This window comes from Vigna angularis, chromosome 1, assembly GCF_016808095.1.
Source record: "Vigna angularis cultivar LongXiaoDou No.4 chromosome 1, ASM1680809v1, whole genome shotgun sequence".
In the NCBI taxonomy this organism is placed as follows: domain Eukaryota; kingdom Viridiplantae; phylum Streptophyta; class Magnoliopsida; order Fabales; family Fabaceae; genus Vigna; species Vigna angularis.
In genome coordinates this window covers 26705715-26766662 of record NC_068970.1, presented here as the reverse complement: position 1 = coordinate 26766662, position 60948 = coordinate 26705715, and the positions used below count along the sequence as shown (strand labels likewise).

At 31.9% G+C, this 60948-nt stretch overlaps 3 protein-coding genes and 2 non-coding genes across 6 annotated transcripts in view; all 5 read right to left on the bottom strand.

The window, feature by feature from the left end:
• Positions 1-299: 299 nt before the first annotated feature.
• LOC128195074 (small nucleolar RNA snoR86) lies at positions 300-425 on the bottom strand. Its single transcript, XR_008246647.1, has one exon. It is a non-coding gene; the product is annotated as a small nucleolar RNA snoR86 (small nucleolar RNA).
• Positions 426-3190: 2765 nt separating this feature from the next.
• Positions 3191-10314, bottom strand: LOC108334250 (uncharacterized). 2 transcript variants are annotated; one of them, XM_017570005.2, is made up of 3 exons: positions 10008-10314; positions 3722-4011; positions 3191-3550 (listed from the first exon to the last, which is right to left on the bottom strand). In XM_017570005.2, the coding sequence occupies exons 2-3, from the start codon at positions 3827-3829 to the stop codon at positions 3455-3457; spliced, it is 204 nt and encodes a 67-aa protein (XP_017425494.1). In that variant the 5' UTR covers positions 3830-4011; positions 10008-10314; the 3' UTR covers positions 3191-3454. The 2 variants fall into 2 exon arrangements, with proteins under 2 accessions (XP_017425494.1, XP_017425484.1); XM_017569995.2 differs by having other exon boundaries at positions 3722-3966; positions 10008-10310.
• On the bottom strand, positions 8702-8821 carry LOC128195075 (small nucleolar RNA snoR86). The gene has a single exon (XR_008246648.1). It is a non-coding gene; the product is annotated as a small nucleolar RNA snoR86 (small nucleolar RNA).
• A 21831-nt stretch (positions 10315-32145) lies between the features above and the next one.
• LOC108337975 ((+)-neomenthol dehydrogenase) lies at positions 32146-34413 on the bottom strand. Its single transcript, XM_017574573.2, has 4 exons — positions 34153-34413; positions 33493-33760; positions 33167-33352; positions 32146-32744 (listed from the first exon to the last, which is right to left on the bottom strand). Exons 1-4 carry the CDS (start codon positions 34197-34199, stop codon positions 32334-32336), a joined length of 912 nt encoding a protein of 303 aa, XP_017430062.1. The 5' UTR covers positions 34200-34413; the 3' UTR covers positions 32146-32333.
• A 25129-nt stretch (positions 34414-59542) lies between these two features.
• Positions 59543-60948, bottom strand: part of LOC108319732 (cysteine synthase, chloroplastic/chromoplastic) — a 9296-nt gene continuing 7890 nt past the window's right edge. The window contains exons 9-10 of the mRNA XM_017550970.2: positions 60662-60742; positions 59543-59919 (exon numbers count right to left, since the gene is read on the bottom strand). Coding sequence (XP_017406459.1) covers positions 59827-59919; positions 60662-60742 — 174 coding nt within the window. The 3' untranslated portion in view covers positions 59543-59826. The remainder of the gene's footprint in view (positions 59920-60661; positions 60743-60948) is intronic.

Genomic DNA, 60948 nt, shown 5'->3' with positions numbered 1-60948 from the left:
GTTTTAACGGAATGGAGGACAAAAGATGAATTTAGCCATCTTCCGACACAATTTTGGTATATAAAAACCAGTTTGCTTTATAGATGACCATATTTTCTAGTCTAAATAAACTTCAAAATCTAGATTTAAAAATAACTATTTATTTACCCAGTTTAGAAAACCAAATCATCACAGTATACAGATTTAAAGAGCTTCGCTCATTCATAAATCACATCCAAATACCTTAACTTGGATAAATTCATAAAATGAAAAACCCTGGAAAATAGCAGTGAAAATAATTGATCAAAAGAAAAAAAAAACATGTAGCGACTTGTTCGAGGCCATAATCAAAACAAAGTGAATCTGATAGGCACGGAGAATCGCAATTCTTTTCGCCAACCTTCAATGCAAGTTTCGTCATTTTTACATAATACACGCACTTGCTCTGCAAATTGGCTTTCTTTTCAACAAAAAACTTACAAAAACATACAATAAAAAGCACTCAAACACGTACAGAACGGTCAGAATTAGAATTGAACACAAGAAGCCTTATCCAATTTCAAAGACGGAACAGACGGAGGATACGAGTGTGAGATGTGGTGCCCCGATTTTATAGATAGCTAAATGGAACGGAAAACCCTAATTTCGTTCTAGGCGCCACGATAGTTCTTAAAGGAATGGGGCTTCATTTCGGTTCAAAGTGGCTCGATGGGCTTTAATTAGTTATTCGGGGCAGCTTCCTGCACATCCATAATTTCTTCCTACACCTCTATATACTTAGAAATTATAATTTCATCTTTTTATTTTTAATTTCAGAATATATGTAGGCATTCAGAAATACATAACCAAAAATGAAAAAATTGTATTTCAATTATATATTTTGAAATAGAAAAATTTTAGATTATATAATTTAAAATAAAAATTTTGTATTTTTTATTATACATTCTAAAATACAAAATAAAAATTATATTTTAGATTATATATTTTGAAATACAAAATAAAAATATTTTAGAATATAAATTTTAATTTTTATATTCTAAATTATGTAAATTAGAATGTATATTTTATTTTATATTTTGGATTCTGTAATGGATGAAGTTATGGGTGGAGATGTCTATAGAGGAAAAAGAAAGTGATGAGTGAGGACCACCTGTGTAAGCAGAGGAAGAAGGGTGCGATAATGGCCGTGGAAGAAAGGGCTTTATTATCAGTGTTTGTAATAATAATAGCAGAAAATAACATTTTTCTCAAATCATTCACTTGCAACTTTATTTTATTACAAAGATCATTTGTTTTGTTTGATCAATGCTTTTCTTAAAAGAATTATAAGTATTTTTAATTTAATCAAAACATTTTATGTCATTCATAAACTTTAGTATCAACTAATTACTTTGAATTTTTTATATTATTGGCAAAATAATTTATTAATCACTTAACTAAATAGCATCTTGATTCCTTTATGATAACAAAAGTTACTCCACAATCACCTCTCACCTAACAATTTTATCACTAAATAATTTATCATGTTGTCTTGATTTAACTTTATAATATACTTGAAGTTCAATAAATTTCTTTAAAGAATAATTTATTTATTATTGAATTTTTTATCTCGTATGATCAATTTGATTTTCATCGATACTGAAGTTGGTAAAATTAAATATTATAAATAAGTAAAATTTAAACAAAAACGTGTCTACATTAAAAATATATACACTATTCGTTTTATTTGTTTGGAAAAAAATTATAAATTTTAATCTAAACAAAAATAAAAATTTTCATAAATTCAAAGTTATTAATAAAAATCATAAAAGAAATGTCGATGTTAATGTTTATAAAAGGAAAATCTAACTCAATAACTGCATAAATAGTCACAAATCATAATATTACAATCTCTTTTTCAGTCCAAACAAATTTTAATTCGAGGTTAAACACATTCCCCTGTCATATATCATCACACATTAGCAGTCAATGGCCAAAGATTGACTCAATTCACCAAAATATTTAAAGCAACCAATGTTTTAATAGCTAAAACCAACGCCAAACAGATTTGACAGTCCAGAAATTAATTCCTGGCTGGAATGCATGAAATCATCCCCACCACATATAGCATATAACAGCACCGAAATTACATACATTTTTAATTCCAATCTATATTACGTTTGGTCCATGTTGAATCCATTACCAATTATTTCCTACTTTCCATTAGGCCACAATAACAATATTAAACAGATAGCAATTTCAGGTAACCAGATAATTCAATTTATAATTGATACATATCAGCACACCTCCATCCTTTATAGCTACATATGTACTCATAAGCCCAGCGGAACTAGTAACCCAAAAAAAATATCAAACAGAACTAACTACTACAAGGAATCTGACAGATACTTTGCATGTAAAAACAATACATAGATGCTTCATCACAACCACATAATTCAATCAGACCCATAACAGAACAGCATATCAGCCTTATCTACTCAACCATTGTACTAGGCTTACGAGACAACAGCATTATTACTGATGCAACCATATCCTTAAGTCATATATCCTAGGCATCCCTTAAATAATAATTTACTCTCTTCTTTTTAACCTTATCAAAAAGTCAATGCCCAACGGAGTACAAAGGGTATTAGTGCAGTAAAACATTAGCGTCATGTAGATGGAATGGCTTGCATAGTAGTATCTGTAGTTCTGAAATTATTCTATCAGACTTAAATTACACCCTGCCAATCACATTCCATCATGCATGTAGACACCTAATACTACGCAATGAGGTACCGTATAACTAGCACAAATTTCTTCATGTTTCCATACATACATGAACACCAAAATACATACACATGACCGCATAAGAAAACCTGACTCTATCTTGAATAGAGCAAGTATCCTGCATTATGTTTATACGCCAAATTAGTGTATCATGCAATGGTTATTAGGGGTCATCAAACATGACCAACAATCTCAAAACAATAACGTTCACAACTTAGTTAATTCCAGGTATTTGGCTACAGGGCAGAGATTAGTATTTCCTAGTTACTAGACAGTTTAGCAACTTTCATCCCTAGAACACATCCAAACAGACTACGCCTGCAGAAAGTTACCCAGCTTATTAGCTCTTAAAATAAACCAGTTTTTACATAATAAACATTTCCACTCTTTCTTTACTCCTTTATCTCATTGTATCAGAAAATGCAGTAGAGAGATACAAGTCACTCCAAATTGATGTCACATGTCATAAAGTTCAGATAGTAGGAGTTGAGTACCACCAGATTTAATCAATGTAACTACTTAAAATGATCAAAGACAAAATGAAAGTATATTAGTGTTTAATGGTATCTAATTTTAAAAGGATGTGTAAATGAGCAAACTACACCTCGTTAGTATACATAGAAGCAATTTTTCTAATTTTTCTCATAAATCAAACGTAGAAAGAAAAAGAGAAAATAAAAAATTAAGAAAACAGAACCACGATTTTTCAAAACTTGGAGGATTCCTCTAAATCGTTCAATCTCTCGTCCTTTTTCCTCCTTAATTCAGCCTCGTAGTTTCTCAGCCTCTCATTCATTCTCTCCTGCACATACACCATATCAAACAAACGAAAAAGAAAAAATCTTTAAAGAGAAAAGGGAAAAGGGTTTCTGAATACCCTAACGAGCCTCCATTAGGTAGCTTCAGAAAGCCATAAAATTGAAGAGGCTAAAGAAGCAACTGAAAAGAAAGAATAGAGAGAAGGTATGCTAACCTTGTAGTTAGATTCAACACGGTGCATAACGTAGAATCCGAGGATGCCTCCAAGGATTGTACCGGCCATGATTCGAATGTAACCCCATTTTTGAGAAACAGGCTTCATTTATTGTTAGCTTCACTCTTGATTTGTGCAGAGAATGGTTTCAGTTTCAGTGTTTAATGGTATGGGGTTTCTGTTTTGGAAATCTTACACTGGCCCAATTTTCACAATAAACAAGTAATTGGATCTTCAACTTTCCTCTGACCAAAAAAATAAAATCTTTAGTTCTTCCTCTTAACTATTTTCTGAGATATCAGAACAAACCAAAAAATAAATTAGCTTCGTAATATAATAAATCAGAGTTTAATTAAGTTTAACTAGTTTTATAAATACTAAACTGAAAAATAATGCAATTTAGCGTTTTTTTTAAGAGTTTACTCATTTGATAACCATTTACTCAATTTAGATTTATTTCAATAATCCTAATTACAACCAAAACTAAATCAAAAGAGGATATCATATACATTGAATGCTTTATAAATCTCATCCTATTAAACAAAATTAAAATATCAAACTTCATAGGCTAAATATAAAACTCATGAAAAAGCAAAGTTTAGATGAGTTCTTTGAACATGAAACTGAATAATCTATGTTGAAACTTTGAAAGTCTACTTTTTTTGAATAGATGGATTCTCTCAGTAGATAGCATCTTGATGATAATAAATATAAATACAAAACTTTTGAGATATTTTGGCTCTTGTGATTAATATATTATATAAAGTTGTAGCATCATGAGACTTTTAATGTTGTGATTGATGTTTGTTATAAATATTTTTAATATATTATATAAAGTTGTAGCATCATGAACAAGTCATATATTGGCAAACTAGACATCTCTTTTAACATATTGTCATATTCATCTTCAGATATATGACACATAAGAGCGTTACATTTTAAGCATTCATCGAGTAAGAAATCAACACATGAAGGATCAAAAGATGTTTAGAGGAATATATTGATTCCTGTAGTTTGCCAATATATGACTTATTCAACATGACTCAAAGCATTCAAGTCATATTCTACAGCTTTTGGATTATCATCAATAAACTTAAATCTATTAATTGTGTTAGGATATTTATCCTATTTTATCATGATTATATTGTGTCAAGGGTTACCCTATTTATTATGATTATATTGTGTCTAGGATTACCCTATTTATCATGATTATATTGTGTCTAGGGTTACCCTATTTATCATCTAATTGTGTATCAATTTATTCTTATAAATAGAAGATTGTGAGAGGGATCAATCAAGCCCTCTAGAATTATTTTACAGTTCAATCTTAAGTTGGTATCACAGCGGGTCGATCTCGCTCTGGTTTCTGTCTCGTAATATATATCTGTCCGGCGCCACAGTTCTTCGTCGCCCTCCACCGTCCGCCGCTGCCCGCCGCCGGCCACCGTCCATCGTCGGCCACCGCCGTCCGTCGCCGGCCACTGCCGCCGCCGACCACCGCCCGCCGTTGCCGGCCACCGTCGTCCATCACTGTCACAGTTTCCTTCATCTAAACCCTTAGGGTTTTCTTGTTCCTCGCTAGTACTATTCGTCTTCTTCAAAAATGGCGTCTGGCAGTACTCTTTCCTTCTCTGGAAGTCCATCAATTACCTCCGAGAAGCTAAATGGAAAAAATTATCTGTCATGGTCTGCTGCCGTTGAGATGTGGTTCCTTGGCCAAGGGCATTATGATCGCCTTGAGCGAGATGGAAGCCATGTGCCTACTGAAAAAGCTGATTAGTGGAAACAAGTAGATTTCCAGTTGTGTGCCCTGTTATGGCAATCAGTGGAACCCAAACTTCTTGTATCTTTGAGGGCTTTCAAAACTTGTCACTCCTTTTGGAAGAAAGCCCAAAGCATTTATGCCAACGATATTCAACGTCTCTATGACACTACGAACAAGCTTGCATCTCTTAAAATGGCAGACCATGATATGGTGTCCTTCATGGCTGAAGCCCAATCTGCTGTCGAAGAACTTAGGATGTTTTTGGAAGTAGATCCATTAGTGGATATCAAAAAGAAACTAGACAAATTTTACATGGTGTTGATCCTTCGTGCCCTACATCCCGATTTTGATCATCTCAGAGATCAACTTCTAACTAGTCATGAGGTCCCCTCTATGGAAACATTGACCACTCGCCTTCTGCGTGTCCCGGTACCTCAAACTCAAGAAGCGCATGAACTAGTGTGGTTAGTCAGTTCATGCAGGCTCCATGTGTTGACCATTGGAATGCTCTCATTCGCATTCTAAGGTATGTAAAGAAGGCTCCCGGGCAAGGATTGTTATATGAAGATAAAGAAAGCATTCAGGTCTCTGGGTATTGTGATGCAGATTGGGCAGGTTCACCTATTGATAGACGGTCTACTACAGGATATTGTGTTTTTCTGGGAGGAAACATTATTTCATGGAAAAGTAAGAAACAGAATGTAGTAGCTCGATCAGCCGCGGAAGCCGAGTATAGGGCAATGGCATCACTAACATGTGAACTTATATGGGTGAAACAATTCCTTCAAGAGGTTAAATTTTGTGACATCCATACTATGAAGATGTATTGCGACAATCAAGCTGCTCTCCACATTGCATCAAATCCAGTGTTTCACGAGAAGACTAAACATATAGAAATTGATTGTCATTTTGTTCGTGAAAAGTTGTTAACCAAAGAAATATGTACTGAGTTTATTGGGTCAAACGATCAACTCGCAGATGTATTGACCAAGTCATTAAGGGGTCCTCGGATTGAGTTTATTTGTTCCAAGCTTGGTACATACAATTTGTATGCTCCAGCTTGAAGGGGAGTGTTAGGATATTTATCCTATTTTATCATCATTATAGTGTGTCAAGGGTTACCCTATTTATCATGATTATATTGTGTCTAGGGTTACCCTATTTATCATGTACTTGTGTATCAATTTATTCTTATAAATAGAAGATTGTGAGAGGGATCAATCAAGCCCTCTAGAATTATTTTACAGTTCAATCTTAAGTAATTGAAAGAATGATTGATAGCTACGATATCATTGACCAGATTACTCCCCCAAAATAGAGATCTTAAGAAACAACCTATCTATGAAACTTGATAAATTATGTTTAGAAGAGATCATTGGAGTTCCGAAAGTACATGAAGAGGTGTTTCACCGCAACCGCAACACCCATTTAACCATTAGCATTCAAAAACAAAAGAAAACTTCTCCGTCCAAGGTGTCAATTATCATAAACGATTCATCAGATGCCAAAATATTAGATGAAGATGATAATGATGATGATTTCTCCTTCCTTACAAATAAGTTTAAAAAGTACTCAAACATGGTAGGAAAGGTAGACAATACAATACTAGAGAGTCTAAGGAAACATATTAGAAATTCATTTACTCTCGTCATAAAATGCCTTAACGCTTTGGGTAAGAATGTTCTGAGCAGGACAAAGAAAAAGGGAAGTCTCATATCCATATGGGAAGACCTTGACATCTATAGATTTGAGGATGGAAAGGAAGAAGAGGGCCATGGTTTGATACTGACAAAAATACAACGCCTAACCAAACTTCCGATGACTTAGACTACATTAACATTCATTTTATTACTGAAGCATATCATTAAGTTACTTCCAATACTGCAAGCTAGCATGTTTTAAGAAGTCTTTTAGAGGATTTTAAAATCATGTCTTAACTTGAGTGTTTAAAATAAAATTTTGAAACATCATATGGTCTTTTAGAAGAAAACCTTGAGATCAAACATAACGGTGGGAGAGGAGAAGAACAAGGATTTGAAACAAAAAGTTGAAACTCCAAACGAGTTTGAGAAAACTAAGAAATAATCACTTTCAAAAGTCTTGGAAAATGTTCTATTAAGGAAGACAAGAATAAGACAATAGACCTAATCAATTATAACACTTATTTAAGGAAAGTTGTATCCCAAACAAGTATACGTGAGAAATTATTTGTTCTACTTGTAAGGAAATACAACAGAACCCTTATTAAAATCAAGATTGGATATGAACGAAAGCTGAGTTAAATCACATGTATCATAACCAAAATAGATTGTTTAATGGCATTCCTAAAAAGGACTATGAAAACACACTAAAAACAAGCATTCAACTCCATAGAGGTACTTAAACATAAAACAATTTATCTTGCAAACAAAACAATGGTATCAAGATGATATAGTGATTGTACCTAGACAGTGATAGCTCATGACCCATGACAAAAGAAAGGAATATGTTCAAAAGCCTTAAGAGTAAGAAAAGAGGCAAAGTCATACTCGGTGAAAATCAACAAAAATGGAAAATTGAATTTGGTCGAATGGGTATGAATATTTTTGGTCTGTTTCAAATAGCATTTTTTTCATTTCTTCCCTAATTACCAGTTATCAAACAAGTTTGATTTCATTTGAATTTGGTCCAATGGGTATGAAACATGGTATTTTAGGTTTGTTTCAAATAGCTTCTTTAATTTCTTCCCTTATTACCAGTTATCAAACAAATTTGATTTTATTTTCTCAATCCATTAGTCCTTAACTTCTATTTCCTATCATTTCGAATTATAAACGTCTTGCAAAAAGGATATCGAACATTAAAATAAAATAAAATGTGTATCCCCCGATGTTATAGTACTGCATGAACACAAGATTTCATGTGTTTTAACGGAATGGAGGACATAAGATGAATTTAGTCATCTTCCGACACAATCTTGGTATATAAAAACCAGTTTGCTTTATAGATGACCATATTTTCCACTCTAAATAAACTTCAAAATCTAGATTTTAAATAACCATATATTTCACACTTATCACTATTCGATAACCATATATTCAAACTTTATTAAGTTTGAGCACAAGTTCATTCATAAATCACATCCAAATACCTTAACTTGGATGAATTCATAAAATGAAAAACCCTGCAAAATATCAGTGAAAATAATTGATCAAAAGAAAAAGAAAAATCTAGAACATGTGGCGACTTGTTCGAGGCCATAATCAAAACAAAGTGAATCTGATAGGCACGGAGAATCGCAATTCTTTTCGCCGACCTTCATCAGGAGTACATAGTTCTTTCTAAACTCTTCGTTGAAATTCTCTATAGGAATGATTTTGAGAAATGATTTGAATTTTAGTGAAATGAACCAAGAACTAGCCTTTCTTCTACATATTTTCATTCACAATAAAAAAATCAAAGATCAGATAGTTCTGACTCAGATTATTTATAGGATAATGTTAATGTTTTTAGCTTTTTTGGAGATTTTGAATTTTTGGTATTTTTGATATGATTGAGGAAAAGAAGGTATTGAATACTAAGCTGACGCAGACTATCAGACAAGTACTCATATCTAATTTACTTTTATTCTGATGCGGTCGTATGAGTAATGGTACCATTATTATTCTTAAATTGAAGGTACCACTATTACATGATGCAAACTACCATACAAGTACTCATACCATTGTTATTCTTAAATTTAAGGTATCAAGCACTACACTTGATAAGTGATCGAATACTCATTTCATTATTTAATTTTAAATTGAGGGTATTAAACACTAGATTGATGGGCCTGTGCGGTCCAAGTCCAACCAGGGATCCAAACCTTCATTTTCTCTTCTTCTTCAGAAACCCGCAAACCCTAGGTGAAGGAGAGCAGCCTCCCTTCTCGATGAACCCACGCCGTTTGTACCAGGGGTCGCCACCGAAACCCTAAAAGGCGAAAGCCATTCTCTCCATGACGCTCGTCTTCTTCTTTCAGCGAGATGCTCATAGCAACACGGCGTCGTCTCTCCCCTTCGCGATGCATTCACGGTCCAGAGTCGTTCTCGTTCCGTGTTTTCCGCCTGGCCAAAGGCATCACCAGCGACACCGATCGTCGCCGGAGTCCTCGCCAACCACCGCGTCATCTCCTCTCCTTCATATATCCTTTCGTTCGCGAGAGAGAAGTACCGCTATTCTTCATTGATGATTGTTCCTCTCTTCCTCTGTTTCTTGGTTTGGCTAACTATATATTTAAATTAAGAGCTTATGATTGAGGGTGGAATGATTAATCCGTTTTTGGTGTGGTGTAACAGAGTAATAGGAATAGGAGGATACAGAGGTAACGTGAATTGATGGGTGATGAATGAAATCAATGATAAGGGTGACGAAAGGGAGGTAATATCACAGCCAATAATAATCTCAACGTAATTGTAGAATCTCAAAGCGCATTTCAACTATTAAAAAGAGTCTAAACCATTACTAATGCATATAGTAATTTCATACAAGTTCGTCACATACCTCTTTGAAGTTTTCTCTAATTCTCCCCTTCTGTTCCAGACTCCTTCTTTTTGGTTTGTTTTCTGTGTCTTCCTCCTTTCTTCTCACCCTTCCCTCTAGCTTGCGTTCAACCCCTCTCCAGATTTCTCTTGGTTTATTTCCCCCGTTCTCTCTCTCTCTCCCTCTGTTTCCAAAACTTCTTCCTATTTTTTTTGTTTTCTCTAGCCTTCCCCTAGCTGCCCCCAAAAAAAAACCCCTCTCTGTATGTATTGGACAAGGGCGTTGCTCCCTCCACCCCCAAGTGCTTCTCCCTCCACCTCTCCAGTTTTATATAATTATGTCCTAACTCAATTTTATATAATTCTAATTATGTCCTAAAGTAAAATTTTTTTACTTTTTTTATTTTAATATTTTAATTAATTTAAATTTATTTTTTTTCTATTTACTGCCTACACCTACCAACCTTTCATTTTCATCTCTCACTTCTTATTTCCGTAACCTCTCCCTCACTTTCGTAACCTCTCCAACTTCTCCATTTTTCTCAATTTCTTCTTTGTTTTTCGTTTTTGTAGAAGATCTTTTGGTGTGGAGCAAGACTGGTGCGGAGGAATAGCGTGTACGGAGGAACAGCGTGGAAGAGCGAGATCTGCGTTCCAGGTTGGTTCTTTCACCCCGTGCTCTGTTTGTTGACGATTTTACTGTGCACGAAAGGCTAAAACGGATGTGGGACATCCGTTTGCCTTCGACGGATGTGGGATATCCGTTGAAGGCTAATCGGATATCCCACATCCGTTTCGGCTGTGCTGCATTTTTTTTACTTTTTTAATTGTTTTTAAATTATTATAACTGAAATATATATTTATATATTTGATATATTTATTGTTAAATGTTTTTAAATTTTCTTTTGACTTAGATTATTATTTGAATATTTTATAAAATTTTTTATTTGTAGTTTGTAAATAAATTGATTAAGAATTAGATACGAAAACTTTTATATATTTAAATTATTTTTATTTCTTAAAATAAATATTATCAATTTAATTTATTTAATATTAGTAAATTTGTATTTGTATTTATTTTATTTATAGTAAATTTGTATTTGTAATAATAATTAATTTAATAATAATTAAATGAAAATGTATTTAAATATATTATTTTAATTAATTAGCTAATTGTTTCTTTTATTTAATTTTTGTTGTAAGTTAATAAATTAATTATTATTAGTTTAATTTATTTTGAATTGCATTTTTTATAGTTTATTAATGATATTTGAAACAATAATTTATTTTAATTTTTGAAATTAAATAAACAAATTATTGTTAGAAATGGCAAGAACACGTGGTGCATCTTTTAATTCTCGAGGTGAGAGTTCTCGAGGAGAGAGTTCTCGAGGAGAGAGTTCGTCGCAGGGCGAAGCTCGAAGAAGACCTACCGTTTCTTAGAGTTGGATATACGAACATTTCCCTAGTATGGGGAGGAGGCGGTTGGTAGCTTCTTACGATGACACCACACCACGTGCCATGAGGTGGCAGAGCCCTAGGCAGAGTTCCACTCTCACAGAGATTCGATCACAGTTGGATGCGCTGACATACAGTGGAGTTGTATGACATCCGTATGAGGGGCATCGGGGCATTCGACCATTCTTCGGCATCATGGTTGTGATGTCCACACATCACCTTCAACACCCATCCGGCCCCATCTGAACATGGTTTACCCTTTAATCTAAACGGACATTCACATTTACGAGTGCCGTATACACTAGCCACTGCATCAGCTTTGTATTTCCTATATTTTCCCCCTCTTTCACATCCAAGCTTGACATACGTTTTTCTTCCCCGTACACCAGTAGCTATGTCAGATCTTACTATTACCACAACAAATCCTAAATCAAAAGCCATCCCTCTTACCCATTGAATTAAGTGGTCCCGTGAATGAAATATTTCATTTGTTGTAAATCTATTTGTTAAATCTCTCTCTACAACTTTGCTAATTGATGAAGACAAATCAGATTTCAAACTACAACCAATCTGAGAATCCATATGAAGATATTCATCCATTTTAAATAATAATCACCTACAAAATTATAATGACCCTTATTAACATAATTAATAATTAATCAAACAAATATAAAAATATTAATATAATTAAATTATATATTTGATATAAATAGAGTAATAAATAATTTTTTATATAATTATCAAATTATTAAAGAATTAAAGATACAAAAATCATCTATAACAAATTCATATTTTAACAAAATTATTACGTTTAAAAACTAACCATATATAACATTTAAAATTATAAATTTAAATATAAATTATTGTAAATAAAATAAACAAATAAAATAAAAACGAAACGTAAAAGGAAACTGCCTCTGGACGGATGACATCCTTCAACGGATGTCAACATCCGTTTAAGGCAAAACGGATGTCGACATCCGTTTCGCCTTAAACGGATGTTGACATCCGTTGAAGGATGTCATCCGTCCAGAGGCAGTGTTCCTTTTATGTTTCGGTTTTATTTTACTGCGTTTTGCGGCTCATGCAAGGATTATAGGCTTGGATATTAAAAGGATTATTGGAAGTATGGGAAGGGTTTAGGGTTTAGGATTATAGGAAGGATTATGACTACGTACCTGGAGAGGAACCACCACAAGGACACTACACCACAAACGCACTGTACCACGTACTGCACCGAGAACAAGAGGAAGATTGCTTGATAATTCTTTTCACGATCATCAAGCTTTGCAGAAAAATATTTTACTCATACAAGGAACTACGTAGGTTATCACTGAAATATGTTATAAATGAATAAAATTAAAAAATAATAATTTTAAAAATAAAATTTTACTGAGGGGCAAAATAGTAAAGGAAAGATGGAGGAAGGGGCAAAAAAGTAAAGGGGAGGTGGAGGAAGAGATGTGTGGGGTGGAGGGAGCAACTCCCATTGGACAATGCTTTACATTTTCTATTTTCTCCGTCCAGGTTCATGTGTGCCCCTGAATGATGAATCCCTAACAAAATAAATAAATTAAATTAAACAAAGTATAAAAACAATAAATAAAATGAAACAAAATAGAATAAAATGAAGCAAAAGGAAAAATTAAAAATGAGATAAAATAAAAATAAAAATAAAATAGAACAAAATCGAATAATAAAAAAAATAAAATAAATTAAAATAAAACAAAATAAAATAAAGTAAGATAAAACCAAATCAAATAAAAATTTGAAACAAATAAAATGAAATCAAATAGAGTCATCGAAAAATAAATAAAATGCAACAAAGTAAAACAAAATAAACATCATGAAAAAGAAAGAATTGTCTGGTTATTATTTATTATTTGTGTTTATTTACTTTTTCTTTTTCGTTTTTTTTAAATACTTTTTTATTTTATTTTAGTTATTCAGACACAAAATTTAGTGTTGAAAAAAGAATCACAATTTTTCAAAACTTGAAGGATTCCTCAAACTCCTTCAATCTCTTGTCCTTTTTCTTCTTCAATTCAGCCTTGTTGTTTCTCAGCCTCTTATTCATTCTCTCGTGTACTTGGAAACCTAAAGAAATTATTAAAGCACTTCTTGTAGAATCATTTGTATTAGGACTTATCTTTTAATTGTAAGCATTTAAATATCATGTAACTTATTTTTTAGTATAGTTTTGTCTAAGCAATAATCGATTATTACGGAAATAATAGATTATCATAAGTAGAATTAAAAAGAGATTTTGTTTCAATAATAATCAATTATCATCAAAAGCTACAATTGTCCAAGGTTCGACAATAATTGATTATCACTAAGGATAATAGATTATCATTTTTTAAAAAACCTATGACGGCCTATAATAATCGATTATCACTTTTGGTAATCGATTATAACTGGCAATTGGGAACTGCATTTTCATTTTCTAACCCTTGGCCTATAAATAAAAGTCTCCACAACCTTAACAAATTTACCTAAACTATTATAGAGTACAAAATTGGTTTTGAGGAAGCTCTAGTGTTTTAAGTGATTGCTTTATCAAGTTCTTGAAGAAGAAGAAGTTTGTCTTAGTGCATCTAAGGTGAAAGTGGTTCTCTACCAAGTTGTTCAAGTTTTTCTTTATTCCCTCGTGTGTCGAAGAAAGATGTTTTCTCTTCTGTTTAGTTCTTTATACATCTTGTAACATCAAACTGATTTTAGAGAAAAGTTAATCATTTAAAATTAACAACTAGACATGGAATCTTTTGATTCGAACTAGTATAAAAATCATTTGTGTGATTTTCTTTATCTCTTCGTCTCTTTACTTTAATTTGTTTGAAGAAAATTTTAAAAGGGAAAACAAAGTTTTTAATAGAACCAATTCACCCCTCCCCACTTGGTTTTGTATTCGTTTACACGCTTTTAAACATTTTGTTGTGCGATACCAATTCCTACGAGGTTTTGGATGGTTCTTTTGATATATTGTGTGCATATGAGTGTGAATCTATGTATGTACAAGAGATATATGCATGTATAATGTCTTAAGCATGTTTTCACGTGATTTGGAATTCATATATGAGGGTTGGACCTTAGGTTTTTTGGTCCATGAATGTGATTATTTGTGGGAATAATTGATTATCTAGAATGATAATTGATTATCCCTTAATGCATGATAAATTATGGTGATTTGTTGTGCGAAACCACTAATAATTGATTATCTTAAATGATAATCGATCATCATAGTGTAATTTGTGTACATGTGTATGTTTCGGAAATAATTAATTATCACTTATGGTAATCGATTATCCTACAGTATTTTTATTGAAAATAGTGCGTTTTGATGAAGAATGAACATGGCCTAAGCTTGAGGAGCTGTGGAATGTGATGATAATCAGAGATTGAGATTAGTGGTTGTGTTTAAGTTCATGTTTGACTTATGGTTGAGATTGAAGCATGAGTTGAAGATGGAATGCAAAATAGTGTGTGTGTGATTAACGAGTGACTACAAGCAGGTGAGGTAAGGTACATGAATGTGACTGAGTCTTGTCACGATGAAGTTCATGATTTGGTGATGCTCACGGTGTTAATCATGATTGGGATAATCATGATAGTGGTATATCTATGATGATGATCATAATATTGAAAATGTTATAGGTTATGCTAACTTAAGAGTGGTGTTACTATAATGGTTATATTAAGTAGTTGGTTAGCATAGATGCTAATGAGTGGATAGACCAGAGGTTTATGTGTGAGATGTTAATGATGACATCAAGAGATAGACATCAAAGATCGACGATTGAGATTCAAGGATCAATAATCGAGTAATTCATTATGATTGAATTGTTTATGTTAGAATAATACATAAAAATTATGTTCTACTTGTTAGAAAATCCAACAGAAACCTTATTAAAATCAAGATTGGATATGAACGAAAGTTGAGTTATATCACATGTATCATTACTCATTTATTTTATATCTATTATTCTATTCATTTAATTTATTGAGTGTGGTGTTTATAATTATAACTTCTCACAATTAATGTAATCTTATGTATGCCATTTTTCAAAAAAACAAAATATATTATTATTATTATCTTATATTGCACCCTTGCTGTTAGTATTTTGAAACTCGCTCGCACCATTTTTACATATTTACCAATCCTTCTAATGGGCCAACTAATCTAATCTAATAAATTTTAGGAGTTTCACCTACCCGGATTTCATCTTGTACCTCCAAAATAAATAAAAAATGTCTATTTTATCACTAATTAAAAACGTTTTTAGTTTGTTTTAATTTGCTAAAAATGAAAAAAATATGGTAAAAAATTCTTAACTAGTTTCATTTTCAGGTTTCTCTCTCATCTTACTACTGTCTTGGATTTCATTCTTCTTCATTGCTCTCTTTTAATTTATAATTATTTAATATTTATTTAAAATTTTCATTATAAAAAAACAAAATAAAAAATTAATACCATGAATTCAATATTTATAATTAAATTATAAAATTATAAACTAATACAATAAATGAAACAATTATAAATTATCTAATAAACTTAAAAATAAACTCCAAAATAATAATACATAAAAGTACCTAAAAAATCATTCAAAATTTTGATATCAATTTTACATACAATTTTTTTAAAATAATTTAAAAAAAGTCATATAATTTGTTATATAACAAAATTTTAACAAAATGAAAAACTAATAGAATAAATTAAACATTTATAATTAAATTATAAAATCAAAAAAATAATCTAATAAACTTAAAAATTAAAACACCAAAATAATAATAGTTAAAACTACCTAATAATTTTTAAACATTTTTCATATGAATTTTAAATAAATTTATATTTTTAATAAATTTAAAATATTCATACAAATTATTTAATGAAAAAAATTATAAATAATGAAATTAAACATTTTAAAATAATCTAATAAATTTTTTAGTTCAAAATAAATAAACTTTTAAATTTTAAAATAGTATAATATAATATTTAAAAAAACAAACTTTTACATTATAAATAATATAATTAAACATTTTAAAATAATTTAATAAACTTTTAAATTTTAAAATAATATAATACAATTAAACATTCAAAATAAACAAACTTAAAAAACACATTATGCCTCCATCGGATATGTGCGAGACAAACATGTCTCGGTTATTGACCTGCGAAGAGTTTAAAATAAATAAAATTTAAAAAACATGTATGTCTCGATTTGAATATGTAAATGCGAAATATGCCTCCGATGTCAAAATGTAAGAGAAAAAAAAAAAGTATATTTCGGATATGAAAATGTGAGAGAACATCAAATTTCAAAGTCTGATTTTTTTTTCTTTATCAGATTTTGACATCTGAAGAAAATCAGATTTTAATATCAGATCGAATTTCGACTTATTCATTGGATTTTCATATCTGATTACTATGAATTTAAGAGTAAATCCATATACTTGTTTGCGTCAAAATCTTAAAAAAAAAAAAAACACTTTCTCAACTTGAATGTCAATCATCACCACTCTGTCTCGAACCACCACTTCCAATTGTCTCTAACACTAGTAAGGTTAGCAAAACGGAAAAAAAGAAGGAAAAGAAACGAAATGGAGGTGCAAACAGAAAGAAAGTGAAGGCATGAAAGTGAAGAAGGAAGTATATATTCCATGCTGTTTTAATTAATGCATCACTGAATTGGTCAACTATTTTGATCAAATTAACTTAATACAGACCTAATTAATTACAAGGATATTTATAGAATTTGGAAGTGCAAGATGAAACTCTTGGAAGTGCAGGTAAAACACCCTAAATTTTATGCTCATAACTTCAAAATTTTTGGACAAGCCCAACCTACTCTACAAGCCCAACCTACTCTAGCCATATTATTTTATTATTTTTACCTAATTACTTCATCAATCATAATTTTTTTTATCTAACTATTTCACTAATATTTTATAATTTTTCTACATTCATCATTTCTATCCACCACTTTATCAATATCCAAATATTTTCTCTTTAACGCACCACTTCCTTTTCTATATCTAAACTCTTCATTACATCAAATTCTATTTTCCTATTTATCTTCTTCATCATTCATCACTTACAAGTTCTAAAAGAATTTATAAGGCAATGGAAGCAAAATATTTATCATTTTATATATTTTATTTATTTATTGATTGATTTGTTTTGGTATCTTACTTTTAATTTTTATTTATTTATTTATTTTTACTATTTTATTAATAACGTGTATTGTTATTATTTTATTAGTGATGTGTCTATAACTTCATTTTTATTTATTTATTATTATTATTTTTATTTTATTAGTGAGATTGTTTATACCTTCATATTTATTTATTTTTATTTTTATTTTATTAATGAAGTGTTTATAATTTTATTTTTATTTATTTATTGTTTTTATTTTTTTAATAGTGAGAATTTTATATCTTCATTTTTATTTATTTATTATTATTATTATTTTATTAACGAGGTGTTAAAATCTCATTTTTTTTGTAATTATACTTAATATACTTAGATGATTTTGAATATATATATATATATATAATCAGACAGGGTGTCATCCGTGAGAGGGTTAAAGGAACCACCGACAAGATTGGAATCGTTGTCGCCCGACTTGTTGGCGAAGGTACGCCTCTCGGAGGTGTCGTCGATGGAGTGAGACTCGTGGACGAGGTTGCACTCGAAGCAAACGATGTCGTCATTGGAGTGGTCGAACACAACCTCTGTTTACTTCTAGTTATTTAAAATACAGTAGGCATGTAAATTCTTTTATTGAGTATATATAAATAATGAAAATAGTAAATATTTGTTGTATGTATATTTGTTATTGAAATAGTATGGAGCGTTGTGATGTTATAATATCTATCCATAAAAAAAATTGTTAACGAAGAAATTGAATTTTTATTAGATAAATTGGATTATATTGTATTCTAATTAATTTTTAATTAATCAAAATAAATTAATGAATTATTTTATCTAATATATAATCTCAGAAAATTTATAAGATTTATCGAGTTTAACACCATATTTGTTTTTACAAACCCAAAACAATAATATAAAAAGACGGAAATATCTGAAGTCCACTCCTTCTGCTTTACCATTAATAATTTCTAAACTTACATAATGAATTTCAAACATGCAACGCGACGTGAATAATTGTCAAACATGTGTAAAGAAAATTGATTTGGCAAATTTGGTCAAGAAAATAAAAAGTTTGTCTATTTTTTCACTAAATCACTTTCATTTTGCACTTCCATTGACATTTTGGGTCCAAAAAGTTCATTATTTTAAGTTCATTGTTTTGGGTCAAGTTATTCTAGTTAATTATCAACGTAAGCTCATGGAGACATTCAACGAATTAGCCAATATTAACCTCTTTATAATCATGGTTGCTTTGAAACAAAGAAGAGATTATTGGAATCTTTATAATCATGGTTGCTTTGAAACGAGATTATTGGAATTTTTAGTTAGGTTCATATAACTTTGGTGCATATGTTACTTAATTACATATTTTACTTAAATACCATAGAATTTATAATTCAACATTTTCTTCATATTTTACAGTCATATTTTTCAATTCTCACATATTTATCATATGTAATACAATGCTTGTATATCCTAACAAAATGACAACGTTTCATCACAATTTTTTTTCTATATACACTAATGCAGAAAGGGCTTTAGACGTCCGTTCTTTTGGCCTTTTGACGTCCGATCTTCTCCCGACGTCTTTGTGGGTGACGTTACTTAGACGTCGGGGGTCCACATCGGACGTGTATATAGACGTCCGATGTGTCAGGCCCGACGCCTATCCAGACGTCCGATGTACACACTCGGACGTCCACGTAGACGTCCGACGTGCCCGTCTGACGTCCCCAGAGACGTCCATCTCTTCCCTCCCCGTAGACGTCCGTCCTTGGCTCAGCATTTTAGCACATAGGGCTTCGGCCGGCGCTACTATAGCGCTTCGCTAACTCGAAGCCTCTCGCTAAATCTAGCTTCGCTAACGCTCGGCTAAGTCTTGAACCGTCACGGTTCGCTTTCTCAGTAGCAAAAGCGCTTATCTTTGCTCCCGCTTCCTCGCATCTGTGCTCGTCAAGCCAACTTTGCTTTTTGGGAGGTGACACTGCGGTTGAAGCAGACATTTTGAAATGACAGCATCGAAGATCCCCCCTGCTTGCAGAAATGAATGGATTAGAAGGGGGGGCTGGGTTCTATTTCCGGGACGGGCAGGAGGTGAAGGCCATAAGATTGCCCTCCCGGTAAGGAAGAGAGGAAAAGGGTGTTGAAAATCCAGACCGGCTCAGAGAATCACTGGCGCTATTTAGCCCTTCGTTTCGCCATTTGAAGTACCCTGCCTTCCCCTTTTGTAACATACCCAGGCGCGCTCCCTTCATATCACTAAGAAAAAAAAAATACCAATCAAAGCCCTATCTAAGTAAATAAGTGAAACTCTTGACGTCCGTTGTGGGGGAGGGGAGGGGGGGGACGGACGTCTATAATATTATAGGCGTCCGTCTCCCTCCACAACGGACATTTCGGGTGCTGACAGGGTGGTTGAAGAATTAATTGTCTTCAGCCCCTTAAACGTCTGTTGTGGGGGGGGGGACGCCTATAATATTATAGACGTCTGTCCCCCTCCACAACGGACGTTTAAGGGGCTGAAGACAATTAATTCTTCAACCACCCTGTCAGCACCCGAAATGTCCGTTGTGGAGGGGGACGGACGCCTATAATATTATAGACGTCCGTCCCCCTCCACAACGGACGTTTAAGGGCTGACAGAGGGGAGTTGAAGAGGTGATTGTCTAGCCTCTTAGACGTCCGTGGGTGGGTCTTGGACGTCTATAATATTATAGACGTCCGTCCCCCCACACAACGGACGTCGATAGTTTCACTTATTTATAGATATGCCACCAGTCAATTATTTACGTTGGGGCTGTTGAGGACGACCGTCTCTGGGGTGACGTTAAAGGCCATTTCTGCACTGGTGATATTAGATGATTTAAATCCTCATATCATCCTCATATTTGTTGAAAAATCTCAAATGGATCATCGTTTTTTCAACTATCTCAATTGAATCCATATATTTGTAAAACTGAACCAATTAAGTCTTGTCCGTTAAGTTTTCACAAACGACGTTAAAATTTGCTGACGTGGAATTTGTTATTTAATTTGTTATTAAGTCTTGTATAAGTGTTATATGACGTCTTATGTTATATTATTTAATTGTTCAGATTACGGATTTCTTTAGATTAGGAGATTTTTAATGAAATAGGGTTAGAGGCGTGTCGCAACTGGAAAGGACCCCTTCACCAATGGCGACGACGATGGTTGTTGACGGTGGTGAGCTGGTCTTCCCGCAAACTTAACTATTGAAGCCTATGGCCAACAGAACATACAAGACCAATGATCCCTTCCAGTTGCCCACTACGTGTTATGGCTAACTTACTGGTGGAACACTCAACAATGGTTCCCTGGATCAAGTGTAATTTTTGGGAGTCCACATATCTTTTCTCGTGAAGACAAGGAAATTTTGACTAAGATGCCAACATTTAGGTGGCTACAAAATTGTGTTTTTTTTTAATGCAGCTCACTTTGGGATGTTGAATTCCAAGTTCCAAAGAGATTGATAACCAGACATTTCTCGTCGGTTACCCAAATAGACCAAATTGCACATAACCTCTCCTCTAAGCTTTTGAAAGAACCAGACTCTGACCCTATCTCAGTTTCGAATCGCCTCCACCTCAGCTACTCCACATCACTCCAACCCCAAATTTTATTCTTCAAACCCTAAACCTTTGTCCCGAAGCTGGCCGCAATGTATTAGGCTTCCATCAGTGGCTCTCTTCCAATCCCTAATTCACACACACTGACCACACACCATCGATGATGTCATGCTCACTATCCTATAGAATATAAACCAGGGACGATTGAAACCTACTGAAACAGAAACAACAAAAAGGTAGGAAAAAAAATAAAATTTCAGGAGAAGGTGTTTTCAAAACTTGTGTTTGTGTCCCGAGCACATTTGATACTGGTTAACGAAGAAGAGAATGGAACAGGAAAAAGATGAATTGCGAGATGATGCTTCTTGAATTAAAAAAATGAAAAAAAAAAAGATGAAAAAGGGTAACAGTGTACAGACCTTGTCTTCGTCGTGGTCTCTCAATCTCATCTCGAGCATCTCTCTGCCAAGCTAATCAATGGAATTGGAAGAAGCCTTGAAGGCAGAGTTAACGGACCCGGAACTGCAAGTGTTGGGTGTTGTAGTGTGGAATGGATTGAGGCTAGTTTGATTTTTCTGTTTTGCAGGTTTCAGTGGAGGTGCTACGCGGTGGCTACCAAGGTTTTGATGGTTGGGTTAGATTCCTGTGTTTGTCTTCTCTCGTGTGTTTGTCTATTGTGTTCACTGATCAAATCTAATTCCCTTTTTCTAACCCTATTTACTTAAAAAATTTCTAATCATAAGAAATTCCTAACATTACTAATTCAATTTTGTGCCACGTCAAAAATTGTTAATTTAGTTAAAAAATTTCACATAATATAATAGTTTTACATGAGCAGATTAAGTGTGCACCACGTCAGCAAATTTTAGCGTTGTCTATGAAAACTTAATGAATAGAGCTTAACTGGTTCAAATTTTAAAATATTTGGACCCAATTGAGACAATGTTTCAAATATACAAACCAAATTGAGACAGTTGAAAAAATAAAGATCCACTTGAGATTTCCCAACAAATATGACCCAATTAACCTCTTTCATAATCATAAGGGATTATTGGAATTTTTAGTTAGGTTCATATACCTTTGCTGCATATGAGAATTACTTAATTACATATTTTACTTAAATATCACAATTTCATAGAATTAATAATTCGACATTTTCTTCATATTTTACAGTCATAAATTTCAATTCTCAAATATTTATCACATGCTGAATATGTAATACAATGCTTTTATGTCCTAATAAAATGACAACGTTTCATAACAATTTTTTTGCTATATATTAGAAATATAAAACTTACAATTAGTAATTTTTAAAATATAAATTATATTTTCTTATTTTTATCTCTGGAGATAAAGTTTCTGAGATATTACAAAAATATTTTTTTATAACTATTCAAAATTAATATATGAAAAATAAGTTTTTAGCGTTTAAATATACATATTTTTTTATAAACACTAGTGCAAAAACAACGTATAACGTCACGCGTTCAACGTCCAACTACTAAATAGCCAACATTAAAAATGACCGGTGAAATTTTTGTAAATATATGCAATTATTAGACATCATTTAAAATTGTAAATCGACATCAATTTGTGATATTGTGCAAATTTTGTGAAAATGCTTGTCGTGAAGGTGAAAATTTATTTTCATATGATGTCGAATTCCCTAAAATTAGATGTCTCGAATGTCCCATCGTTAGATGTTAAAATGTTAGTGAATTCAATAAAAATTTGAGCGGGAGATTGAAAATTCATTCACTTTATCTTAGCGCGTGATACTCTCTTCTCTGCTCAAACTTTTCTGGAACGAAGTTTAACGACCATCACATGTAATCTTTCTTTCCTTTGTTACAAATGCATGTTAATTAACTACTTTAGGTATGATTTTTGTTTGTTTAGACCGATTATTTTCGTGTTCCCTTCTTTCATAGGCGCATTCTGCTTTCTCTCTCATTGGTGGCAACACTTTATTCCGACGAACCCACCTTTTGAAGGTTTGTTTTCGTTTTCGTTTTGAATAACTAATTTGTTGAACATGTTTGTTGTTGTTTTTTTGTTGAACTTGTTTGTTGTTGCTGTTTTATTGAACTTGTTTGTTGTTGTTGATTGATTGAACTTGTTTGTTGTTTGTTATTGTTGTTTGTTGTTGATACTACACTAGACGTTCATAGTTCGTTCATGTTGTATAAAATACCAAAAACTGAAATTTGTTGTCTTTTCTGCTTTTCAGATCTTGTAGACTTGTAAAAAAGATCACAATTAATTAAAAAAAACAAAAAACAATTGATTAACATCGAATGTTGACAAAATTCGACGTTAATTTGTTTGACATCGAATTGTTCTCTTTGATGTTAATTTAACGTCTCCCGATATGACATCGACCTCGAATTCGACGTGAAAGGCCAAAAAACACCAACGTTATACAATGTTTTTGTACTAGTAAAAATATAAAATGTTGAAAATTAAATTATTGGTTATATATATATATATTAATTAGTAGTGTAGGGTTTTAATCAATATGAGTCAACATAAGTCAATTTTCTAAGTTGACCCATAAATGATGCTTTTTGTGATTGATTTTTAGTTAACATCGACCTAGACCACTATTCGCAGGTTTATACAACCCAATCACACCAACAAGTATACTAGGTAGATGTAACATATATAAAGTTTTGTATCTAAATGAATTTGGCAGAAAATGCAAGGTTCTAACTATCTTGATCCTTATAAAAGATTAACCGTGAAGGTGATGTTGTTTAAAACAAATTTGTGTTGTGAAGTTATAATAAAATACGTTTAGAAAATAGTTTGGATTACTATATGAGTGACTTTCAAATAATTAAATTGTATTTGAGTTTGACTTCACCACTTTTCTCTCTCTTGTATTTAGATTTATTAATAAATATGGAATTGCAAATGATCAAGTCATGGGAGTTTGGTTAGATGTAACTTTAGGTTCATTCCTAACACCTAGAGCTAGAATCACCACCCTTCAGTATGATTCTTTAGTGATTGCTTAAATGAATAACCTACATTAAGATTAAGACTCTATATCCAGCTTCAACCCTATATCTATTCCTAGCATTTAGAAACACACAGGAAAACTGATTGGGCCACAACTTGACATTAGTTCCCACTGAATCTCAAGCCAATGAATTAAGACGAGTGATCAGTTCATCCAACGTTAAGAATAAATCAATTCACAAACTTATAATCAAAATCAAACATTCATAAATGAAAGACGATACCAAATACAAGAGTGTTCAAGTAGTTAAATCTCACATTAGTACAAAAACAGTGTATAACGTTACACGTTCAACGTCCAATCACTAATAACCAACGTTAAAAATGAGCGGTGAAATTTTTGTAAATAAATGCAATTATTAAATATCATTTAGAATTGTAATTCGACGTAAAATAATATAAAGCGTCGAATGAATTTTAAATTCGACATCAAAAGGTTAGTGAATTCAATAAAAATTTGAGTGGGAGATTGAAAATTCATTCACTTTATCTTAGCGCGCGATACCTTCTTCTCTTCTCAAACTTTTCTTGAACGAAGTTTGACGAGCATCATATGTAATTTTTCTTTCATTTGATACAAATGCATATTAATTAATTACTTTATGTATGATTTTTGTTTGTTTTAACCGATTATTTTCATGCTCTTGTCCTTCATAGGCGCATTTTGCTTTCTCTCTCAGTGTGACAAAACTTTATTCCGACGAACCCACCTTTTGAAGGTTAGTTTTCGTTTTCGTTTTGAAGAACTTATTTGTTGAACTTGTTTGTTGTTTTTTTGTTGAACTTGTTTGTTGTTGTTGTTTAGTTGAACTTGTTTGTTGTTGTTGTTTGATTGAACTTGTTTGTTGTTGGTTATTATTGTTTGTTGTTGATATTGCACTACATGTTCATAGTTCATGCTTTATAAAATATCAAAAATTTAAATTTATTGTTTTTTTTTGCTTTTCAGGTCTCGTAGAGTTGTAAAAAAGGATCACAATTAATTAAAAAAAAAAGATTTTTTAACGTCGAATATTGACAAAATTCGACAATAAGTTTAATGTCAAATTTTTTAAATTCGACGTAAATTTAACGTCTCCTGATATGACGTCGTTAGTGAATTCGCTGTTAAAAGGCCAAAACCTTCGACGTTGTACACGATTTTTGCACTAGTGTCACTCAACACACATTCAACACATTGGAGATTTAGCTCTTCATAAATGATAGGAATAAGTTACAACAAGGAAGAAACTTCATCTTTCTTAACACTGTATTTTCTCTTCTTTCCCTTGCATCAAAACTCCTTTTTAGCTTCTTTTAAGTTGTTTATAAAACTCTATATTTTCATCTTTTTATTTAGTAAAAATCTTTTTCCTTGCATTAAAACTCCTTTTTAGTCTCATTTAGTTTCCAAATCTTTAGAATTAGGTTACATTTTGGTTAGGATATAAAAATAGAAGTTTTGTAAAAATGTTGCTAATTTTTTGTTTTTAGATACTTAAAATGTCTTTAAATAAATAGTTTTTTTTCTCTTTTAGAAAAATCAGAATAAAAATTGAAATTTTCTTAGATAAGTCTTTACTTTACTAGGCAAAAAGAGACTTGATGCTTGAAGATTGATCATGTTTGGAACCAATGTGTAAGTTTGACTTAGGTTAGAAGTCTTAGTGTGTGTTGTAGTTATTCAACATGTTAAAATGATGTTTAATAGGTTAAATGACTTGCACATATAGTTTTGTGAATATCATGTTCAATTGACTTAAATAAACATCAATTAGTTGATTTCACTTACATAACTAAAATCAATTGATTAAGAATTACTTTCAATTTATTAAACAAGTTAGTTTGCAAGCTATATAGCCTTTCTTTTATGTGAAATGAGCAACACTTATCAAAAGCACAAAATTTGTTTTGAAAACTAGAAAAATTCATACTCTTAGAGGAAGAATGTGTTATTGTTGTTCGTGATTGATCTTGCAGATGTTGAAGATGTGACTGCTCCTTGTTGAAGATGTGTAAAAAGGTTCTTGATTGACTAGGAAGAGTCAATCTTAAGGTTTGATCCTTCTAATGTATTCACATGTGTTTAGATGTTGTTTCTTGTGTGAGTGTAGGTCTGCAAGAGTGATTCTTATTGTGCTTTGATTGTTTCTTATGTGATTCACGAAACTTGTGTTTTTGTGTATAGTTTCTATTACAAGAGTTCAGTTGTAAAGATATTGTAATATCTTGAAATTAGTGGAAAGTCAAGCAAAGGTTGTCTTGACTAACTAGATGTAGCTCCTTTGAAATGAACCAGTATAAAATTTTAATGTATTGTCTTTAAGTGTTTGCAAATTTAAAGTTCTAATTATGTGTTTCAAGAAATGCTATAAATTGGATCTTTAATAATAAATTTAGTATAATTGCATAATTAGTTAATAAATAAGTGTATTTGTTACTTTTGTGATTGATCTTTAGTATCATATAAATCATATCTATTATCTGATTGTTGTGTGAAATATTATAAAATTCATTGTCAGAATTTTTCTTAATTATTTTCATATTTTAATAAGTTAAAATTTTTGATTTAGGAATGTAGCAAGTTTTGAATCTCGTGGTCATTAAGATGTAATAAAACCTTTTTTCATAAGTTTTGAACTGAAAAAAAAATCTTTAAGGGCCAATTCAAACCCATTCTTGGAATAAATCCTTTTTAGTGATTACAACAAGTTCTAAGGAAGATGAGACCACCAATAAGTTGACTTCATCCTCACTTAAGGGTAGTGATGATAATAAAAAAAATAGTGATAGCAATGTCAATGCCCTGTTAATGTTCCTACCATGCCTAATAGTCCTACATTGTTTAGGAGTCGAGGCTAAAGGCAATTTAAATACTCATTCTCTTTTCACCTTTTGAAAAGTTTTTTAAGGACAAAACTATAATGGAGCACAAATTCCAAAGTGAACAATACCTTGGATAAGGCATGATTGATCCTAACGATGTTACTCAACAGACTTGGGATCAAAACATTGGTTCCCATCATGGGACCGATAACGAGGTTCTAAGACAAACCATCGGTCCCTTTAGCCCTCAATTGGGGATGAAAAATCATTCCTCTTAGACCTCGATTGGGGATATTATATTCCTACCACCCCTAATAGTTCGACATTGCTGAGGAGTTGAGGCCAAAAGCAATTTAAATACTTCTTCTTCTTTCCACCCTTCGAAGCACCTTTTAAAGACAAAATCGTGACGGAGCACAAAGTCCAAAGTGCATAATACCTCAAAAGAGGTATGATTGACCCTAACGATGTCACTCGATGGACTTGGGATCAAAACATTGACGCACATCGTGGAGCCGATAATGAGGTTTTAAGATGAACTACCAATCCCTTAAGCCCTCCATTAAGGATAAAAAATTATCCCCTTAGACCTTGACAAAGGGGCTTATGTTTCTATCACGTCCAATAGTCCCACATCGCTTAGGAGTCGAGGTCTAAGGAAATTTAATTACACATTCCTCTTTTCACCCTCCAAGGCGCCTTTTAAGGACAAAACCATGACAAAGCACAAACTCCAAAGTGAACAATACCTTAGATGGAGGGTGGTTAACTCTAATGATATTACTTAACAGACTTAGGATCGGAATAAGTAGATCTTAGGGTTAAGGTTTACTTTTCTACATATCATTGGTCATCTGTAAATCCATTTTTTAAAGTGTTAAAATGGTAGAAGGTAATGTAGGTGATGACATGATAAGTATAGACCAAGTAAGTACTAAAGATAATGTATGTGATGCTAGAAGATTATCCGTATGATTTCTTCTACATCTACATGTATTTGATCTTAATAACAAAAAGGCCACAACCCATTAAAACAAAATAATTTTAAAAATTAAATTTTTTATAATATATTATTTTAAGGATGAAAATATACATTAACATTGTAACTTAAATATTAATACTTACAAATTAAGTTTTGATTATTAGTTATAATAAAGTAATTTAACATATAAATATAATAATTATTTTAATTTATTTGATTAGATGCAATTGAGTAATTACAAGCTTAAAAAATATTTATATGACTAAATATGTTTTTAATATTAATATATACAAAATTTTAAAAATAAAAAATAAAAAAAAATGCGTCAACCTGTCCTTTGGCGATATAAGTTAAGATTTCTAGTTTGTTTTTATACAACGAGCCGTCCCATCCCCACCTTATATTTGATAGGCCGTAAGAGGGTGGACCGCTCCGTTTTACCATTTTTAATCTTTGGTTTGCTAGGTTTTTTCTTCTCCTTGAATTCTTTCGTAGATCCTAAGGCTTTGTTCACATGTGAGGATTTGTGGGAGATGATTTTGGGAAGAGTGATTGAATGAATTTTAGAGAAAATTTTTTGTTATTTGTTTGAGTAGATTTGGAGGTAATTGGAAGTGGATTTGGAAGTAAAGTTTTTGAGAATTAGTGTAAGATTTGATTGATGTGAAAGATAAAAACAATTGTTTAATTGATAGAAATTAAAGATTATGAAAATGCCCCTGATTATTAAAGTAATATAAAATGATAAATTTTAATGTTATATTTAATTGTAAAAATATTTATAAAAAATAAAAAATTAACATTAATTATTATTATTATTATTTTAATTTTATATTTAATTATTATTTAATAATTTGTTAATGTTATATTTAATTGTAAAAAGTAAATAATTAAAAATAATTATTAAACTCCCAATTTCTTCGTATAAGTGGTAAATGACATGAGGATTCCTCCCAGTCTGCAATTCAGAATCCAACACCACCACATCACCTTTGATTTATCCTCATGAACAACTCCCCAAGGCGCACTCTTCCCATTCTACATCTAACTCGGTGGTTGTGGAGCTACACCCTCCCACCACCACCCCGAAACACTTTCCTTTTTCTCTCTACTCAAAATTCTCTTCAACGACACTATCCGACTCACCGGAGAAACAAATGAAGACTCCATCTCACTCCCCAAGCTCTCGTTATGCAATGCAGAAGAAGAAGAACCAACCGGTGTAGACCGATCTACCTCTTCCCCAACTGTTTCAGGTTCACACACAACAACACCCACCTCAGATCGAGTTTCTTACTCGGAAATGGCCTCCATATGTGCCCAGCTTTCACACACCAACGCCTGGAACCGAATACAACGAAGCATAATCGAATACAACACTCAGCTTTCTTCTCACTCTATAGCGTAACCGAATACGCACCCCATAACTGAATACATCTTTCTTTTTCTCAGCTGATATCATGATATTTACAAAGGGCAAAGATGAGATTTGCTTTCAATTCTCTGCAAATCATCTCATATATGCGAATGATACAAAAAGCATGTATCCCGCAAATCCTCTCAATTCCGTCGTCGCAAACTGGCGAAAGTGAACACCACGTTCGCTTCATTTCATCGCTCGCATTCGCCTCTGAACAATAAAATCTGTTCAAGCGAACACTGCGTAAAGGTATTTGGAAGAAATCCATGAAAAGTTGTGAGGATATAGAGTTTAAGATTTTATATTTATCATGAAACTAATAACACTAGGCTTACTAATTTTATAATTGATAAGAGATTCGATTTTATTGATTCAATTTCTTCCTCATGGTTTAAAGTTTTTTTTAATAGGTATCAATTTGTTCATTTCATTTTGTTTGTTTTTTCAATTAATTGTTTCAAGTTATAACATATAATTGTTGAACCTTAGAACGTCAATGTAACTTAGATGTAAAAATTAACTATAATACCTAACTTAAATTTTATAAAAAAAAATTGATAATTTCCTAGTGTGCTTCATAATACATAATGTAACTTATACACACTAGTGTAGTAAAGGGAAACAACAACGGTTATTTTTGCTTATACGTAGTGGTTAACAAATTGAGGTATATACAAACGAGGAAAAAAGGGTAAACTTTTTGCCTCGGTTCTGACCGAGACAAAAAGGGATAGTCTTTCACCTCGATTCAAATGCAACCGAAGCGGTAGAGGGTATTTAATATATTTTTCTTTAACTTTTTTCCTACGAGGTTTATTCAGGTATTTTTTTCATCAGACTTTATTTTTTTAATGCTCTTTAAGTAATTTGGATAACAAAGCTTTCATTTCCTACGATATTTGTCATCTTTTGCTTGCAGTAGATGGATCCAATGATACTCTAAGAAGAACTTCAGCTGCAGAGTCATGAATCTGCAGATGTTCTAGCTGGGATATCACGTCTTCCTGTTCATCCTCACTTCATGGAATAAATTCCAAATATTCTAGGCATGACAAACCCTAAGATCAAACACGATTGATGCCGCTACCTACCAAATAATGCAAGTAAAAGTAAGAACATAAAACTAATTGCAGTCAAGAAACAAGAACAAAAAGAATGTACAAAACAAAGAACATAAAAATGAAAGCAAGCTCAAAACTTTAGGAACCTCATCGCCCATGGAATGCAACCTGACCTTGAGATCCTCACAGTGCATCAAAACCACAACTTTCACACACACTTCTACATCATCGTAGTCGCTAATCTCTACCGAGTGCGACACTGCATCTTCGCAGCGAAGCTTCTCCCCGAATAATTTTCTCTTCTCGGTCACAACGCTTTTTCGGACCTCCATCAACACCCTCAAGTCGTTCCGCCCAACTACCGTGAACCAGTTATCGCCCACTCGAGCAAGGCGAGCTCCCAAAGGAGCTTGGAGAGCCAACCTTGCACCTTACGACGCTTGTCATCGGAGAATTTGTGCTCCTTCGACATCATGTTGAAGAGGGTTTGCGTGTGCAGGTGAGTTTGAGGTTGAGTTTAACTCGGGCAAGTTGAGGATGGTGGTGGTAAGAAGGAATGGGAGAATGAAAGGGTTGGATGAGGTATGAAACCTTGCTTTATCATCATGACTAATACTTCCCTTGAAGAGTGGTTATTGTTTTACGTTTCTTAATTTTAACTATCGAAGAGGTTATTACCTTGGTTAAGTAGAAAATTGAGATAATAAGATCCTACTACCTCGGTTCTAAAGACAACCAATGCATAAACCTTTCAGAAAAAATTCAAAATAAAATTATAAATGACAAAATTTGAAAATATTTCTAACTATAGGCATCAAGGCATAAAGCCCTATGACATCAGTAGAGACTGACAAAATGGATTTGGAATGTTTAGATACAGAGGTTGTCAGCTTTTGGCAGGATATACCTCCTCGGTTCTGTATAGAACCAAGGCAATAAGCCTATTTTGAAAAAGTTGTTAGGTGAGAAGTTTGAATTGTAAAGGGGAAGCATGGTTTTTTGTCTCGGTTGGTCAGAGAATCGAAACAGTATACCCCTTAAGCATCGATTCCAATTGAACTGAGACATATAGTTTTGCAAAAACTACAAAATTATTACCGATAGGATTTTTTTTAAAACCAAAGCGCAAGTTAAGAAACTGTTTATTTACTAGTTACATTTAAAGTTGATAATTGTTTTAGGTTAGATAATTCCCTCAACTATTACGTATATGTTGTTACTATTACGTATATGTTGTTTCTTCAAAGTTAAGTTCTTGAATATATTCTCCTTTTGTAATCCAATTTTGTATAATATTTCTAATTCACTCCAAATTCTCCTTATCAAATAACTTTTCTAACTTTGACATTTTTCAAAATATGTTTCGAATTTTTTTATAATTATTTTCATGTTACTTTAACATTTGTATTCTACTCACATATTCAATTTTTTTTAAATATTGATATTTTAACACACAATTTTTTTACATTTGATATTATCATTTTTTATTTTATATTTTTTTTATGATAACTTATTGAAATATACAAAAAAAATTCAGAATTATTTAAACATTAAAGATATATTCAAATATCATGATAATTATACCTCATTATAATTTATCAAATCAGCCTTAAGAAATATGAAATATATTATTTATTAAAAATATAATAACAAAACTTTCTCAACATATATATTTAAGGCAGGTACAGAATCCCATAATATTGATATTCTAGAATTAGCCGGTTGTAAGACAGACAAAGAAAGAGTGTAATACAATGTAAACACACATTTGAGTGGACTAATGAATTAGTGGGTAGTACGTAGTAATTAAAGTATTGAACTAGCTTAAACTTATTAATTACGTAGGCGTGGGGTGGGGTATCAGAGTTTAGAAGTAGCGTTGAGGAAGGTGGCGGCTCTTCCAAGGGAAAAGAACTTTCCGGTGGGCAAAAGGTGCGGCGGAAGTAATGCAAGGGTGGCTGCGCAGGCGGCGGCGGCCTCGGCGTTGTGGGTACCCTTCCCCTTGGTCATGGAGGTTTGAGTGAAACCAGGGCAAAAACAGTTCACGCTCAGCCCACTTCCTTCGTAAGAATATCTCTTAGCCAACACCCTCGAATACGCATTCAGAGCCAGCTTCGACACGGCGTACTCCGTCCAGTACGACGGCCACCCTTCCTTCCTCCACCGTCCCTCCCTCACGTCTCTAAGGAACATGTCCACCACTCCCTCTATCTCCTCCTCCATCAACTCCTCGCGCTCTAGCACTGCTCTTATATCTGCGTTTCTCACCTTCTGCTCTTGCAAACAGTTCAACAACGTATTACCAAAATGTATAAACGATTAGCAAATACTAATTTTCATATTACAAACCTTAAAAGAAACATCAGTGAAGGAATCTCAGACCATGATTCCCACACTCCTTCCGAAGGTGTGAAACCAGTGTGAACAAAGACCCATATACATAAAAAGAATAAAAGGGGAAGGAGAAAGAAAAGTATAAAAAAAAAGAGAGATTCTTCCTGTTTCATCATTTGTCTTTTACTTTAAAAGCGCAATAGTTAATATACTACCACGAAATGGTCACGTTTTAACGAATAAAAAGAAAGATAATAATTTGAACTTTAAGAAAAGTGAATTTTTTTGTTCATGGGGAAGTTTATTGAAAGATTTTAACAGAGGAGGAAAATAAAAAATGGTAGAAAAGAATGAGGTACATTGAGGGAGCCAAGCCTTGAGCTAACGTTGAGAACACGAGTGATGGAAAAAGAAGAGCGACGGAAGAGAGGAAGAAGAGCCTGAATGAGCAACTTGGGACCGTGGAAGTTGGTCTTCATCACACTTTCCGCGTGCTCGACCGAGTTTTCCTCTAGTTCATTGTACGACACCCCCGCATTGTTCACCTGATCACACACACATTCATACTAATGGTTCAGTTTTGTAATGATTGGTGAGATTTAATTTGCTTTGACTCGGAAAAGAGCATGTGATGACATGAGAGAGATAGAATGAGAAAAGTAAAATAGTAGAACGAGAATGGCACCAGAATGTCCAAGGTGGGTCCGAACTTGGCTTTGAAGGAGGAGGCAAAGGTGGAAACAGAAAGGGGATCAGAGACATCGAGGAGTAGAAAATGAACGTAATCACCAACCCCTTCTTCTCTCAGTGTCTCCACCGCAGCTTCCCCTCTCTGCTTGTTTCTAGCTGTTAGCACCACACTCACTCCAAGTTCCGCAAAACGCTTCACCAATGCAAACCCTATGCCCTTGTTCCCTCCCGTCACCACCGCCACCGTCTCCCTCGTCCACCACCTCATAGATATAATCAACATACACAACATGTGCAACACAAATTTATCTCAATCATAACACCTTCAATTCAAACTTTCTTTAAACATGTAAATCATTCCCGAAAACTATGTTCTATCTAAATTTCATCCATACCCTCAGTTTCTCATTCATGAGGACACAATAAAAGATCTAAGTAAAAAAATAACTCTTTGTTATACATAGACATAGAAATCTTAAAAAATTAGTATTTGAAACCTTTTGCTAACTTGTTTTGTTACCAATCACCATTTGCAAGCAGATTAGCTTCTGAATTTGTAGAATAAACTAATGACAGGAAAAGAGGGGATCTAGAACTGAAATTTAAAGATATTCTTGATTATCAAACACATGCATATGCATAGATTGATGGCTACCTGGTTAAGAGGAGAGAGGGAGAAGGAAAATAATGCTCAGGTTCCATGTGAGAGAGAATATGAAGGAGACCTTCAATTAAGGAAGACAGTGATGAGAGGAATGGAAGGTGAATGGATATATATAGTTATATAACATAGGTTCACACAGTGGCATTCATTATTGGAAATGAAGGAGTAATCAAAGGACGAAACTAGACTTGGCAAGGAACAGAGGCGGTGGGAGCTATAAAATAAGAAGCACGATGCAACCTGCAATATTTTTACTAAATCTGCGTTGCCAAGTCTTGCAGACGTAACTTCATATAATAAAACGCATTAAATGCATTTTATAATCTCACTTCACCTTGTCAAAATGGCCACCTCACGTATCATCAGGTCACTACAATTTATTCATGTTTTTTTTCAAGTCATTCATCCACCAAAGTAAAGATTGATTTCTTCTAACGGTATTACGATACACTCTTACATTCATTCCATACATAGTATAAAGATAAAATAATTATATAAATTTTTATATTTTTTTAAGAAAAAAAATATAAAAAATAAAAAAGAATAATATCAATATAAATAATTTAGGTATATCAAGAATATTTTTTTAAAGATATATTTTTCTATATATAACCTACACTGAACTCTTGATTACATGCTAAAGAGCAAAAACTATAGTTTTTAAATTTTTTGAGATCATAATAATTGTTATTTAAAATAAGTTCATTGATTTTCTTATATGACAACTGTATTTTACACACAAAATACAAAATTATGCTTATGTCCCATAACCGTTCTGACAGAGCTTTCTCTTTCTAGTATTTATGTTTGTTATAAATAATTTAGAAGTCAAATTCTAAACTTATTTTATTTAAGTAGGATAAATCTTTGTTTGCTAATAATACCTTTTCTTACAGGATTTTATAATATTTTATGACAGTATTAAATATAATTAAAGTAGAAGATAAATAATTATATAACTAACTTTTCCTTAAAAAATGATAACTAACTAACATGACTAAAATAAGAAAACGAGAAATCTTTTCTTACTAAAATAGATTCTTTCCGTTAGAATTTATTATATTTATATTTATGCATGTGTATATATTATTCAAATAGACATGTCTTACCAAATTAATAATATTCTTACGTTCACATGCACTTAATTATTTATGCACTCGACAAAAACAACGGAAGATAATGATTATTATTATTATTGATTATTATTATTATTAACGTTAAATACAATGTGATAATTGTCACGCCTTATTTATTATTGTGCTGAATCACCTCTCTGCTTCCATTAATGCTCCGTGTCACGCGTTCAGTGCATTAAAAATCCACCACCGATCCATGCATGCGCGCCACTTGTCAAATTGGAAACTTTTGAAGTCAGTGGTGGGGTGCAGGTGTCGACGAGAGGGACGCTCGTCCGTCTGACAGTGGGATTTGAACAAAAGTGAATTTTCTGGAAAAATCTCCCACTCCCTCTCACGCGCACCTTCTCTCCTTCCAAACTCAGAATCTCCATTTCTCCTCCTTCTCTCTAGAACCCTTCTCCTTCTCTCTTCTGCAACTTACCACCCTTTTCTCCGTTCACGTTTCAGCACCGTAGGAACGTTCCCTGCACCGGAGCTTCATTTTAGACCGAACAACTTCCAGCTCTGTAACCAGTAAGTTTCTCAACCTAGACGCTCGTTTCTGGTTTCCCTGCAAACCCAAATTTAGCTGCATGCAAGGGTGAAAACTAAGTCTCTACGTTTTCTTTTGGTTAGTTATAGTTGAAGAGTTTAAGAGAAAAGTTGAGAATAGAAAGCCACATTTGGACGGGTCAAGATCTTTCTTAGAACGATCACTACTGAATCCGGGTAAGGGAAGCTTATTAAATTTAATTCTTGAGTTATACTGTGTTGCATGATTGTTCTGTGAAGTTGTACTGTGTTGGATGCATGTTCTACGAATTTTGTTAATTATGATCTATGTTATCAGATTTTAGCATATGATTTTGTTGATGAGTTGATGTATGAGAAGTATGGATTGTACTATGATATGAGTAATTTAATTTATGAAAGTTTATACTGAAAAATGTGTTACTGTAAGTTGAATTTGAATATGAAATCGATGATAATGAACGTTCGTTATCGAAACGGTCTTTGACCGTTCGGTATTCTCAGTAAATTCTTTGAAATAGTCGAACCCTTTCATTTGGAAAGGATTCTATTTGAGGACGAACGCCCTCTTATAAATAACTTTACGTTTGAGCGTTCGGCCAAACGTAGATATCCTGAGTGTTGTGTGAGGATTTGAGAAGCTTGAGAATACACCTTCAGACACTTAGTCATATTGTCAAAAACATAACTTCACCATTACCACTTATATAAAATCCTATTTCTATGATTTTGAATCAGCAAATGGTCTCGACCCATAGACGTACGTCCCAAAGCGTACGTGATAAGTAGCGCTCGGTCTTATACCGAACACTCGTCCCAAAGCGTAAGTGATAAGTAGCGCTCGGTCCTATACCGAACGTTCGTTCTTTATCAACGAACTGAAATAGCGTTCGTCCTGAATTCCCATAAGCGTTCGTCCAAAAAGTAAATAGCGTTCGTCCTAAACTTCAGTGAATTCGCGTACTGCGTTCGGTCATTTACTGGCAGTCGGTTTATTCTAACTAAATTGTACTTAGTACATTTAGCACTCGTCTTTTGTATTTTCATTCAGTTAGACTGACTCTGAATCTTGATCATTGAACTTTTCTAAGTATAAGTCGAATTGTTCTAGAGTCAGTTCACTTAACTGATTCAAATTGTAATAACGTTCGTCAAGTAAAAAGTGTCAGCTTTATTCCTTTGGAAAAGAAGATCTTTTGGTCTCGCTCTTGACGTTCGTCCTCATTATGAAGAGGATTGGACGCTCGTCCTTTTATGGAAGTGGAACAAAGAATGAAAATGTGATTTAGAGGAAAGATTATAATGTGCGAACGGTATAAGAGATGAAACTATGATTGTGGATTTTGAACGAGCGTTCCAGGGAGGAACGACTCTTGAATGGAAATTGAGATTTTTGTAAAGTATGAATGTGGTAAGCTTAGCTGGCGGGTCATCCTGATATTCCGTGAGTGCTCGTTCTCAAGTAGAGAGGGGTATGTCATGTGTGGGAATGGCAGGAGGTCTTAGTCCATAACTGTAACTTGGACAGAACGGACTAACCTCAGGTGGCTGCTGACGAGTATTCCAGCTATCCCACCTGGGTGCACGGACGTCGTAGCTACACAGAATTCATACCGTCCGGACAGTCAGTCTAGTATCAGGAATTTGATTGAGTTAATGAATGAGTTGAATGTATGTGTTGTAATTATTTGACGTGCTTGATATGTATGAAATGCTTGATATTACTTGAATTAAATTCAATAAGCTTACCCTTGCGTTTCCTTTGTGTTGTCTGTATCTGTACGTTCGTCTTGTCCTTGCAATGATCATCCATGTGGATGTGAGCAGAGGGAGATGCTTCTTTGGAGGAAACACTGGAAGAAGAATTCATTGCTGATGAGAATCTTGTAGAGGTTGAAGTGAAGGCCGAACAGAAGGACGTTCGGTGAGCTGTTAGCTTAGTTGGATTAGCGGGCCGTTTTAGAACGAGCGCCCTTTTGCTATAGTTGTGTAGTTGAACGTTCGGTATTTAGTTTTGTAAACCGTTCGTTCTTAGTTATACTAAACGCTCGTACGTTTATTATCTGTACCTATGCAAGGCCGTTCGGCCAAATTGTGAACCCGATCCCTTTTATTTGTAAAACTGTTTTGTCATATTAATATATGTTAATATTCTATTATATAGTTGATGACTGTATAAATTTTGGGATGTTACAATAATCTTCATAAAAATGGAAGTTGATAATGCTAATAATAGATCGTAAATTAAAATAAAAAAACTCTTCATGTTAACATTCTAAAGAGAATCTTATATGTTGTCCTTTCAAGTTTGATTAGTTTGGTAGTTGCCGTGAAAGTATTAAAATTAATTAATTAATTAATTATATATTTGTAATAAATAATTAAATGCTAATTATATTATTAGTTAAAATATTAAAATGATTTAATTAATTACATTATGTCATGAAGTATTAATTATATAAATATTACATGTAATATTTTATTTTGATGAAACACTAAATTAGAAATATTAATTTTTAGAAAAAAGTAACCAAAAAAGTTATATATCTTTAATATGTTATTTACAATTGTCAATCTAAGTTATATAGAAGATTATTGAGTTAATTATAAGATATATTGTTCATTAATAATTTTGAATAGATAATCCAACAATTGGGTATCAAAACATTAGATTTATTGTAAGTTTTTCTTCCCAATTCACATTACCTCTAATTTGATTTTTCCCAAATTTTATGATCCTACTTGTGAAATCTAGAGTTTTTTCTTTTAATTTTGTTTTGAAAATCCCAATCTCGTTTCCACTCTATCGTGGGTTTGGGTTTCAAACTCATCAAAACCCCAAGTTCTTCTCGCGCAATCTCCTTCTGCTTCCGCACGAACTGCAACCTCCATTGATGACCTGCAATCTCTTTTCCCTAGCGTTGTGATAATGGCGTAATCCAGTGGAGGCTTCTTCCCAGGCGACGGGCGCGACGGTGGAGCTCTTGCAGCGATGACGCACTCGCGGCAAAGGCGCGATTTAGTGGTCTCTCTGTCTCGCGATCTGCTGTCGTGGTGGCGCCTTCGTCGCAGTGACTGTCCGGTGATGCTGCAGGGAGAAAGCTGCGGTGCTGGTCGCATCTGTAGGGGTCATGGCGGTGGCTTGCTTCGAACTCGCAGCAGCGGCGGTGACCAGTGGTGGCACAGACGCGATCTTGTGGCACTTCTGCTGTGTCGCACAGACTAGTTTATGTTTTCCCTGCGTGTATGATGAAGTTTCGATTCCAATTATTAATTGCATTCTGGAATTCTTTTATGTCAGCTCCATACACGCACGCTGATGATGCATATAAATTCGGTTAGTTTCATAATTAATTGTTCCGCTGTGCTTCAATTGCTTTTAAAATGGTACTGAATGTTTTTAAATTGAATTGAAAGCATGAATTAGGGCAATTGGAAAAACATTGCCACTGTTACGGCTATTAATTCTTGAATTGTGCAACTGAATTGTAATTATTACGTTGTATGAGGTGTGTAATTGGAAGCACTATAAATGTCAATTCCAATTGGAATTGATTTGATTCGAATGATTAGTTGGTATTTGATTTTATCAAATCCAGCGTACGCCTGTTTTTCAATTGATATATTTTAGCAATGTATACCGAGTTTTAGTAGACAAAAATATCCTTATATATCATGAATTCTAAGTTTTAAGGTTAAGGGTATTTTAATAATTTTCATTCTCAAAACTAAAAAAAAAAAGAAACCCCTACTATAGCCCAATCCAAAAAATCAGAAACAATTGTCGTTAAACAATCTTACAAAAAATGATTTTATAATAAGTTTTCATTTTATAATTTTTGTCTTATATAATTTTATCCAACTTTCACAAGTATAAGAAAAAATCAGAAATACTCGCGGTTAAACAATTTCTTACAAAAAATGATTTTATAATGAGTTTTCATTTTATAATTTTTGTCGTATATAATTTTATCTAATTTTCACAAGCATAATGACATCCGAAGGAATTGGTAATTGGCCTGGAGGGTTTTTTTTAGAGATGATGATTCAACATATGTAGATGATGAAATTAGAGAGGTTAGTGAAGATGGTGAAATTGAAGAGATCTTGAATGAACCTTTGCCTGAAGGTAAATATGTCAATGACTCAACTCTTTACAAAGGCAAATTGTTTAACGACAAGTGTTTCTTTTTTTTTTAGTTTTGAGAATAAAAATTATTAAAATACCCTTAACCTTAAAACTTAGAATCCATTATATATAAGAGTATTTTTGTCTACTAAAACCCGGTACACATTGTTAAAATGTACCAACTGAAAAACATGCGTACGCGCGTTAGCAAACCCCTATTATATATATATATATATATATATATATATATATATATATATATATATATATATATATATATATATATATATTGGAATTAGTCCCTTTTCAAAACTTTGACTTAATTTAGTCTTTAAACTTTAGAAATGTGTGAAATTAGTCATTTTAACTAAATTTTGTTATGTTTATGATGTTTCAAGTGTGTTTCATGATAACATTTGAGTTGTTTACATCGTTTGACATATTTTTGCTTCAGTATTAACTGATAAATGCGTTTGAAACATCAAATAAAGTTAACAAAATTTGGTTAAAAAGACTAAATTAACACATTTTTAAAGTTTGGAGACAAAATTAGTTAATCCTATATATATATATATATATATGTTTTGCAATAAGTACTCAAGTTTTTTATTCCTTAATATAATTTTAAATGAGTTATTTAAACTAATAAATTACTAAAGTAACTTTTTTCCGGATAATTTATAAGAAATTTTAAATATTTGTGTTTATGTATATTTATACAAATATTAGTCGAATTAAAGAAAGGTTAATATTTAGTCGAATTACATACACATGGTAAACTTGTGATAATTGTAAAAGTTTGTTTGTTAATGATAAATTAATTCAAAAGTAAGTTTGTTGTTGGACATATTTTATTATCAATATTTAATCAATCAAATGAGATATCCTTAGCTGATAATATTATTATCTAAAGACTTGATATCGATGGTGTATTAGGTATCTTAAGATGAGATGCACCAATATTTGAATATATTTATAATTATTATTTTTATGATGTGAAATTAATTACTTTATTTCTCTTGTTCTAAATTTAGTTATGATTGCTTCAATATCTTGGCTAATCTCAATTCAGTTTTGGTCCTTAATGAAACACATTTTAAGGACTGGAAATAAAACATGGAGATAGTTCTTGGCTTCATGGATCTCAACCTTGCATTAAGGATTGAAAACTTATTTCTCTTACAGACTTAAGTATGAAAGGAAAGATAATGGGAAGTGTAATTGCTCAAATTGCATGAGTATGATTATTATTAAGTACAACATTCCAGATGTCTTTAGGGGTGCTCTATATGAAAAATTTAGAAGTGCTAAAGATTTCATTATTGAGATTGAAAAGTATTTTGTGAAAAACGATAAGAAGGAAACAAGTGTGCTTCTTTAGAGCTTAATTTCCATCAAGTATCAAGGTAAAGGAAATGTGAGAGAGTACATTATGGGAATGTCGAACATTGCTTCGAAACTTAAGGCACTAAAACTTGAGATGTTAGAAGAATTACTCATACACTTAATTTTGATATCTCTTCCTTCATAGTTTGGACAATTTAAGGTATTTTATAATTGTAAGAAGGAGAAATGGTCTCATAATGAGCTCATTTTATATTGTGTACAAGAAAATGAAAGACTGAAGTAAGAAAAAAAATGGAAAGTGCTCACTTAGCAAGTACCTCTAAAGACAAGGGCAAAAGGAAGAAAATTGAGAATCCCAAGAATGAAGTTGTTAGGGGTCCACCACAACAGAAAGACAAATAAGCTTATAATTGTTTCTTTTGTAAAAGAGTTGGACACGTAAAGAAGAACTATACAAAATATCATGCTTGGCATGGTGACTCTCAACATCTCCCACATTTCTTGAGCATTTTTACAGGTTGATATAATGTAAAACTCATCAACAGTTAGAGCATATGATATAATGTTATACGAGCCTTTACATCATGTTAGGATTTTCTTCTATCTTCAACATTCCATTGTTCTCGCAGTTCGGGTTCCTACAAATTGTTAATAAATACAGTAGGAACAAAAGGACCATTTGTGATAGTTTCCCAAATCTCACTATGAATAGATTCCATGAAAATTTGCATTCTCACTTTCCAAAAAGCATAGTTTTCTCCAGTAAGCAATGGAGGTCTATTGATAGAGGCACCTTCAGCAAAACTTTGATGTTGCCCGTCATTTTGAATTACTATCAAAGCAAGCTTTAATACCAATTGTCAAAGCGATGCAGCGGAATGGCTAACGCGTTCAAAAAACAAAGAGTGGGGTGAATTAGTTTCTTATCGCAAATCGTTCTTCTAATAATTTTTTCAAGTAAATATAAATTCCTTAAAACAATTTAAACAAATTACAAGAGTAAGGAAGAGAGAAAATTGCACTGGTAATTTTTATACTGGTTTGGATCACACAGATCCTACATCCAGTTGTTAATCTCAATCGAGAGTTAATGTTTCACTATCACAAACCAACAAACTATTACTATCACAAAGAAAATAAACATGTTGAAGGTTAGAACACCTATCTTGTTACCACAAGAGATGAAACTCACTTCCCTTGAAACTCACAAGGGATGAACACCTCCTCCGAATGCTTCATGAAGGATGACTATCTCTTTTTAATCTTCACAAAGGATGAACACCTCCTTTGAATCTTCACAAAGGATGACAGACTTTCAACTCATCAACAACAACAACACTCAATCACACTCCTAGTGAAAGTTCTCGCTCTATGCCAACACGTCAAGTTCTTAAAGCCACGACACAAGGGTACACAAACCCTAGAACGCTTATCACTGCACACAACAAATAAGAATTTCGAAATACACTTATTTCGTATATTGTATGTTAGAATGAGAGTCTCAATCTAATTTATAGAGATCTCACTCAAGGATACCTCCAAAAATCCGTTGTCAGCTATTTAGCGTGTAATAATCGATTATCCAGTTATGGTAATTGATTATGGATCAATGAATGCACAATAGTCAAAAACTTGCTTGAAAAATCTCATAATTGCTCGTGATAATCAATTATGGCAATCGATTATTGATAATCGATTATCATAAGTTGGTAATCGATTATTGATAATCGATTATTATAAATTGGTAATCGATTATCTTGAATATAAAATGAAGTTTTCTTATTCAAAAAGTATTTAAACGCAACCTAAGGCAAACAATACATAGAATCAAATATAAACCAAACCCTATACATCAATCTACTAAATTACAAAAGCTTTAGCATAAAACAAGTCTTCATGAAGATCTTCTTACAACAAGAGCACTTGAGACTTGACTTTAAGACATTATCAAAACTTCTACTCTTCAACTTTATGCTAACAAAACGTGTATCTGCATTGCATGATTATGATGATGATGATCCTGAAGAGCTGGAAGGAGAAATAGAAGAAGAAAAGGAGATGATGAAGAAAAAGAAGAACAAGAATATGAGGACGATGAAGAAGACAAAAATAATGATGATGATAATTACGATGATGACAATTACGAGTAACGATGACAATGATGATGACGAGGACGATAAGGATGATTAAATTAAAAGGTCCCTTGTGTTTTGCCAAGCTTTAAATTGAAAGAAAAAGATGTAGTCTATATCAAGTAGAAAGTTGTATGAATAAACTTTAGATTCTATCATTATAAATATACATGTTTGCTTAACTTGATTTCAAACTATATACATTACTTAATCTCTACAGTGTTTTGCTTAATTTTATACATTTTTATTATATATTGTATATCCTTCACTGAGTGAAGTTGTAACATGTGAGTTTAATTGTACACTTGTGAGAGTCTTTCTGATTATTCATTATAACCTAGAGAGCTTAATACTCAATGTAGCTTGGAGAGGTCTATACTTGTGTACCTAAAGAGGTTGAAACTCGTGTAATCTAGAGAGGGTGATATTGTTGATAGTTAAAGGTGCTGATTAGTGTAATTTCTTAATCATATTTCTTAAGAGATTGGATGTAACCTTAGGTGGAGGTGAACTAGTATAATTCTCTAGTGTGCATTTTTCCTATCCTTACATTTTTACTTTGAATAGTTAGTTTGCTTGTATTTTTTGAATTTGTTTTTAGACTTTATTCACCCCTTCTTCTGAACCATATTACAGCAATAATGGTTTATGTACTTTGATTCACGACCTATATTAAAGATCATAAACAAATTTTATTTATAACGTAATAGATTTTGCAAAGTTCCCTGTGACATATGAGAAAATTAAAGGCTAGAAGAACTTAGCATATGCATTCCACATTGTTGTAATAGATTAGCTCCGTTAACAAATAATGTTTTGATGATAACAAAATAATCACTTTACCATACGAGTAAGTCTCTGGTTAAAAGTAAAGTAACGTTAGACGATCAAGAAAGAATGTCTATTAGATATAATGAGGTTCAATCATTGACCAACGTGGTTTGAAGATAAAAATATACAATCTGTATTATTAATTATGTCCATATTTCATATATGTTAGCGAAAACAAGATGTCTAATAAATGCAAAGGCCATATCTTAGCATTAAATGAGTATAAGTTTTAGACAAGTCAAGTTGTTAGGCGAGGACACAAACTATAATCACCAGGTTTTAGCATTAGAATACCACTCAATGTATGGGTAACACAAGGTGTTAGATGACCTAAATATCACAAGGTGTTAGATGACCTAAGTACCATAAGACATTAAACGACAAAAGCTTTAAATGGTTTAAACAACCACTACTGCAACGAAGTCTATCTATGACAATTAGAAAGGGTTTTCTATGTCAATTATGAACATAAATATAGTCAACATAGTAAATTTTTACTTTCTATGCCCATTTTACATTCGCCATAAAAAAAATTACTTTTTATACTGGTTCTAATCATGAAACACGAGCAAGAAAGGGGAGTAGAGACTCACTCAATAAATGAAATAGCTGCTAAAGGCTTAGTTTTCTTTCTAGTCTTTTTAGAATTCTTCAAATTGAGTTATGGAGGTAAAAATAGGAAGAGTTTTATTTTCAGAAAGAAAATACGAAAAAAAAAATACTTAAGTAATTGTTTAATGGATTTGATGGTTTTATTGTTCTATTTTACATTATAGTTTTCAAAATACATAGAATTTTTTATATTCTCAATGTACGAGGATAAAATTTCGTATAAATTTCTAGGAATATCTATATCAATCCCAGATAGCTATTTATAGAAAAATAGATTTTTTTATATCATATATATATATATATATATATATATATATATATATATATAACACTTTTTCTTTTGCGTCTTGAGCAGAAGGGTGTTACCAACAGGAAAAAGTCTCTTTAACAACTCTTTTTCACAACAACATATGTGGTAGTCTGTGATTGGTCCGTTTCAAATATACGAACCAATAAGATAGTCACACATAATCTGTTGTGAAAAAGTTGTTAAAAAAAGTTGTTAAAATATCATGGTCCTTACCAACATGACCCAAAACAAAAGTTTTTGTGGAATTGTTGATACGAGAGACAAGCTAGTTGCTGCCTTGGAATCACCAAATCAATTACATCATCCAACTGAAAGAAAGCAGAAGGCACACTGTAGCTTTTTTTTAAAGAACCAAAGATCAAAGCGAACAAGTTTACTACAGTTATGCAAAATGGGATTTGATCTGTTAGCCTCCTTGGCTCCTTTCAAGAGAAGCTCATTCTCACTTCGGAGCCAAAGAAGCTATCTGTTAAGATTACACGAAGCTCCTGGCTTAGAATGTAGATAAATAATATAAACAATCAAAAGAACACCTAAAGGTGATGATGTTTTCTCCAAAATAAGCCCGTCTGCAAGCTAGATAAAAAAGTAAATCGTCAGAGATATTATACATCAGTGGCTATATTATTAACAATCAATTGTGGATGGAAAACTTTTAAACCTTATACTTTCTGACTACGTAGAGATTGCACACAAGAGTTCAGACAGCTTTCTTATACAAACTTTGTATATAAAATTAACCATTTCATTATTCTCTACTGCTATAAAACTAAAATCTGTAATAAATTCAACAAATAGAAGGAACTCAATTTTAACTTAGCACAATGTAAAACTACTATTACCCATACATAAATACATAAAGCTATAACAAACATTTTGTTACCTCAGTTCGTTTTAGCACTCGACTAATGGGATTTTCCATGTTTGCAATAATTTGAAAGTTGTTTGCAAGGGTTGCAAGCTGTCTATCATCTTCATTTATCATAACAAATTCTAGAGTCTGTTAAAATTTAAATACTTTCAACTATAGGTTAAATGTTTGAAATAATCACAAATTAAGGTTTAAGACTGACCTTCTGTCTTTTTATTAGGGTGTAATGTAAATTCTAAAAAATATAAAAAATTATAAGATATAAGTATTAAAATGTAATACAAACTCAAAAATATGGTTGATAAGATAGGAAAAAATAATCATCTATAACGTTCTACATAAGTTATGATGACTAACATTTTCTAGAATAATTTGAGTCTAGAAATACCCATATACTCTACCATTTAATGTAAGACAACATCTAATACAACATTTGAAACATCTAATACTTCATACATAACTACAAAATATATTTCTTCCAACTACTACTTCCACATTCTACTATCTCCACAATTTTATATATCTTATCAATTATTTTTTTTACAACCTCAAAATACTAACCGTGGTACTAGAGCTACGTTCGGTCATTTAGCGGACATAAACAATTTTTTTCAACTAATTTAAGAAAACTTCATTCTACATTACTTCGAAAACATTTTCTTAACCCATGGTCACTACCATTCAAACATGATCAATTCTAGTACCTATTCTCATAGAGGAAAATTATGATTTTTGATTTGTTAAAATGAAGACATTTGTTTGCTTCCAATATTTATAGGACATTATAGAAGAGGGATTCACTATTCTAGAAGATATCTCCATCCTTACTATAGCTCGAAGAAGTACTTGAAGGAAAACAAACAAAAAGATTCAAGGGATTTATTTGTTCTTTAACAAACAGTTGATGACACAATCTTTTCGAGAATAATAGGTGCAACAAGTTAAAAGCAAGTTTGAAACTCAATACAAGAGGAGTTTCAAGGAAGTGATGAGGTTCTCTAAGATGAGAATTTGAATTAATAAGAAGGAATGAATTTGAGACCATTAAAGACTACTATTCTAGAATAAAATAAATATTTAGTCAAATGAGATCCTATGGGGAAATATTCTTGAAAAAAAAATCATTGACAAATCATTGAAAAAAATCATTGAGAAATAATTTTGTACTCATATCACAAAACCTTTTCCATTGAAAAAATATTCTTTCACTATTACAGTTTTGCTAAGTGACTTGGAAAAATGCCCTTGGTGCAATTCCAAGTCCACAATTAAACATTGTAATAACTTTGAAACCGTGTATTAGTTGTGAAAGCGTCTCAAGGCGCTCCAAGTGTTACTTGCACTTTCAGCTAGATTCGTCTAGCATTAAAAACTTCATTTACATTTCCATTTACCTTCCTTTAATTGCTTGCTTTGTTTTCCTTTTATAAATCTCCGTGATATCTAGGATTGCATTGCATCTTAAATCAAGTTTCCTTTGGTTTAGGAGCATTTTGTCTTAGCATTTGAAATTTTTTTTGAAATATTTTTACCTAGAAGCTTAGGTAAAGACAATATAAAGAAACTCTGGCTAGGAAGGATTTGGTTTCTAAGTTTGTCCATTGTGACTCACCTTTCCTGAGTTACTTGGAACAACTTTACCTTTAGTTTCTTTCTAAAAATCTTTCAATAAAAAAAACAAGAAATCTTTGTGAAAATCTTTTCACTCATAGCTTGTGAAAGTTCTTTGAAAAACTTCTGAAAACAATTTACAACTTCACAGCATGAGTATTAATCAATCAAGTGTGCATGGTAGTGTGAGGCATAGCCAAAAGAGCATGGAATTACTAAACGATGATTTATTATGAAAAGGTCACAACATGATATTTTAGTAAACGTGCTATTAAATGATATTTTAGTAAACACGCTATTATGACAGTAGACGCACCATTAAGCAATATTTTGATAGATATGTCATTTTTCTTATTTACTTTTGTTCTTTGAAACGTTATGAGTTTTGCATTGCGTTATTCAACCCTCCCTCCCCTTCTAGTGTTTTCTTGTAATTTCATCATATCCCTTCAATCTCATTAACATTGATATCTTCCTAGGACAAGTTAATATAGAGCACACCATGGGTACCACTTACCGAGGGTTGGATGCTACATACTGAAGGTCGAGGACTACCTGCCAAGAACTAAGAGTTTTCTGTTGAAGGTTAAGAACTACCTACCAAAGGTTAATATGTTGCATGTTGAAGGTCGAGTTCTTGCCGAAGATTAAGTGCGACCTACTAATGGACATGTTCCTCTTGCCGAAGGATATATGCCACCTGCCAGAACTGGACACCGTCTACTGGTTCCTAACTATCGTTTGTCAAGGACTGCATGCCTTCTACCATTACCATGTGTCGCCTACCAAATAGAATGGTGAACCACCTACTAAGCAGCCTAGTCGGGTATGTATCAACCTACCACATCTAATGGTATACCGCTTACTATGTAACTTAGAAAAATCTTGATAATCATCGCATCATTCAAGGTAAATAGTTCATTGAGCCATTGAGTCCACACCTAGGCCCATTTAGGTAAAGACCCATAAGTATTAAAATTATGCTATAAATATAACAATAATTCAGGTTTATACGTATTTTTTTACATTAATTAACATTTTGACTTTTCCCTAATTCTAAAAGCTGACTTAGGTGTTGGAGAATCTTCTGCAGGCATGAAGAGAAAGTAGTTGATGATGGGAAGAATGGAGAAGTCTTTGGAGTTAAAGTCTTTTTATGGATACCTCTTCGACTCTATAAGAATAATTGATGCTCACCGTGGGGCCAATAACGAGGTTCCCAAACAAAACCATCGGTCTTTTGAGCCCTCCGTTGGGGATGACTTGTCATTCAGTTTAGACCTTGACTTGAGGGCTTATGTTCCTACCACACCCAATAGTCTCACATTACTTAGGAGTTGAGGCCTAAGGTAGTTTACTTACTTTTTTCTTCTTTCACCCTCTAAGATGTCTTTTAAGGACAAAATTGTGACGAAGCTCCACACTTAAAAGCAGAAAATACCTCAGATGCATAATGATTGATCGTAATGATGTCATTTGACGGACTTGGGATTAAAACATTGGCATGCACCGTGAGGCTGATAACGATGTTCTCTGACGAAACGTCGGTCCCTTAAGCCTTTTATTGGGGTTGACTAGTCATTCTTCTTAGACCTCAACTATAAGTCTCATATTCCTACATATTCAATAGTCTCACATCGCTTAGGAATTGAGACTAAGACAATTTAAATACTCATTTCTCCTTCCACTCTCTAAGGCACCTTTTAAAGATAAAATTGTGATGAAATTTTATGTTTTAAAACAAACATACATCAAAAATATATAGTAATTAGTAACTCAACATATTTGAAACTGAAATATTGATAATACCAAACATAAACAATGTAGTCAAGTGTCTTTTAATATATTATTTTTATTTCATAAAGAGGGATTAAGTGTAATTGGTGTGTTTTACTTATATCTCATTTAATATGATGTCCTTGTATATCAAACTTTATTCAAAAAATTTTATTTAACCATTCAGTTTGAATATATTTGCTTAGTCAATTTTGATGAGATTGTAGTATAGTTGGATAATTTTAGAATTTACTTCTATTTGAATGATTAGAATGATTAATAGTTTCTTTCTTTGGTCGGGTTGAAACTAAAATAGATAATAAATATTGGAAAAAAAATAATTTAATTTTTTATAAAATTTCAACTAATTTAAACATCTCTTTACAGTTAATTTTTGTTCAGAATTTATTTATCCGGAAATTAAATTCTAAACGACCACACTGTAAATATTTAATGTTTGTGTAAATAAAAGTCACAGGACTACTTAAAAAGAAATAAAAGTTGTGCAAATTGGATGAATATTTCTTCCATTTATCCAAATATATGTTCAATTGCATTAAAACTAAAATAAATTAAATATGTGTTTTGATTCTTATTTTAATGAAAATTAGAATTAGTTTTTTTTAAATTTAATTCAATTTAACCCTTCAACTTTAAAAATATTTAGATTTAGTTTTTTTAACTGATTTTTGTTAATTTTATTTAATATTTTAATGTATTTTAGGATGACATTTAAATTCTTTATCCGATTTCACAAATTTGTTTTTTGATATCAATTAAAAAATATGTTCGAAATTTCAAATAAACTAATAAATTTAATAAAATATAGACAATTCTAAATATTAAACATTAAATTAGTCCAAGATTAATTTTAATTTTTATTAAAAAGTAAGAAAAAATATATTTAATCTAATGAAAGAACTTTGAATCGATTATATATTTGGTTTGAATTGATCTTGAATTTATCATAAACTGTTTGACTCTAGACTTAATCTTCTACATCCATATTACATCAATCATCAATGATTATTTTCACACACACTTGATTTCATATTGGACTACTGTTCCGAGCGGGGAAATATTTTCAACTAAAACGCAATTGTAGTAAAAACAAATTGTAAACTTTTGAAATATGTTATTATGAAATCAATTCTAAAACTTTAACAAAATTAAGTTAAAATAAAATTTATAAATTGAACAAATCATACAGCCGACCAACCGAAATTTACATTAACCTTGCTAATCAAATATTTAGAAGCCTATAAAACAAAAATTCATGTGTGCATGCATACAATAATAACGTTGATTAAAAAACACAACAGAGTTTAAGAATCTTTAGGTGGGATATGGTGGCGCATAATCGTTCACATGGACACACATATAACGTTTTTCATATATTTATAAAGTTGTATATGAAAGGGACTAAGATCAGCTTCAATTTTCTTATATTCTAATCATAATGAACCGCATCACCGTGACGTCATCATAACCACATTCGAGAACGAAAATTAAAGAAATTTATGAATTGTTACAATAAAGTAAACAGGGAATGAAAAATGAGAATGAAGCAAATTGGCTTAAAAATTACACGAGAAGTTTCTAGAAATTTGGTGATGAAAGAGCATTTTATTTTTTTTAGTTTATTTTTAAAGTAACATTGTCAGAAATGTTCTTTTCTAAAGGGTATTTAGTTAGATGTTTTACATGAACGAGAATTTACTTTCTTTTCAAATAATTTTTATTTACAAATGTCACAGTTTTATTGTATAATTTAATGTTATACAGAATTAAATTATTGATTAAAAGTATAACGTTATCTTTAGAGTTTTAGAGAGTTTTTATAGAATTTTTGTCAACTAAATATATTTAATTATTATAAGAAACTATATTTTTATTATAAAAATTTTCTCTTACATACCAAGCATACTGAACTTCTTTCAAAATGTGATTTTAACATTTTAACTTTATAAATGAATTACAAAAAGTTTGAGGTGTATAGAGTCAACTAACTATAAATATCTTTATAATTTCTTTTCTAAAATCGTTTGGATAGTTTTTTCTTCATTCTACTCGTTCGGAGAGGTATCCGTCAAAAGTTCTCCAATGTTTAAGTTAGCAAACAATCTATATGAAGGTCATAATAATAGTCTTAAATGCATAGTTAATACAATCATCTACCTCTTATCTTTAATTTTTATTAAAAAATTTTGGGATGGACTTGTGATTAGTAAAAGAGTGATGTTCTCTTCACCACTCTTAGCAAAACCTTAATTATGATTCAATCTTAACCCATTACACTTAATTAATACTTACCTTTAATTTTATTTCTAAAAGAAATCGATTATCAATATGAGCCGTTCGGCCCCTTAATGATGGATGGATTGTCCGGATTGGTATGTCGGAATTTTGCTTTATTCATGATATTTTATGTCCTTGGACCATCCAGCCACTTCCTATCTTCTAGGATCCACTACATAACATATCATAAAATGCAAATTTTGACATGATGAATTCTTTACTGAATTTTTGTTATATATATATATATATATATATATATATATATATATATATATATATATATATGTTACTATGGGCTTACAGCCGACCGAATGGTAAAGATGCCGAACAGTAAAGGTGCAAGAGAGCCTCTAAGTTATTTTGAGCTCATGGCCGACCGATGGTACCTCCTAGGCAAATGAACTGAGCCGACAAATAGTTAACCGCTCGGTAAAATGGACTCGCAACCAACCGAACGGTAAAGGTGCAGAAGAGTCGACCGACCGACCGATGATACCTCTCAGGTCAGTGAACCGATCGGTAAAATCAGCCGTTAAGGTAATCAATAGTAATAACTATCGGGGAGCTAATGAAAATAATTGTCATTTATTGACAATTAATATTGTCATTCATTGGTGGTTAATGAGTCAAACCTAACGGTAAGCTCATTATAATTTATAAATATTGGTTTGGCAAGGAAGATAGGTAACTTGAACTGAACTACTTAGAGCTCTGATAACTAATCTTGATTACAAGATTACTACGCGAGGTCACTGACTTGAGCGTCGGAGTGTCTTTTGCAGGCACCCTTCCCCGCGGCTTGGACAAGGAGAAGAGAGAAGACAACACAACTAGACATCAGAACAGACAACTTTGAATATTTTGGATTAGGATTCTAAATCCTGCCGAAACAAAATATATATATATATATATATATATATATATATATATATATATATATATATATATATATATATATATATATATAACTTCTTAGTAGTGAGTTTCGGGATATTCCTGACAAAAAATAAATAAAATAAATATTACGAAACATATTGATGAAGAAATTAACCTATGATTTCCAATGTTTTCTGTATATTTAATGTGTCAAAAGTGATTTGTAAAAAGCTTGTTAACTTAATATATTAATTATTGGTAGATGGTAGCCCTAACAGAAAATTCAATGGTCCCCTTCAACCCGTGCCTTCAGTTTATGCGTTGCGTTGTTGGAATCCACGAGGCATAGTGCGTTCGATTAGAAATGGCACATGTACAGTGCCCAAATAAATTAAATATCATATTTTCAGACTTAATTAATTCTTATATTCCTTTTATTATTTTCATTTTTTATCATCTTTCTTTTTCTTTCCTCTCAAAGTGTATACATCCCAAAGATCAATAGCATAGTATGTCCTTTACCTAACTACTAGCTTCTACCTATCTAGCTATGATTGTGGTCCACAGATTCCCTGCCAGTGGTGATCATATATATATATATATATATATATATATATATATATATATATATATATATATATATATATATATATATATATATATATATATATATATATATATATATATATATATATATATATATATATATATATTGTTGAGTTTATGTAGGAAACATGCCAATGCCTTATATACCAAACATGCCAATGCCTTATATACCAATGCCAATGCCTTATATATGCCTTTGTGTCAGTATACCAAACACAAAGCCACTTCTTCTGTTAGACAAAGATGTATATATATATATATATATATATATATATATATATATATATATATATATATATATATATATATATATATATATATTATCCAAGTGTTTAACTAGTTAATTAATATAGAATAAAATAAAATAATTTTTATTTTTATATATTAAATTACTTAATTAAAATAATGATTAAAATTAATTTGTAGGTATTTAAATTGAAATATTATTTATATTTGTATTTATCAACATTAGAAAAAAACTTTTTTTTAAAAATTATATTTTGTGAATATTGATTCGATAAAGTATTATTCAAAAGGCTTCTAAACTCTCTAATTGTTCAAAATTGTGGAGATGCAATTTTTATTATAGGTAGATGGACTCAGGAGACTATTTAGTTTTTTAGGTCCACTAAGATCTCGACTATATGATAAAATCCTACAAGTGACTTTCACCTCAGTAATGAGGAACATTGTTCATCAGTCTTCCTCATTAGTCTAGATTTCACATATGTCAATTATAAATAGAACATTTGCACATTAAATAAGGTCAACATTTGAGTTGTCCTTGAGTGAGAGAGTTTTTTCTTTTAATGGGAGAACGTGGAAAGTGTAATATCTGACTTCGGTGAATTCTCTTAAGAATATAGATTGAAGTTTGTGACTACATCTATTGAACTACACTAATTTTTGTGTGTGGATATTTTTCATTCATCCTCTTATTATTTACATTTCAAGTTTTTTTTTGTTATCGTTGTATGCTTATGTGGTAGACAAAGAAAATAATTTAGCTCCTATTGCCGTCTATTATGTTATAAACGCTTTTTGGATATTGTCTTTTTAGAACTTGAGCGTTTAACATGCTTTTTCTTTTATAGGTTTTTGATTTTTCTTTTAGACTTTTAGAGGGTTTGGTCAAAGACATTGTCTCAACACCTTTTTGCTTTTTGAGAGTTTAACTGATTATCATTGGGTATAGTATAGCTTACGTGTTTAGCATAACTCTCTTAGACACTTTGACTTGTGAGTCGTTTAGCGTTGTGTCTTGAAGCTTTTAACCTACTTGTTTTCCAAAGTGTTTTTCTAAGGCTTTTCCAAAGTGTTTTTCTAATAATCCTTTAAATAGAGATGATTCGAAAAGAGAAGCAAGAGAATAGCACAAAGAAAGAAAGAAAGAGCTCAAGCAAACATCATCGAGAAATAAGCTCAATAAAGCACACAAACTCAAAAGAATATCTGAGAAAGAAAAAGGTAAAGAATAGAAACACTTTCAAGCTTTATCAATATATAAGTTTACTGTTGTAAGAAGAGGGAAGAGAGAAAAACACTCAATGAGTCTATTAGATTAATTTGTATTGAACTTATATCCTTTTTGCGAGAGTTATCATCTGAAAACTTGTAATCAATCTTTTGATTATAAATTCTAAAGTGAATTAAAACATTTTATGCTTAACTTTGAAGAGTTAAACAGTAGCTAGACAAATGTGTCTAGTGGAAATTATGAGTGGGTGAAACCCTAACGTTTAACTTGGTGGAGTTAAACAGTAGCTAAACAACATATCCATAAGATATTTGGATTGTTTAGTGGAAACCGGGAATGGATTAAACTCAACTAGACAACATATTAAGAAGATATTTGGATTGTCTAGGGATACCAAAAGTGGTGAAGAATATTGTGCAACCAGGAGTAGGTAAAATTCAATTAGATAAGTGTATTTGGACAACACTGGGAGTGTCTAGGGATACCAAGAGTAGTGAGAATACTCAGTTATAATCTTGTTAAAGATTATCGTGGAATCTTCTAAGGTTTTAGAGGAGACTAGACGTAGCTCGGTGGAGCGAACCAATATAAAAATGACTACATGTTTATTGCTCTATTCTCTTTAAACGCTCATTTTATAAATCCTGCAGTTGGACCTTATTTTAATTTATATTAAAGCTTTTGATACTAAACGACTCTTTATTAAAGAGCAAGCTTTATGAAAATGTTGCAGGAAATCTTTTTCAACAATTGAAAAGCACTTCCTAAAAAGAATTCTTTGTTTAAACTTACCTCTGAAGTCGAGTGCTTAACAACTTACGTAAAACCATTTAATCCTCGACAAAAGTGTTATATTATATCGTTTGAAAAATAGTTTTCCAGTAACACTATTCAACTCATCTTCTAATGTTTTCCAAGTACTTTAGTTGGAACCTCCATATATAGATACATAAGTTTAAGAAAATCTAAAAACCTTAATAGAAATCCCAAGTCCAAAAACATAAAAACATAAACTAATTTCCAAAAAAGAAAGACCAAAACCAAAAACAATAGAAACATAAACTACTTTTCCTAAGAACTATTCTTTAAATGTGCTTCAAGCCATGATCTTCATTCCTTTATGTCCTTTGAATGACAAAAGTTCCTCCTCAAGTTCTTCTTGTATGGAGTTATGGGATAGTCCTCTATCATATCCTCTTTCTTGAAGCGAAGTTGTCCTTAACTTTATACTTTGTTTTATTTATGCTTAACAACATAAAGAAGTTGGTCAATAAATTTTACCATTTGAAAGTTCATTCTCCTTATGTTTGGTATTTTTAGAAGTAGTTCCCTCCTTCTTAGATTTCTCCTTATCCTTCCATGAAGTGGATTTTTATTAAGTAGCTCCTTGTGGGTGATTTTTGGAGTAACTCCCTCCTTAATTTCTTTTATCATGTCCTTCTTGGAGAAAATCCACCACAAATTCTAGAAGATCCTACACACAAAACACAAACATAAATCAAAATCTAAAATAATCCAAAATATAAAGTCCACTAAAATGAGATTTGGATCTTAGAAGAGGCTAATATATTATTATAAAAGAGTTTGGAGGTTTACCTCTAAGGTCAAATACCCACACACAAATCATGAAACAATTTTAAATTAAAGATGCATTGCTCAAAGAAAGTCAAAAAAATATTTATCAAATAAACATTCAAACTATAGTATGACTTTGATTGTCCTTAGGTTGCTTAAAAATGGACAAAGAAGCTAACTCATGTGCATATATTTCCAAACTTGAGTCTTTTCCCATAGATTGGTTAGGAATGGACAAACAAACTAACTCATGTATGGTTATTTCTAAGTTTGTGTCCAAACTAATAAAATGGCTTTGACTTTCCAAAGTAATTGACAAACAAGCTAAAATGGTAATATCATTCTTTCTTCTCCCCATTGTTGGTGCCACTTCTTCTTGATGAACACTTTTTCCCTAGGCAGCAAAACAAAACAAGATGAATTAGTACTTCCTTTTAATGACAAATTAGAATTCTCTTTTCATTCTTTTTCCTTTTTCTCTCTTGTTGTTCTCCTTTATTTTTTTTACTTCCTTTTCTCTCTTTTCTTTCTCTTATTTTGCTCTCTTTACTTCCATTTCTTTTCTTTCTTTTCTCTCTCTCTTTTCTTTCTCTTCTCTTTCTCTCTTCTCTTTCTCTCTTTTCTTTCTCTTCTCTCTCTCTCTTTTCTTTCTCTTCCTTTTCTCTTATTTATTTTGCTTCCTTTTCTATACATGTTTTCTTTTCTTGTACTCTCTTTAGCTTCTACTTTTGTCTTCTTTTCAACAAATCTAACTTTTGCAAAGTTCTTTCTTCATCCTCTTTCAAGTATATAATGTAGTTCTTAAGGTCTTCATTGGTCATGGAAGTTGCATTCCAATTAGGACATTGATGAGTTTCATGACCATAGTGTTCATATTTAGTGCATCTTAGAACACTTGTCTCATAGGTTGGAAAATATTTTCTCTCATGCTTGTGCTTTCTTCTAAACTCGCATATTTTTCCATTTACGTGTATTATGATCACACGATTTCATTGACTTCCCCCTCCAAGACTACACAAAGGTGTATGTCTTAGTGCAACTCTCTTAGGACTTTCAATTCCTCTAATCAAATGATCCCAGTGAGGAGTACGATAAGTTAAATCATATGTTAAACCACTTTCGAAAGGATGCATATGCTGAAACATGTTGTATTTCTCAAAATAATAGAAAACATCGCCACTCTCCTAAGTGTTTCGCTCAAAAATTCACTCATGTGTCACATTTGTAGACTTTTTTTAAAGTACTCTCTTGCATTTTTCCACTCAAATTTCCTTTAATGCTTGGCAAAGAACTCCAGTAGCCTAAGCATAGAGTGACAAATCAATGTGAAAAACATTATGAGATCTAAATCTTGACTCAAGAGGTTAAAGGTAAAACCAAAACTCTAGAAAAACAATTCAAGGAATTTTAAAAAACATCAAAGCAATAAAGCTATAAAGAAATAGGATTGCCAAAAAGAATTAATTTAAACAACACAAAGACTCTAAGAAATGAGGAATATAATTCAATAGTTAATAATTATAAGCAATAGTGCAACATAATAATTATGTTGAACTCTACATTTTTTTTAACTCTTACATCCTTACTTTCTTTTTTTTCTTTTTTTTTAATATATGTTTGTTTCCTTTTGACTTGGATCCACTATTCTTTCTCTTCTTTTCTTTTTAATTTTGCATTCCCAAAACACAAACAAAGAAAACTAAATAGTTTGTTCTCTAAACACCAAAACTCATGCAAGATCGAAGTAAACAGTTAATTGAGACTATAATTAACAGAAAAAAAAACAACAGATAATTTCCACGAATCAAATGTAGAAATGCACAAATTTAATCGAAGAACATGAAAAAAATTAAAAACTCAACGGAATTAGATAAAACCTTACGGGTTTTACTCCTTACAAAATTCTAAGAACAATGAACCGAACAAAATTTCAAAACAAAGCACAAAACACAAACATCCAAAATTGTTTTGGATTTTCTTTATATGAGAAAAATTAAGATAGAAAAAGAAATTCAAACAAGAACCTTGCTCTAGATACAAGATGATATAATCTGGATATCAGATTATACGTTTTGGTGTTAGATGATATGATCTTATCCAAGAAAGAGTATGATCACTTATGAATTTGAATCCTCAAGAGGCGCAACAAAAATAAATCAGAGGACAACACGAAATAAGATAAGTATAAGGGATGCCACAATCTAGTGGATTGATAAGTCAAATCAAAATTTGTCACAAAGATGTTAATCTTTGATTAGAATCAAAGTTCTAAATCAAGAAATAAGAAAATCTTCTCTCAAAGAAAGCAAATGCATATAATATGACTCAAAAGTGTTTATATCAACTTTTAGTACCTTTATACACATAAGTTTAAGAAAACCTAAAAACCCTCAAAAAAAGCTCAAGCCCAAAAACATAAAAACATAAACTAATTTCTAAAAGAAAACCTAAAGCCTAAAAACATAGAATCATAAACTAATTTTCTTAAGAATTATTCTTCAAATATGTTTCAAGTCATGATCTTCATTCTTTCATGTCCTTTAAATGCCAAAGGCTCCTCCTCAAGTTCTTCTTGTATAGAGTCATAGATAGTCCTCTTCTTGTACACATGTCAATCATCACTACGAATCAATTCTTCTTGACCTTTGGTCCAATTCAAACTGATTTGACTTTCGACTCGAACTAAGTTTGTTGAGTCTTTAATCTGAACTGACTCCACTAAGTTTTCAGTGTAAATCGACTTACATGAACCTTTAGCTTAAGTCCACTAGAAAAAAAAATGGAATTTCAAATTTCTCTTTTAAAATATTTGAAATTCTTTTATTTTATTAATTTGAAATACCTTTTACAAAAATTTAAATTTCATTTTCTTTCTAATTACTAAGTTATTCTAGAATGAAAAACTATAAATTCTTGAAATAAATTAATTATCCTTTTAAATTAACTCATTCCAACACAACATACAAGTCTTCTCAAGTGTTTCTTTATAGCAATGTTTTGCAGACTGAGAAATGACTCGAGTTAATTTTTTGAGGGACTTTTCATATTTCACCTTTATAACAATCTTTTTGCAGACTGAAATGACTCAAGTTAATTTTATATAATAGAGACAGAAAGAACCACCTACAAAACAAATACAAGATCAAAAACTTAATTGAAAAATAAATCGTTCAAAAATCTAGTTAAAATTATCAAATAATTTATTGATTACAGTAATTTAACCTTTTTTTTACCGGTAAAAATAGACGAGCGAGAGTCCAGAGGAGAGATGCACAGAAAGCGATAGATAAACAATTTCCCCAATTATTTTATATAAGCGAAGCTGTCATACATGAAAAAAGGGCAAAACAAGTAATTCCTACATCTGAAAGTTTTATCCCAAAGAGAGAAGAGAATAAACTCTTATTCAATCAAGGGTCATTAATATGTGCTGTAAGTGAAATCAATGACCTATATAGATTTATATAATTTCTTAAGGTAAAAAATGAGAAACATGGACATAGTATGGCATGTAATACAGATACTCGAGGCAAATGTGAAAGAAACATTAACAGGCAAAGTCGATTCATGGCTCAGGTTGCATTTTCTCACATTCTTCCCGAATTGACTGGAAAAGAAGAGTAGACAAATATCTTTCACCAAAGCTAGGGAAGACAACCTGCAAGCAGTAAATATTTTGCGCAATAGAATTAGAGTAACTTCTTACTGAAATTTCAATATCATATGAAGCGTTAAGAGGGAAAAAAGATAAAGTGGCAGAAAACAACTAACGAGAAACGTTTAAACAAACAAAAGAAAAAATGCGGATGTAAGTGATTCTCTTTCTGGCTACGTACCAAAAAACCATCCATCCCTCAATAGGAGAATAAAAATTTAATTTAAATTATATAATTCAGGCCAGTTGTGCAACCATAAAAGAAAGGAAAGAGAAAAGAAACTTAGCCCACAATAATAGCGGGGGAAAGTACATAATAAACAATGAAAAGCATTTGCAGCCTTTTAAGCCTGAATACTAGGTAGATTCACACTGAGCACATCGTAGAAAAATCAATGTATAACCATGAATGCATAAGGATGAGCAAATACGACAAGACAACCATGTATAAGCTAAATGGATAAGAATTACAGTGTCCTACAATGCAAGCAACAGGATACTTATATAATATCGTATACTAGTGAACAGGACTACAATACCACACTTATCCTCAAGAACCAAAATCTAGATCTTATCTCGAAGGTTAGGTTGTTAAGAAAAAACATAATATGATCAGATTGGTAAAATGAGAACTCTATCTGCATGATGCTTTTGTAAATTCAGCAAAGATCCTTCTCTAGATGGAGTAAATTCCTTATACAAACTATGTATAGATTTTGATCTTTTTCGTAGGAAATATGCATACCCCAATAAGTTTTCCTGCATTTTCAGGCCTCTTTCCAACCTTCAAAGCAGCTGCGGCAGCAGCTCCAGAAGAAATTCCCACCTGTTCTCCAATTGAAATTAGCATGTAAGAGGCAAAGTATAAAGCAAACGCATATGAGCTTTACATTTATATCAGAATTAAGGTGTGACTAGATAATACACATGTTCTTATGTTCTATACAACAGGGTTTGGTAAGTATCATTCTTGAATATAACTAACGTTTAATACGGTGAGTGTACTAAATAACATGATCTTGTGCATGATTG

Bases quoted from the DNA above. Each gene is read 5' to 3' on its own strand.
- LOC108337975 (XM_017574573.2), bottom strand. From the start codon at position 34,199: ATGGAACCTGAGCATTATTTTCCTTCTCCCTCTCTCCTCTTAACCAG. The intron at 33,761-34,152 runs GTAGCCATCAAT...TATATCTATGAG, and splicing joins CCCTCTCTCCTCTTAACCAG to GTGGTGGACGAGGGAGACGG. The intron at 33,353-33,492 runs GTGCCATTCTCG...GTGTGTGATCAG, and splicing joins GACCCACCTTGGACATTCTG to GTGAACAATGCGGGGGTGTC.
- LOC108334250 (XM_017570005.2), bottom strand. From the start codon at position 3,829: ATGAAGCCTGTTTCTCAAAAATGGGGTTACATTCGAATCATGGCCGGT. The intron at 3,551-3,721 runs GTTAGCATACCT...GTGTATGTGCAG, and splicing joins GTGTTGAATCTAACTACAAG to GAGAGAATGAATGAGAGGCT.